At 45.8% G+C, this 71872-nt stretch overlaps 1 protein-coding gene across 1 annotated transcript; it reads right to left on the bottom strand.

Moving 5' to 3' along the window:
- Positions 1 to 19158: 19158 nt before the first annotated feature.
- XIRP1 (xin actin binding repeat containing 1) lies at positions 19159 to 64860 on the bottom strand. The gene is made up of 7 exons (XM_077809513.1): positions 64787 to 64860; positions 58568 to 58622; positions 56491 to 56892; positions 54423 to 54504; positions 30654 to 30796; positions 28818 to 28871; positions 19159 to 26916 (listed from the first exon to the last, which is right to left on the bottom strand). The coding sequence occupies exons 1-7, from the start codon at positions 64858 to 64860 to the stop codon at positions 19159 to 19161; spliced, it is 8568 nt and encodes a 2855-aa protein (XP_077665639.1).
- Positions 64861 to 71872: the final 7012 nt, after the last annotated feature.

The raw sequence follows: 71872 nt of genomic DNA, 5'->3' as shown, positions 1-71872 counted from the left end.
GGTGATGTCCCTTGAGAAAGCCAGGGTAATACTCCAAGCTGGCCTGGAGGGCAAAGCCCCAGTGCACAGTGGAGAAAAAGTAAATGCAACAAACGGCAGCAAAGGAATGCTATACCAAATCGAACAGCAAAACAGAGGGTGGGGGCTTTACTGGGAACAGAAAACTAGGATCTGGGGAAGGAAAGGATTAATAATTACTAAACATTTTATAAATAACCCAATTCTCCACCTCCTAACACTCTCTAGCTCCTCCAGCCCCAGCTCCCTCCCTGGCACCTCCCCGAGGTGGATGGCATGGCTGAGCTTGTGTGGCCTGAGCTGGAGAGTTGGAGTGCCGTGGCATTGGCTGGCTTAAACAAAAGTCACCTTTACTTTATCTTCACCCCCAAGCGGGGCAGGGATCTCTCCTGACACCAGCTGGGCTTGCTGGTTTCCCTCGTCTGCAATCCTGGGCTCTCGGCTGGCCCTCGATAGCTGGTGGCAGGCTGGATCTCTCCCTCACTGCTGGTCACTGCCAGAGAAGATGTGTGGGGGCCACTTGGGGTCACATGCCCGCCCAGATTTCTGCCAGGGTGGGAGTTGGGCTGAACATGCTGGAGGGGGATGTGCCTGGGAAAGGCACCAACACCTAGCGCTCCCACTGACCCCCTACTAGAAGGCGTCCAGAGTTGGGATGAGAGATGGGGCTGGCAGTGCAGCTCTGCCAGAGAGGGTGCAAGGAAGCCCGCTGGGTCTCGTCCCTTCCTCACCCGCAGCCAGTTACCTGCTCGTCAGTAGCTGGCGGGAGCCTGCTCTGGCCCGCGCTGCGCTCACAGTAGGAGGCGATGGGAGAAGTAAGTGAGGAAGGAGCTGTGTGAGGAGTGGGGGGAGGTGGTGCTGGGCGTGGGAGGCGCAGGGGAAGTGGGAAAGGGGCCAGAGGAGACGCGTGGGGCTGTCACCGTGCGCCTCCCAAACCTTTAAATTGTGCCTCCCCCATCAAGAGTTACTGCTCGTCTCCGGTCGCTGGAGCCACTGGATCCGGGCAACTAGATTTTAGAGCAGCGCCAACTCCTTTGGGGGCAGTGGGAATGTGGCAGGGATGCCCTGAGCTGCTCTCTCTTTCTCTCTCCCAGCTTCCCAACTTAAACTCGCTTTCTCCGACCTCCCAGCAGCCCCGTGTTTTGCAGGACTAGCCCGTTTTGAACCACACAATCCCCGGTCCCAGTTCACGTAGCTCCTCTTCCCACGGGGCTGGCTGGGCTCGGCTCCCTGCTCTGCGTGTTGTAACCCAGCTCCCGGTGCACCAGGTCGCAGCACTGCTCAGGTTTGGTCTGACAGAGGGTCGCAAGGCCAAATGTCACTGAGTGGCACTGTGACACGACACTCACTCAGATGTGGGCCTGTGAACCCCGCCATCAGGGGGCGCTGGGCCAAACCTGAGCGGTGCTGCCACCCCGAGCGCCGGGGTTGCAATGGCAAGCCCAGCCAGACCTGCAGGACAGCTTCTGCTTCAGCTTCTGCTCAGGGTTGAGTGCAGGGTGAGCTTGCTCTACAACTCCCCCGGGACTTCCAATCCCCCAGGGGCAGCACCTGGGCTCCCCACCCATCCCGCTTTAGCCTCCTGCGTAGTTAGGAGGGACACCTTCTTTGTCAGGTTGGCCCTTCCTCTGTTAACTTGCTGAGGGCTGTGAAGCCCTGGGTTGTCATTGTCCAGTGGACTGCTTGTCCAAATCACCCCCTGCATAAAAGCTCACTGATCCCAGCAGCAGCTTCTAGTTTTGTCTGTTTCAACCCTGACTCCACATATGCTGGGAGTGAGGTCCGTGGGCTTTGACAGCTATCTTCTAAAGGCTCAGTCCAGAGCTCCAGGAGCTGGCAAACTCCATAAGGGGAGGGAGGCAGGTTACACCTGAAACAAATCAATGGCTATCAAAGATGTGACATTTATTGTTAAGTTGCACAGTGTGGCCCTGCTCAACATCACAGCAGCAGCAGGGGATAGAACTTCTCTCAAGAAGCACAGGACCCCGCCCCCCCGCATACCCCCACACTTTAGAAAAGGGAAGATCACTATTAGCAGTATATAGGACCCATTGCACAGAACGGAGTATTGAGTAGAGGGGAGCAATACATGCATATACAAGCACGCATGCACACAGGAAGAATCTTGTGGGACTCCTTCTGAGAAGGGGAGATGGGCCAAAAGGAGAGGAACTGCCAAAGACTGCTGAGAAAGCTGCAAGACTGACAAGGGGAAACTATGGGAGGAAGGTGCTAGGAAAGCCAATGGGAGGGCAGGATGTGGAGGAGAAGGAGCGAGATCACCAGTGTTGAAGGCAGGAGGAAGTCAAGGATTATTGTTAGGTGCTATACAAACAACATGGTGAAAAGCGATGGGAAATTGTTGCTTTGCAGAGTTTGCATCTCCACTGCTGTCATTTTTATTAAGGAGAGGTAGATTCTCAAATGACAGTGCTATTCCCTTTTGGTTTCTGATTGAATCTGTTGCCCATGAAAGCTTACTAGAGTGACATCTTTGGAGCTTGAAGGCCTCTATGAATCCACTATAACATAGAAAACAGCAGTTCAAGCTTTCTCCGTGCTGTCCTGATGTCATGCTTCAGCTCCAACATGAAGAGGCCCTGTTCAAGGGGTGAGAAAAGGTAGGTTAGTCCTTGTGGCCAATTCTCTGAGGATCCTTGTCAGCAGTCTCCAGCTGTGATCATGGATTTTGTGATATGGGCACTTATCCACCAGGACCTGGGCTGTGATCTCCAACTCTGATCTCCATGCCGTTCAAAAATTATCACAGACCTTCAAATTCAGTGTCAGCTAAATTATAGTACGTGCATGTGTGTGTGCTTGTGCTTTTAGCCATTAATCACATCTATATAAAACAGTCTTGGGTTTTAAAACCATCATTAAGCAAAGGCAGGTTTGCGTGGGGCTGGACATCATGCAATACTATGGAAGATCTGGTGCTTGTACACTCTTTTCCACTATCATCAGTGCTTGCTGGAGTGCTGCTGTTGCCTCAGTATTCAAGGTATCCAGGATATCATTAAGGGGCTTAGCAACGTGGGGAATAGATGTGGACATTGGTTGAAAGTTGTCTCTCAAAGTATACAGATGATCAGTAGTTGGTTGTCTAGTGTCGAGACCCAGTCCAAAAGGATCATCTGTGTCCACCTGAGAGTGGGAGTCTAGCTCAAACTGCTGTAACAACTCAGAGTTCCAAATTCCATGAGTATCATCAATATCTAAAAGGTCATCTTCCATCAGGAGAAGGGAGCTGGATTTTAATAACAGCTGAGGGTCATTTCTCCGTCATGGACTTGTATTGTATAATTCTGAGGAATTTAAATTGGAGGAAGGTTGATCCTTCACTTGCGAATTTTGCATGTCTGAATCAGCTGGGCATTGGATATCTGTGCCACTGATGCCAGGAAAGTTTTTGCTTGTGCTTTTTAAATTACTGGCCCCTGCAGACAACAAAAGTGTACTGGACTCTAAAAGATCTCTGTCTTCTAAAGGAAGGTCAATTTCTTTGTGTGACGCTCCTAAATGACTTAGTGTGGAAAAGGTTCCAGTCTTGATCTTTGAATCTTGATCATCCAAACCAGCCAGGGTTTCCATTTTATGTAGACGTGTCATAATGCTTTCCTTCATTGGTCAGACTCACACTAGTGTCTGTTGCAGCTGTCGGTCCCATAGGAGGCTGTCTGCCTTCTGTGGTTGCTGGAGATTCTTCCTGAGAGTCCCTTGATGGAATCAAAGATGAGCAATTGGCATCACCCTGTTGTGCAGTTTGCACATTTAAATGAGGTTGGTCATGAAATTCAAGACTAGGTGCCTCATGTAAATGTCGAGCATTGCTCAAACTGTCTGCACCAGGAGTCAACAAAAGCACATTGGACCCTAAGACTTCAGTGCTGTCTAAATGTGGAAAACGTTCACTTCGTCCATCTCCCAAGTGGTACGCAGAAGTCTGCGGTGAATCTTGTGGGGTTGCCTCTGCTCTTCCGATCTGAGTAACAGCATCTGATGCTGTCATTTTCTTGTTGGCCTGTTGCTCTGCCTGGCTTGAGGAGCTTCCAGTCTGGGAAGGTTCCTGCTGATCTCCATTGTTTGTTTGCTCTGAAAGTTTTGATGAAGGTTTTGTAAGACTTTCCTTTGGATTCCTGTCTTTATTTGAGGAATAGCCAAATAATGTCACCAAGGCAGATTGGGGCTTCGTGGGTTTCTTTTTCCCTGCAAGGTCTTTCTTTGAGGTGCTGCCTTTATTTTCGTAAGCAAAAAGCCTAGCAAAGGGATTTTTCCCAAGACTGGAAGCTTTTGCGAGTGTATCTTTCCTGGCATGATCATTTCTAGTCCCTTTGCCTTGAGGAGCACTAGCAGTTCCATGTGACTCACTTTCATGTTGGGGTTTCACATCCACATTCCCATTTCCTGCTAGGTGAGTTTCAGGTTTGTCTGCTAATTCATTAGATCTGAAAGCTTCTAACTTTCTGCCCAGTGGTTCAGAAATATGAAGGCTGCTCTGTCCCAAAGTGTCATCTTGACCCATTGACTTGAGTTTAGTATCTTCTGAGCTGCTGGGCTTATCATGTGAGATCCCAGTAGTGCTGGCTGTATTCAAATGTGTCTCCATTGATCCTGAAATGTCCCTAGTAGATAGTTTAACGTTATCTATCAAAATATCCCCTTGTGGGATATTTACTAGGGGATCATACATGTTTTGAGATTCTATTTCTGGTAAGTAGGACCCAGTTTGATCATCTGTTCTCCCTGCCTGTCCAGCTGAAGAGATGGCTCTTCCTTCTGACTTGCTTTCCTGAGAGAGATGTCCAGAAGTATGCTCCACAAATTCATAACAGTCTTTGCTCTCTGGCTGCATTATTTTCACTTTCTCAACCTCTGCCCCATTGCTTTTGAGGTCTTTTCCACATCCCTGCACATTTGCCTCATAAGTTAGTGGCATTAGGTTTCCAGAGAACTCTTGGCTGTCTGTCTTTGAATTCTCATTCACCTGCTCAGCTGTCTGGAGTAATGGCACCAAAACTCCCAGCTCTGATGAGCCAGCCACTGTGTAAGATGTCATTGACGCACTGGGGAGGCAAGTTGTTTCATTGCCTTTGAGAGCATCATGTTCAGCTGGATGCATCTGAGCTTCAGGCTTATGCAGGGAAGAAATGTAACCCCCCGCTCCGCATTCTGGTACCATGTTTGGAATGCTGGGCATCTCAGCTTCTCCTAGGTCGTGAGAGGCCAATGGGCCACGCCCAGGATCCTGAGGATGCTGCTGGTCCTGTGTATTTGAACTCATGGATAGAGTCAGTTCAGGCAAATTAACTGTAATTTTGGGAACAGATCCAGCTCTCTCTATGCTAAGGTTTATGTTTCCTTCCTTAAACAGGGCCTCGGTGGAGGGAGTTACACTAAGCTTGTTATCCTTGGGCAGGAGTTTTGCAGTATGGAGAGCACCAGCCTGAACAGCTGTTGTAGATGTCCAATTAGTAGCTCTTAGTGCTTTTGAATGGGAGACGAAGGAACCACGGGCAGGAGGTTTCACAGGCACCAATGCTAATGGTGAGATGGCAGGAAGACTCTTACTCTCCAGTCTGGATTTACTCTGCTGGAACCCAGCAACTTTCTCAGATACTCTGATCCTTTGCTTTCCTTTCAGCGCTGTCGCCACCTTTCCCTCCATGAACCCCAGTTTCTTTTTACCATCTCTGAGCTCCCCTTTCCCACCCGCTGCTTTAACCCAGGGAAAACCTTGCCCTTCCTCCTTTAGAAAGGTGACCCCAGGTAACAGGCTCGGTTTCTTTTTCACAGCCGTTTCTGCTATTGATTTTCCATCATGCGTCCTGAGCATAACCCCATCGGCTCTGCTGCCTGCGGCCTGACAGGTTTCTAAGCTCAATGCAGTGTCTCGCCCCTCGCCCTTTCCCGGTTTGTCCGGGTTCCTGGCTGCCTCTGCAGAGCTTTTCTTCAAAGGCGGCCAGCTAGTTCTGAGCTGGTTTCTCGAGACAAACTCACTGCTCAGTTGCCTACTTCCATCAGGTGGCGCCAAGCTGCGACGTGGTTGTGAATTAAAGGATCTGGGTTGCAGTTTCTCTCTCTGCACAATTTTTTTTTCTGCCCTGTTATATCTATTCCTAGGCTCTGATCCTTGGCCTGGTGTTAGCATTGCGTGTAGCTGCTGGTCTTGTTTGCATTCAATCTTTTCTTCCTCGCTTCCTCCCCTGGCTTTGGCAAGCTGCTTATAATGGACTTTGCAGTAAAATACCCCATGGAGGGCAGTGGAGTTATGCAAGCTGTAAAACACACATCAGGACAACAGTTGAGTACTATGTGTGAGGGAAAGAATTATCATTATCATTAGTGCTATTTGAAAAGTTTGCATCAAAATACTTTTATGATGGACATTTTTGGTTTTTGATTAAATGAAAATTTTCACTAGAAGTTTCTGGTTTCTATGGATTTTTGTGGGGGTAGTGGGGTCAAAAAACCAAACGCCTGCAAACCGAAATATTTCTATTTGGCTATCTTGCTGCAGTGCACCATGGGAGTCGTAGTTCCATTTCCTCATGTCCCCATTCTCCTCTGTGAGTCAGGATCTCCACACAGACTTCATCTCCCTTGATGCATCATGAGAGGGGACTCCCATGACACAAATGTCTCACCTCTCCATGAGGGGAGACCACGGTGTATCATGAGAGATTGTAGTCTGACCAGGAAGCCCAGCTACAAAGGAGAATGAGAGCAAGAGGCATCCAAACAACAACTCCCATGAGATGCCACAGCAGCATTTTCAAATTGAAATATTTCTCTTTTCAATTTTTCACCAGAAAGCCAAATTTTTCTATGGAAAATTCTGAGGGAAACACGTGATTTTTATTGTTGTCGAATTTTCCACAGAAAAAAGCCCATTTTCCAACTAACTCTGATTCTTAATATCTATGAATCTATGAATCTATTCGCAAAAAGAAAAGGAATACTTGTGGCACCTTAGAGACTAACCAATTTATTTGAGCATAAGCTTTCGTGAGCTATGGCTTACTTCATCGGATGATTGGATGAAGTGAGCTTTAGCTCACGAAAGCTTATGCTCAAATAAATTGGTTAGTCTCTAAGGTGCCACAAGTACACCTTTTCTTTTTGCGAATACAGACTAACACGGCTGTTACTCTGAAACCTATGAATCTATTGTCACTGTGTATGTGTTAAACACTAACCATGTCAACAAGGTTCTCAAACTGGTGTCTCCAGCTCTCTTGGATGGCTGTGAGATTTCCCAGGTGGCCCACAGATCCCCATCTTGAGGTTCAAACTGGTTTGTGATCTCCCTCCCCTCTGTATACTGCTAGATCAATCCTACTGTGGCTAGGGTTGCCAGATATCTGATTTTCGAAAGGGACCTGTGCAGTGTCCAGTCAGATGTACTGACTGGACACCAAAAGTCCAGTTACCATGGGAGAGGGGGGAGGGAGGCGCTGGGTCATCAACTCGTGCCAGCCCCTGCTCAGCCAGGGGTGCCTCTCGTGGGCAGGCAGGCTCCGCATCAGGGGCTGCAGTTCCTGTCCCAGCTCTGGAGCAGAGGGAGTCAGCTTGCGGCGGCAGGGAGCAGGTGTAGAGGATTGAGCAACGAGGAATAAGGAGGGGGGAGAGCAGCTAGTGATGGCGGGGGGGAGAAGAATGAGCAGGGGGGCAGGGCCTGGGGAAGAGACGGGGCAGGGGGCAGGGCCACAGATGATGAGGCAGAGTATGGGCGGTGGGAGGGTCCTACTCTCCTGCTGTAGCGTCCGGTTTTCAGACATTAGAAAGTTGGCAACCCTAACCTGTGATTGACACTTGCCCCGAGAGCTTAATGATACACATCAAGAGTGATGTGTGTATATTTACCTTTGGAATGACCCTGTTGCATCAAATAGCAGGTGTCATTTCAAAACGTGCCTGGGAGAGGATACCGCCTACCAAGTGTTCATTCTTCCTATCGCAACTTTTTATTATGGGGGTTAAGGCTGGGGAATCTCAGAGCCAACTCTACAGTGGCTCTTCAGGTTCCTTGAAAACAAGTCCAGATGGAGGGACTAAAATAGTGGCCTTCGAAATATCATGGCACCCTGACAACACTGGTTCAAATCCCAATTGGTTTAGCTAAGTCCTTCACCCTTCTGATGAGGGCGTCCATTTTGAAGGCCTCTTGCACACAGTAAGCTGGATGGAGTTTACTGAGGGATGTGGTGCATTCTTCCTCATTTGAAATCTTTAAATTAAGATTGGGTGTCTTTCTAAAATACATGTTCTAGCTCAACCACAGGATATGGGCTTGATGCAGGAATCACTGGGTGAAATTCAGTGGCCTGTGGAGGAGGTCAGACTAGATTATCAGAATGGCCCCTGCTGGCATTAATATCTACGAATCTAGGTCAATAAACTGAGTGGCAAGCAATGTACTGTTTTCAGAGTAGCAGCCATGTTAGTCTGTATCTGCAAAAAGAAAAGGAGGACTTGTGGCACCTTAGAGACTAACAAATTTATTTGAGCATAAGCTTTCGTGAGCTACAGCTCACTTCATCTGATGATGCCACAGGCATCTAAGGTGCCACAAGCAATGTACTGTGTGTGAAAGATATTGAAAGCTGATGCTCTGTCACCTCTTAAAGATCTCAGGACATTTCTGCAAGGTTTCACCTTGTTGTCCTTTCCCCTTTTTGCCATTGTTGTGCAATACACTGTGTGCTGGTTGGTTGCCAGTCTCCACTCCAGAGGTGGCTGCATGTCAAAAGTAAAATAATTCCTTTATTCTGAGTATTATAACAGTGCAGAGGGTCCTCCTGTGGTAAAGCCAGCTGCAGGAGTGCGAGGGCCCAGGAAATGCCATGGTTCGCCCTTCAGTTTCCTCCTAATACTCCCATCAGGGATGAGGAGTTTGGGGAGCCTTAAAGAAGGCAGGGAGAATGTTTGCAGGGCCTAGGATCCGCTGCTTCAAGCCCCATAGTTCCCACAGCCTCAGCAGGGAATAGGTGCCTCTCTGTGCTGACCTGTTGGCATGTCTCTTCTCCCTGGTAGCATGACTGCTGGGGGGGCCGCGCTATCATTGCCCGCCTCGCCCCATGGCAGCTGTGGGAGTCACGCTGTCACTGGCTGCCTCGCCCCATGGCAGCTGTGGGAGTCACGCTGTCACTGGCTGCCTCGCCCCATGGCGGCTGTGGGAGTCACGCTGTCACTGGTTGCCTCGCCCCAGGGCGGCTGCAGGGAGTGCTCACTATCACTGATTGCCTCGCCCCATGGCTGTGCTGTACTCAGGAGACCCGGTACGAGTCCGTGCTGCTTGAAATGTCATTAATTCTTACAGAGATGTCTGCTGAGGTGCAGCCTGAAGTCTGCGGGGAGCATGCCTGGGGGCTGCAGCTGCTTTCTGCTTGTAGCCCCAACTGCCTTCAGCAGGATTCCTGATCCACAGAACCCTAGCACCATGGGTTTGAGAAGGGCAGTCTTCAAGCTCCAGGGAAGGGGGGAGAGATTATATCACAGAAACACTGCTCCCCTTTCTGTGACCATTGCAGAGCTCTTCCCTACCAGAGTTACTGAAAGGGACTGCTGGGCCCATGCTTTGTAAACCACTTTGAGATCCCTCAGGAGTAAATGGCACCTACTCCCACTACTTACCTTAGCTTCCTCTTGCAGAGCATGCAGCAGAAGCATGAGTGGTGTAGAAGGACCTTGTTGGCTGCCACACACTCCATAGAAGAGACAGGCTGGAGGCATGAGGAACATACCTCCTTCATCATGGACTGAAATGACAAACCCAAAGTTAAATAGCTCTGTGACCCCAACTCCTGCAATTAAACATGCAACATCATTTTGCTGATTTGGCTTCTCTTGTTGAACTTTCTCATCATATTACAAATGATGTTAATTTTTTCTTAAGCTCTCAAATTCCTGGTTGGTCTATTCTATTCATTCTCTCAAGTATCTGGTATTGGCCACTGTTGGATGATGGACCATTGGTCTGACACAGTATGGCCATTCTTATGTTCTTAGATGTACTTTTAAGCTACAGATCTATTTCTTCTACACTGAACACAGTGACATCTAGACACCCGCAAAGGTGCTCCCTTAAGTTATGCTGAACCCTCATATATCAGAAGGGTGTGTGCGTTCTTGCAGAGAAGAGGGGTATTTATTAATTTGTTTTCCCATATAAACCAAAATGCTTTCTCTTAATTATGACTTAGGAAGGAGGCAATGCCACTTAGCGAGCAAACTTACATATGATCTGACTTTTGCTGGAAATGTATGTACATAATTCTGCAGAATGACATGGATAGTGGGGCACATCGTATGTGTATAAAGTGGGGTGAATGTTTTTTGGGGGGGGGCAGGGATATCTTTCCCCAGGGGACTTAATTTAAGGGCCTGCCACCTGGTGCATTTCAAAGGACAAACAATTGTTCATCAGAAGTATTTTCATGAGCATAAGGGCTAAGTCATCCCTAGAGTTTGGAGGTAAAGGGGTGAATAATTTTAATAAAAGGCTACCGGAGGCAGGGAAGTCCTCTCATGCCCTGGAGAGCAATTGTTCCAAGGGTTCTCTGGCAGCGTTTTCCCTAAAGTCTGGTCTAAACTACAGACCTATATTGGTATAACTACATTGCTCAGGGATGTGAAAAATCCACACCCCAAACAACACAGTTATACTGACCTAGCTCCCCATGTAGACAGCACTATGTCAGCAGGAGAGCTTCTCCCGTTGACATAGCTACCACATCTTGGGTAGTGGATTAACTACACCAATGGGAGTGCTCTCTCTGTCGGCATAGTGTCTTCATTAAAGTGCTACGGTGGCGCAGCTGCATGGTGCAGCTGTGCTGATGCAGCGTTTTAAATGTAGAGGTGCCCTGAGACTTTGCTTCTGGCCTAAGAGCTGATATTTCAAAGTGCTCTAAAATCCACACAGACTCCAGTTTTACTTTAGAAGAATTGTCAAGGAAAATAGCATTAATTAAATAGAGGGAAGATGAAAGACACTAAGTGATAAGGGTAATGTGGTAAGGGTAATGTAATCACGACTCATGCTCCTGACCCATTTCTTGAACAATGGGACTGAGTGTCATCAAAGAAAAGCAAGTAGCAGAGACTGTCCATGGCTGTATAATCAAAGGGATTGCTGGACATTAGGAAAGGTGCCCATACTAGAGAGCCCTTGTCGTAAATACAAAGGGAAGGATAATCACCTTTCTGTATACAGTGCTATAAAATCCCTCCGGGCCAGAGGCATCATCCTGTTACCTGTAAAGGGCTTTTAAGCTCAGCTAACCTGGCTGAGACCTGACCCAAAGGAGCAATAAGGAGACAAGGTACTTTCAAATCTTGGTGGGGGAGAGGAAGGCTTTTGTTTGTGCTCTTTGTTTATGTGGTGTTCTCTCTTAGCACTGAGAGAGGCCAAACAGAGATCCATCTTCTCCGACCCATCCTAATCCAAGTCTCCAATATTGCAACCAACATAGGTAAGCCAGGCAAGGCGGATTAGTTTATCTTTTGTTTTATGTGAATTTTCCCTGTGTTAAGAGGGAGGTTTATTCCTGTTTTCTGTAACTTTAAGGTTTTGCCCAGAGGGGGATCCTCTCTGTTTTGAATCTGAATACCCTGTAAAGTATTTTCCATCCTGATTTTACAGAGATGATTTTTACCTTTTCTTTTTTGTTAATAAAATCCTTCTTTTAAGAACCTGACTGATTTTTCCATTGTACCAAGATCCAGGGGTTTGGGTCTTTGATGATTTTGTAACCAATTGGTTAGGATATTATTCTCAAGCCTCCCCAGGAAAGGGGGTGTGTAGGGCTTGGGAGGGTATTTTGGGGGAAGATGTCTCCAAGTGGTCTCTTTTCCTGTTCTTTGTTTAAAACGTTTGGTGGTGGCAGCATACAGTTCAAGGACAAGGCAAAGTTTGTACCTTGGGGAAGTTTTTAACCTAAGCTGGTAAGAATAAGCTTAGGGGGTCTTTCATGCGGGTCCCCACATCTGTACCCTAGAGTTCAGAGTGGGGAAGGAACCCTGACAGCCTTCTAAGGCTTGGTCTACTCTTAAAATTTAGGTTGATATAGCTGAGATGCTCATGGATGTGAAAAATGTAGACCCTTGAGCACTTTAGCTGTGTTGACCTAACCCCCAGTGTAGACACAGATAGGTCAATGGAAGAATGCTTCTGTCAACCTAGCTACCATTGCTCGGCAAGGTGGAGTTCCTACAGTGATGGAAAAGCCCTTGCTGTTGGTATAGTTTGAGCCTACACTACGGGGTTACAGCGGTATAGCTACAGTGCTATCGCTAGGCTGTTGTGTCTGTAGCATAGACATGGCTTTAGAACTGGCCTATGGTCAACATTGACTAACAGGATACCAGGATATTGTCCTCAGTCAACACAGTAACTTACGTTTATCCTGAAAAATGAACACAGAAAACAAATGTCAACTTTCGACAATAATTCATCCAATCTACATGAGCCAAGGGATCTCACCTATCAATGTCACTCCTCAAAGTCCTGTGTCTTTGTGGAAAAAGGGGTCTGAAGGAAATGTCAGAGGCTGGCATGTATCATAACTTTGTATTTCCTGGTTTTCAGAGGTTTAAGTTGAGCCACTTTCCACATTCAGAAAGGGCACAAGGCAGTCCTGGGCAAACTTTATTCTGCGCTATCAAAGTGTTTGGGCAGTTAATTCAAGTCTACAGTCTGCCGTTAGTATTTGTTGTCACCAGGTGCTCTGAGCAGGAAAGCAATTGCCCAAAGCTTTTATGGTCTTCGGCACTGCAGGTGCCTTGGCCTTTTGGCTAAGCTCAAGCGTGGTATAACTTTACTATTTGATACCTCCTTTATTGGGGGATTAGATCCATTCTTTGTAGGGCACAGAGTCAATGAGTAGTAAGTTGTTTCCATCTCCAGCTACTATGATTCTGTGATTATCCATCCAGTATTTCTACTAGTTACTGGCCTCCCCAGTTAATCACAAATGCCCCTGGGTATGAATGTGAGAAACAGAACCATCCTGAATGCCCGTGGACTTGATTGCAGTGTGAAAGGCTCCTCATGTTCAACTCTTTCCCTTGGGCTGAAGCAAATATATTTAGTTGGGCTAGAGGTGAAGGTCTAGGGGTGGGGTAATGGAGTTGGGAAGTAATTTTAATAATTTGGGAGGTATGCAGAATGTTTCTTTAATTGAGCTTGTCTAGAGGCTTCTGATTGGGGCCATGTCCATTCTTAGTGACATGTGAAAGCTGCCTGGCTTCCTTAAGGGCTGAGTAATGAAGAACAAAGTAGAAAGACCTGAGTTTGGGGGCCAGAGCCTGATTCAAAGCCCCCTTCCTTTCCCCAAGCCTATTTCACTGATGACAAACTCCAGCCAACTCAAGTTGAGGTGGTGATGCAACTTGGTAACCATTGGGAGGTTCAAATTTCAGGCAAAGGCTCCACCTCTGCTATACACTATTGTTTCCTAATGTGACAGGAGTATCCTAACAATGGTTGATGGGACATGCACTCTACATGTTGCTACAGACCTTGTAGGCCTAACTAGCTGAATAAAGGGTGGCACTTCAGTCCGTTCCTCTCTCCTTTTGTTGTTTCATTGCTGTGATATTATTTAAAGGGACAGAGCCATGATTGGAAATTTTGGGTCTGCATAATAAGTGTGATACATACCCTCCTCTGCCCCAGTCAATCCACCCATCTGCTTTCATAGAATCATAGAAATGGAGGGCTGGAACCTTGGGAGGTCCTCTAGTCCAGTCCCCTGTGCTGAGGCAGGACCTAATAAACCTAGTCTATATGTGACAGGTGTTTGTCCAACCTATTCTTAAAAACCTCCAATGATGGGGGTTCCACACCCTCCTTTCGGAAACTTATTCCAGAGCTTAACTACCCTTATAGTTAGAACATTTTCCCCATAATAGCCAACCTAAATCTCTCTTGCAGCAGATTAAGCTGATTACTTCTTGCCCTACTTTCAGTGGAGCACAACTGATCACCATCCTCTTTATAACACCCCTTAACATACCTGAAGACTGTGATCAGATTCCCCTCTCAGTCTTCTTTCTCAAGACTAAACATGTCCAGTTTTCTTTAACCTTTCCTTATAGGTCAGGTTTTCTAAACCTTTCATCGTTTTTGTTGCTGTCTTCTGGACTGTCTCCTATCTGATCACATCTTTCTTAAACGTGTGATGCCCAAAACTGGATACAATTCTCCAGCTGAGGCCTCCTTGCCTGTGGAGAGTGGGACAATTACCTCCCGTGTCTTACATATGACACTCCTGTTAATATACCTCAGAGTGTTGTTAGTCTTTTTTGTAATTGTATCACATTGTTGGCTCATATTCAATTTGTGATCCACTATAATCCCCACACCTTTTTCACAGTACTACTGCCAAGATGGTTTTGTATTTGTGCATTTTATTTTTCTTTTCTAAGTGTAGTAATTTGCACTTGTCTTTTTCAAATTTCCTCTTGCAAGTATGCGTTTACAATGATCCCCGTTCTCTGCAGAGAGACACAGCAGGGCAAATATTCTGAACCATAGGCACCGACTCCTTGGGTGCTCTGGGGCTGGAGCACCCACAGGGGAAAAATTAGTAGGTGCTCTGCACCCACTGGCAGCCAAGCTCCTCTCCCTGCCCCACCTCATCTCACCTCTGCCTCCTCCCCTGAGTGTGCCGTGTCCCCGCTCCTCCGCATACCTCCCAGTGCTTGCCGCCACAAAACAGCTGTTTTGTGGTGTTACAAGCTTCGGGACAGAGGGGGGAGGAGTGGGAACGCGGCTCACTCAGGGGAGGAGGTAGGGGTGGGGATTTGGGGAAGGAGTCTAATGGGGCAGGGAGGGGGCGGAGTTGGGGTGGGGACTTTGGGGAAGGGGTTGGAATGGGAGCAGGGCAGGGACAGGAGGGGCAGGGCAGGAGTGGAGTCAGGGCGGGGCTGGGGGCAGAGGCAGGTCGGTCACCCACCGGCACCTGCAGAAGTCGGTGCCTATGTTCTGAACAATATAATGTATTGTCTCCAAAGACCCCCCGAAAGCAGTATACAAACTTGCTTGGAATTTGAGAGGAAAAACCCTCTACTGGTTTGTTGTAGGGTCTCAAATGGTGGTGAGGCAGTGAGAATGTGTTGATTTTTCAACTTGTATTTGTGTTGCAGGTGTTTGCATTTGTTTTACTTTGGCTCTTTTCACACTTCAAGAGGCCACATACAGAGCTGAAATAATGCAACATCTATCTTATCATGATATTTCCTTTCCTGGGTGATGGAAATAGCGTGAAAGGAAGACCTCTCAAATTACTTCAGCCATAAATGGCTCACTGAGGCACTGGAAAAGCCCATAAAAAACAGCAACGCGAACAATAAGATTATTATTTATTAAGTGCTGGCAGGCAAGATATTTGGGTTTATCTGGGTTCCTGTGGAACCAGAATACACAGCCCATGCAAGCAATATGCAGTTTGCTAAAGCAGCTTTGCAGCTGTCTTTAAAATTAAATAAAATAAAGCAGATGCATAGGGAACTTGAAACAAATTAATATTGGTGTCAAGGAGGAATAAGTAAAGCAGTGTGGAAACATTTTCTACAGCAACTCCAAAAAATCAAAATAAACCCCCTTAGTCCTGTTTACAGAATTGATCCTGAACAAAACAATGCTGGAGGAGCTAAAACGCTTGGATATCTTTTTATCCCCCAAGATCAGGTACACTCAATGGATGGTGTCTTGCCTGGACCCTAGGTGCTTTTGCCCATCTCTTTATTGTTTTGTGCATCTCTGTTCTTCAGGGTTCTGGCCAGAATTGAAACTTCCCTATTGCCTCTTGTCTTTCTGACTTTGCCTCCTGGATGTTTCACCATCAACTTCAATTTAACATGGCCCAAAGCCAAATCCCTTATCTTCCCACTGTTAAAAAGAAAAGGAGTACTTGTGGCACCTTAGAGACTAACAAATTTATTTGAGCATAAGCTTTCGTGAGCTACAGCTCACTTCATTGGATGCATTCAGTTAAAAATCACTCTTGGGTGTGTGTGTGTGTTCTTTCTAAGGGGTCGAGCTGTTTCTTCTTGGCTTATACTTGTTTTTCCATTTCAAAGGGTCCTCCTATGCTCCAAGAAAGGCTCATCAAGGCTCTGGCTGGAGCCTATCAGGGCAACTACATATGTCATCTGGAAGAGTCATCCTAGAGTTATATGTGAGGTGCTCCTTCCTTCCAGAGCTTTGCCATCTCAGACCCTGCTCTGTGAGGAGTGAACTCAGATCCCCACCACATGACCATATCAGCTCACTGGATGAGCTCCTGTGTTCCTTCTTAATGTATCTTCCACGAGTTTCCATTCTGCATCTGATCGTTTGGTCCACCCAATGTGACATCCTACCTTCTGCAGGGACCAATGCCATATGTTTCAAAGGAAGGAATAAACCAGCCATAACATAGCTGACCAATGCATGCAACACCGTATATGGGAGACAAGATTTCTTCCTGGGTTCCCCACAGTTGATCAGCTTATGTCCTGAAGTATGAAGTCTGATTACCTTTCTTCTTATCTGAGTTCACCTAGTGCTAGGCAAGTATAGAATAACCCTGCCCTTTGAATCTAGCCACTTTAACTCCCTTGGGTATCTTGAGGCAGCAGGTTCCATATATTAACTACAAGTGGCAGGAATAGATATTTTCTTTCATTTTTTTTTCTTCTTGTTAATCATCAGTGTAAGTGTCAGAACCCCTTCTATCTCAAAGGGGAATTGGTAGAAAGAATAATAACAATAATAATGAATAATTCCCAGCTATTATACTGTGCTTTTCATGAGTAGATCTCAAAGTGCTTTGCAAAATAAATCAGTGTGATTAGCCCCATTTTACAGAAGGGGAAACAGAGACACTGAGCAGCAGAGTGACTTGCCCAAGGTCACCCAACATGCCCACTCACATTGCTGGGAAAAGAATCCAGAGGGCCCTAACCACTACGCTGCACTGCTGGGTTAGTTTTTTTAATAGATCCTCCATGATCTCACACAGCTTGAGAAAAATCCCCACTAACTCTTCTCCTTTCCAGAGGAAGGGCTAGATTGTGACTTTAGGCAGAGCCCGAGCAGAGGTCATCAGCTGCACTGCCCCATATGTAGCCCTGAGGGGCACAGACACCCTGCTGAGTCACAACAGCTTTGCTTCCTCCATGCTCTGGCGGAGAGGGAGTAATTTGCTCCTGGCCTGTACTAGCAGTGAACTGCTACGCCTTGGTGTTGGCCAACGAGTAATGGGGCTGGAGCCTGCCACTCCAGAGAGAGCCTGTTAACTCAAGGTTTGACCAGCCTGAACAGAAGGTTCTTACATAGGTGTTGTCCCTAATCCAGCTGCAATCCACACGTAAACCCCTCTGGCCTGAGTTTGGTGGTGCTTTACACCTGGGCTAGCTGGCTCATCTGGGATATAGGGTAAAACCCAAGTGCTGCTTACACTCAGGCAGATAACCCACATATTTTGCAGTGAGGACACAGGCTAAACCACTCCAGTGCTGATAGTCCTCCAACGCCTTCCCACAATTGTGCCCAGAAAAACAGACAAGTTCACCCATAAGTCGCTGGAAAAGAATCACAGAGCAGCTCAATTCACTGTAGCTCTGAAAGCCATGGGCTATGCCCCCAGAAGTCCTAGTGAGGCATGTGAGTGAGCGCAGCATCAGTAAGGAGACACTGACGGGGATGTGGCTTTGTAGTGTGACTGCTCCTGCCAGGCTTGGCTCAGAACCGGGTGCCTATCACCCAAATGAACTCGACAGCCAAGAGGTGTTCTTGTTCTCTTGTATGACCAAATCACAAGGTAGCCCTAAGTAACTCCAATCAACTAATCAAACGTTAGACACATTCTTTGCTCATGTTTTTATAGCTGGTCAAAATACATAGAATTTTTCTTTTAATTCTGAATTTTCAAAAGAATATGGCTGTAAAAGAGCGAAAATGTGGAGTGGATTTTTTTTGGTTGGAAATACATTTGTGTTGGAAAATTCAGTTTTTTTTCTACCAGTTCTAGCTCTGTTTTCTTTTTAGCTTCCATTGATAAAGCTTGGTGGTGACACTGAAAGACTCAACTACTTCATCAGCAGAGGCATTCTAAATACTTTGAACTCAATCAAACACGTGGCAAAACAAAAGAACCAGACCAGTGTATTTTCAGAGGTAATGTTTACCTTCAAAATGCAGCAATAAAAATTAAAAAAAAAAGGGGAGGGGGCACAAAATATCTAATATCTTGAATTGAGAATGTACAAAACAAGTTCATAATAAAAAGAATTTCTTTACAAAGTTTCAAAGTGGATTTAAACATTTAACATAAGAATACATGGACAGTAAAATAAAATATTTTGTATATAATGAATAATAAATTACAGGTCAAAGAGAGAAAGGAAAGCAATAGCCATCTATTTCTTTAGTTGAACTTGATACAATCTTAACTAGAGCATCTTTCTTCATGTCCACCTTAGGGAGAATGACACTGACAAATATTCTGGAAATCCTGATTTATACCATTTTAGGTAGTACCGAATACTTGCTATGTACTGGTTTCTGCTAAGTATCTCTCCTCCCCCCTTCTCCCCCACCCCAATTTGAAGATGTTCTTTCTTTTAATAGCTAAGTGAAAACTACTCAACACACCCATGAGTGTGTGTGTGTGTGTGTGTGTGAGAGAGAGAGAGAGATGAGGTCTGCGTTGATATCAGAAAGAGATGGACAAGGTAGGATAAATGAGTCTGTTTCCAAAATACCCAGACAGGCTAGTTCTTTTGGCTGGCTCTAGTTGTCCTTTTTTCCTGCCTGTGTTCAGAGATGTCCTGGACACACCCACAAGCACTATTCAGAGGCGAAGAAACCTTCTAAAACACCCATTTGTTTATTTTCTTGCTTTTGCTGCTATCCAAGACTCAGATCTTCGGATGTGGGGTAACTCCAAGTCTGTCGGGTTAGTGAGGTGAAGGATGTTGTTTACCACAAGTGCTGGCCCTGAATTGTATTTGTATGCCAAACTCTAGGAGAACATTCTAAAAGCATCACAAGGCTTGGCGGAGTTCCTGTATGTCACATGGTTAAATCGATGAATTCATTGTTTCTTCTTTACCTGGTTAGCATCCCCCACTATTCAAAGCCTTCTATTTCTTTGGCTTGGAGTTGCCAAAAGTGACAAAGACCACCCCTGTTTCCTGGAAGCTGCCATTGGAGTGGAAGTCTTCACCAGGACTGTTTAGGTACCTCCGAAGGAGGGGCGAGGCGGTAATCTCATACCGGGGAGGAGAGACCACATTGCACGTGGAGGAGGTTTGGGTCTCTGATTGCTTGGTGACGGTGGTGGATGAAGTGATGATCTTGTTTCCGAACTCATCCACCTCCTCGTACTGCTCGGTCACAGTTCTGGTGGCTCCGTAAAGCTTGGATCCATCCGGACCTGTCTGCAGTTCTAATATGCTTTTCTGCCTCCTTGGATTCTGTGGGCTAGAGATGTTCAGGGGAGCTTTGTAGTCAGAAAAGCCTCCTTTGATTCCACCATGGCAGCTGCCTTTGGATGAGTTCGGTGTGCACCCCTCCTTGCCACTGTTGCCACTAAGCGGACACTCGGGGTTGCTGAGATAGTGTTGCCTAATTGAGTTTGATCCTATCTTCATCTGGATGGGCTCCTGTTCAATCTCCAAGGGAGCTGGATTGCATTCACCGGACCCCACTGATTTGCGAGTTAATGAGTTAAAGATGTTCTGAGTGAATGTGTCCCTTTTTCCTGGCATGTCGGGATAATCTTGTAAGGGGGCATCCCAGGGGGAATATGGCATCTTGGGTGATTCAGCAGGCTTTCTGGCTGCAGACTCAATGGAGATATAAGAAGGAGACGATGGAGAATTTACTCGCTGCTCAATGATGCAGGGGACCTCTAACTCTCCTTTGGGCATCTCCGTCTTTTCGGACCCATTTGCACTTTCCACAGATGCTGCGTTCTGCATCCCTTGTGCTGCTTTCTCTTGCTTGGCTTTGCTGGAGACTATGCTGATCTTACGGATATTGTTGCTGGTTGTAGGGCTCTGGGCGTTCCCCAGAGACTCCTTGAAGAGCCCAGAGAGCCCAGCTATGTCTGATTCTGACTTTAGATTAGAAACAGAATAGAGAGCTTTCCTAATGGCCTCCTCAATGTCCAGCAACCTAGCTAACGTCTGCTCCTTCAGGTGGATGATCTCAGCACTTGCCCTCTCCAGGTCTTCAAAAGCCAGCTCCACAGAGGAGACGCTGTCAGAGTCTTCCTTCGTCGTTTGCTCGGCCTTCTCGGCCTTGTGCTGCTGCGTCACTTGGTGAGCCTTCTGATGCACCACCCATTCTGGGACATTCTCAAAGAAGCTCTTCAGGGCTTTCACATCCACCTTAAATGTCTCCTCCTCAAACTCCTTCACTCGGGTCAGGATCTCTTGCAGCTCCTCCTGCCTTCGCAGATTCTCAAAGATTTCCATAGCCTCCTTGACGCTGCCCTTCATGATCTCCTCCTTGTGGAAAGACAGCCTCTTGAGACGTTCATCCTCCGTTTCTCTGCAGGACTTTTCTCGCATGACCACCACTGGCTTCTGTGCAAACTGCTCCCTCTTCGCTTCAAGACTGCCCCCTTGTCTACTGTTCACCTGCTGCTGCTCCTTAAAGAGGTCCCTGGAAATCTGATGGGAAGATGCTGAAGGCTCTTCTTGTCTTCTCTGATTTGTTTTCTGGGTGGTGCTCTGATTATCCCATAACCCATCGGTACTAGACATGCTTGCACTTTCTGTCTTAGGTGAGGCATTTAGTGCTGTGGCAGATCCTTTTCTCAGAAGGGTAGCTTGATTCTTAGGAGAGGTACTTGGCTTATTCTCACTCTCGGGGTTAGTAAGACCTATCTGATACCCATCCAGCCATTCTTGTTTTGATGTTAATGTGCAGCTGTTCTCTTGGCCAGATGAAAGTCTGTGTCCCGGAATTTCCTCAGCTGGACAGCAGTTCCTTGGAGCTGTTGCCTTCTCTTTGGTCATCACCTGTTCTGTTTCAGAGACAGCCACTCGATTTTTAAGTGGCTTTGACGTCTTAGAGTCTACTGACTCTTGCTTGCCCTGTTCTTCCTTGGTTGCCTTGTACCTTTCCTCTGCTATCTGAAGAGGTGTTTTGATGATGTCTTTTGGTGCTTTCTTCTCAGAGTTCTGGTTCTTTACTGTAACAGCATTGGCCACTGGTGATTGAGGGGTACAACACTTTGACTGACAGTCCCCACATCCCATTTGTGCTAAGGCATCAGAGCAACACGAGTCCTTTGCCTGATTCATGGGTGGGGTTTTTGCTCTGCTTAGCTCGCTCAGGCCTGAAGGTTTAGGAGGCAGTGCGGGTGGGACTAGCTTTGTCAACCTCCCTTTACTGTTGCTAGCAGGGCGTGAAGGTTTCTCCTGCAGGAAGCGCTCAGGTTTTGGAGGTGGAATGGGTTTCCTCCTTGGTGGGGCAGTAATTTCTGGTTTGGGGAGAATCGCTGGTTTCTCTGAAGGCCTCTGATCATTTGCTTTGGTGGAGGCGAGAGTGAGGGTCTTAGGGATAGCGTTGTGCATCGGTGCAGAACATCCCAGGGCTTCATCTTTTTTGCTTGGTTGGGAAGGGGCAGCTTCTCTTGCTTGTGTCATGGGTGGACAACACTTAGTTTTCATCACAGCAACTGGGGGAGGAGGAGGAAAGTCATTATCAGACTGGGACCCTGAAGTCACTACAGCTGTCTGGTTACTAATTGATTGAGTCTCGTTTTCCTTTTTACATATGGAATATGACTGCCCTGCATTTCTGTATATCATAGCGGCTTTAAAATCCCCTTTGGAGACATTAACATTAGACTTCTCCAGCGACTGAAGAGTGGCCTTTAAGTTACCTCGAACAACATCCTCCTTCTCTACTTGTCTCTGTTCTGTTGCAGCACTTTGCAGTGCTCTGATAGCTGTCTTTACATCCCCTCTGAGCATAACATCTTGCTCTCTTTCTTCTTGCACTGATTGCTCTTTGTAATCAGACTCAATAAAAGGGTTTACATAGGGTTTCACTGGCTTGGCAGTAAACAGACCATCCTTAACGCTAACATCTGCACTAGGCACACCTTGGCTTTCCTGGCACAAATGCTGTCCTCCCTGTACTTCCTCGGAAGTACTGACCTTTTTGTGTGACGTCATGCTCTTCTGAGACGCACTTGCGTGGGACTTGGATGACTCCTGGTCTCTGATGGTGGCGCTGGCTTGATGCTGCTTGGGGGGTGCACATTCCTGTTGGCAAACAGTTGATTGCATGGTCACTGTCCCTGAAATGCTGGGTGCCTGCTGCTTAGAGGCGAGATGGATTTGCTCCGTGCTCTTGTGGAGCTTGCTCTGGACTTGGTGCTGAATGCTTTTTGCCTCAGCTGTGGCCAGCCTTAGACTCTGCATTGCGGCTTGAAGATCACTTCCAAGGGCCGCCTCCTCCATGTTTTTTGTCATCTGGCTGGTTTCCCCTGCCACTGAACGCTGGCTTCTGGCCATGTCATCTTTCTGAGCCACCACTTTAGTGGAGGCTGCTCCCTGTGGTACAATCTTCACTTCCTTCACATCTCTAGAGACTCTCTCCTCTCTCTCTGCCTTCTTGTTGACATTCTTAGCCTTTTTCAGTGATTGTGTGGTTGCCTGAATATCCCCACACACAATATCTTCCTTTCCCACCCCTGTGGGCCGGCTCAGGTTTTGCCCAAGACACTGCACAGTGGAGTCTGTGTCACCTGCATGCACTGCCTTTCTTTCTAACATGTTCTCTTTGCTTACACCTTCACACATGAGCACTCTCTTAGTCCCCTTAATGCCCCCTTGCCCCACATCTTCAGTCACTTTATCTGCTGGCTCTTCCTGTTGCAAGGCATGCATATTAGCCCCTTGCACATCCTGCTGGATGAATTCTGCTGGCTCCTGGTCTGCTTGAGAGGAGATGAGGGACTCTATCTCAGACTCCCGCTGAAGGTTCTTTAGGTAGTCCAGGTCTCCCTTCTCGATGCAGCTGGTGTACAGCTGGACATTCCCCTTCTCGTTGTCCTCCCGTCTGATGGTTGCCATCATCCTCTGCTCTTGCGAGGAAGCCAGCAGGTTCCCTATGGTTGACTTCACATCTCCCTTGACAACTTCCTGCTGGACGGAGTGGTGCAGGAGGGAGTAGATAGTCATCTTCACCGACCCCCCCTCTGTCTCTTGCATGACCATTCCCTTTTTGATGGAGGCATCTTGGCTAAGGAGACTTTGGAGAGCCTTAGCAACGTCATCCCTCAACTCCTCTTTGCTTTTATCGGCTTCGCTTGGGTCCAGTAGCTGCAGTGGGCTGACTTTGATCTTGCCCTCCTCGTCCTCCTCCACCAGCATCCCCTGGGCCTCCACATTGGTCCTGTGCAGTAGTTGCAGCATGATCCTTTGCAAATTGCCTCCCACAATCTCTTCCTTTTGGATCTCTGGAGTAGTTTGCGTGCTGAACTGGTACTTCACCATCCTCACGCTCCCTACGTCATTGGCTTCTATGAGGATCCCGTCATGCTGGATGGCCTGGCAGGCGCAGAGGCCTTCCAAAGTCTCCCTCACTGTCCTCTCTTTCACCTCAGTTTCGGTTCTGTGTTTAGAAGAGCTGAGTTTATCCAGAGGGGTGGTTTCAAACAGCCATGTTGTGCTCTTCACATCAGCATGAGGGACCACCTCCGGGGCATTGGTGCTGGCAGACCCCTCGGGGTCTTTGAGACTATCCATGGGCTGAGTTTCAAACAGCCATGTGCAGCGCTTCACATCCCCTTTCTGGCTGTCTTCTCTCTGCACAGTGGTCATGCTGGAGCTTGCTTCAGACTCTCCCTTCAGGGAATCGATGGGCTGGTTCTCAAAAAGCCAGGTGGATGTTCTCACATTGCCCTGCTGGACATCGCTGACGCTGACCATCCTCACGTATTTCTTCTGGCTCACCGGCTGAGACTCGAAAAGCTGCTTGTTGGTCTGGACATCCCCTTTCTGTACATCATCCACTGTCCTGGCCACAGACCTCTTCCCTCCAGAGAAGGAATCGAGAGGCTCCGTCTCAAACCTCCATCGGGCAGACTGGACATCCCCTTTCTTGATGTCCTCTTGGGTGACAGCCCTGATCACGAACACCTCCTCCTCCTTCTTGATCTTATCCAGAGGTTTGGTTTCGAAGAGCCACCGGGCACCTTTCAAGTCGCCTTTCATTATTTCTTCCTTCTTCAGTGAGGTGACCTCATGGTATTCCCCCTCCTTGTCCTGGATGGCATATAGGGGCTGGCTCTCAAAGAGCATGGTGCAGGACTTGATGCTGGCTTTGATCATTGTCTCCTCCTGGATCCTCTTGATCTCCGTCTCATCTACCTTGTCATGAATCTGGTCTAGGGAGTAGGTCTCAAAAATGAACCTCTTGCCTCCGATGTCCCCCCCCTCGATATCCTTCTCTGGGGGGATTTCTTGTATGCCCTCAGTGTTGTTCTTTAAAGTATCCATGGGGAAGTTCTCAAAGAGCCAGGTGAACTTGTGCACTGATCCAGCTTCAATGTTCCCATCTGCAGGGACACCATTCTCTTTTGTGGCTGCAGCCAATTTACCCAGTACATCCAAGGGTTTGGTTTCAAAGAACTCCTTCACCCGAGACACTTCACCGGACTGTATCTCCACGTGGCTGGAGTACCTGACCATTTTCTTTGAGTCAGTCTCGCTGGAGGCATTGGTAACCAGTGGTTCAGTCTCAAACAGATGTCTGACAGTTTTGACGTTGACTCCTTGTAAGTCATCTTGGCAGTATGCTTTGCCAACCTGCAAATACTGCTCCTCCTGGCCTTTCAGGGAGTCCAGGGGCTGGGTCTCAAACATCCATGTGTACGACTTAACGTCAGCCTGTGGTACAGAACTTTCCCCTTCCTGCTTTTTCTCCACCTTCTCATACAGGGTGTCAATTGGCTGTGTCTCAAACAGCCACCTGCAGGTCTTCACATCACCCTGCTGGGTAACCTCTCTCTTCACCGAGGAGTGCTCTTCTCCTTGGTTGGCTTGGTGATGGATGACATCAATGGGCTGGGTTTCAAAGAGCCATTTTGCTGTTCTGACATCACCAGCTATCACTTCCTGCTTTGTGATCCCTCTGATTATATCCACCTTCTTGGTGCTGTCATCAAACTGGTCCAAAGGTTTGGTTTCAAACATCCATTTGTAGTTCTTGACATCGCCGCTCATGACCTGCTCTCTGCTTACAGAGGTGACCTTGTGGAAGTTTCCGAAGCTGTCTTTGATGGCATACAAAGGTATTGTCTCAAACAGGACCTGGTTGGCTTTGACGTTCCCAGCTGGTATCTCCTCTTCTTGTTTGGTGATGGGCTCAGCATCAGACTGCTTAATGCTGTCTAATGGGAGAGTCTCAAACAGGTTTTTGAAAGATTTAACATCCCCCTTCATCATCTCTTGTACATTAGAGGCTGAGAGGGGGTCTTCAGAGGATGCCTTTGAGATGCTGCTGAGGGGACAGGTCTCAAAGACGTGCTTTCTTTGTTTCACATCCCCCCTCTCCTCTTCCAAAATCCCCACTCTCTTTAAATGACCCACTTCAAAATTATCTTTTAGGGTTTCCATTGGTTGGGTTTCAAACAGCCAGAGTGTAGATTTCACGTCACCGCCGATGACTTCTTCCTTGGCTGGGCTGCTGTCTGAGACTTCTCCTTTCAGAGAGTCAAGAGGCTGGGTCTCAAAAAGTAGACGCTGCTTACTGACATCTGCCCCGTCAACGAAATCCATGGAAGCCCTGAAATCCTTTTCTTCCACCGTCAATTCTTTGATCGCATCAAGTGGCTGAGTTTCAAACATCCACCTTGCTCCACTGACATTCCCCCTTCCTGCCTCTTCTAATGAAATCCCCCGGATAATTTTCACTTTGGACGTGTCCTTGTTGATGGTATCCAGTGGTTGAGTCTCAAACAACCAGCGAGCGGTCCTGACCGCATTGCTCTGTATTTCTTCTCTGCAGACAGATTTGATCTCGTGGATGTTGCCAGTTTTGTCTCTGATGGCACAGAGTGGCTCTGTCTGGAACAGCTTGATGGTTTTCTTGACATTGCCCTTTAGCTCCTGGATTTCTGATTTGAGCTGCAGGATACTTTGCTCCTCCACTGAGCTGTAGTGGCCCAGCGCTTCCAGGGAGTAGGTTTCAAAGAGTTGCTTGGCACCTTTCACGTCCCCTTTTTGAACAGGCTCCTTGAGAACTGCCTCCTGCACGTCTGTTTCATCTGAGTACATTTTGTTTAATGAGTCCAGCGGCTGGGTTTCGAACAGCCACCGGGCTGTATGCACGTCCCCTTTGGTGTGGACTGTCGTGGGCACTTTGGTCAACGCAGACAGCCTGTCTCCGTTTAACGACTGGCTTTCAAACCTCCTGGAGGTGCTTTTCACATCCCCGCTTGGGATGGGTTCCTCCTCCGCCAACGTCTTGGTCGGTTGATGCTCCCCAATAGAGTCTAGCGTCCAGTTTTCAAAGATCCAGCGCATGGACTGAACCTCCCCCGGGAGCACGGCGTCCAGATTCACTGAGGCCTGGGCACTGGGATCTTCCGTGCTGAGCATTTCCGCCAGGTCCTCAGTCACAGCTTCCTCCAGGTTCTTCCTCAGCTCAGGGTGCATGTGCCTATAGAGCCTCTTCAGCTCATTCACCTGGCGCTGCTGGTAGAACTTTGAGAAGGATCCCTTAGGGGGCGGCCGTGGGTTCGAATCCTGGCTCCCAACCAGGGAAGTAGAGGCCTGGAAGGAGTCTTGCAGGGGAGGGGGAGGTGGAGGTAAGTCCTCTTCCATTTTCTTGCCATTCACTTTAGATGACGTCTGGTTCTGAAGCTCTGCCATCTTTGGGGAAACAGTTTTAAACATCAGCATTATCTTTCCCCACTAGCCCGGTTAGTAGTGAGTACAGCAAACAAGTGAGGAAAACCCATGCACCTAGCGAATATGAATTCCATACCTTGGATTCAGCGGCACACAGCACCCAAAAGCATCACGCCACAGCAAACTCTCTCCAGGCTTGGGGTTAGGGTGTTAAATCTGTGTCCACAGCCAGGCAGTTTAAATCAAGGTCTCTAATCCACACATTTCTAGCAGTTATAGTCTGGAATCTCCACGTCTAAAGTCAGCTAGAGAGCAACAAAGAGACCTGATCTGGATAGTGTTAGCAAGAGAGGATGAGCATCAGAATAATATTAATGGGGGCACGTCTGAATAGCAGGGAGCTAATGCCCTGCTTAGATCTCTCCCAGGTGTGCGGTACTGCAGTGGGTCTGGGGAATGAAGACCCAGTTAGGGATTCAGAAGGAAGCCGGTGGACCTACCGCCTCCTGGTAATCAGATGGGAGAAGACCCAGTGAGGAGGCAGAACTCAGTGACTAGGATGATGAGTGAAGACCATCTATATATTTGGGTGGCTGGAACGCTGCATGAAGTAGTCAGAATGATGGGTTTTAATCAGAGCTAGCCTTTCTCTATCTATGCCAAAGCCTTTTCTTACAACCTGTGCAAACCTACACCTCCAGAACGAAGAAAAACTTCACTGCATTAATGATTTCCTCTGTTGTGGCTCTACCAGGTGTCCCATAGCTCCAGGTGAAACAACGATAGTTAATATGCTTGGAAAACATAATGCAGATCAGAGACCTAAGATGAGCGACGTTTAACTTGGAATGACATAGGTATTGGGCCAAGATGAGAGTTGGTGTAAGTGAGAGCCCCTCATGCCCACTTGTGATCTGTAAGGGAGAGTAACTTACACAGCATGGAGCCAGAAGAAAATGTACAAGGGTGTACAATAAAGTAGTGTGTGGTCCCCTTTAACTTCCACTGCCTTAAACCCTCCTCCTCGTTGCTTTTCCTTATGAATCCTCACCTCTCTTCTGACTCCTCAGCATGAGAATTAAACCAGTTAAGATGCAATTAGACTTGGTGGGCCAAATTCAGAGGTGATACATAAGGAGGGGAAAGGAAATCTAAGCAGGTGTAACATACACACTTTGAGGGGCCAGGAGAAGGTATAAGTTACGCCACTAGATTCCCTCCAGACCTATTGGGCCAAATTCTGCTCTCGGCTACATGGAAACATTGATATTGAAGTGAATGGGAGTTGCATCTCTGTGACATTAGAATTTTGTCTGCTTATACACTGACTTTGCTCCCTAGTATTTTAGCTTGTGAAGTTTGATTGTGGTATGGCATAATGCTATGTTGAATGCACAGCATCTATTCTATAGGAGATTTACTATATCTACTATAATCTATAGGAGATTTTACCAATTGGAGGTAGCTGATGCTAATAATCATTACCTAGGAGAGACCCTAATTCTAGCAGTCCATCTTTCAACACAAGCAGAAACCTTTGCATGCCATTAAACTTTGTGTATTTTTTCACTCAAGATCGGATATGTGCAATGTTATGTCACTCGGTTAAACACACAAATACTTCCATTTTAAAAAAATGCATTGAACCTTAGTAACAAAAGACCAAAATGAGTATATTTCATGGCAAGTTGCAAAACACTGCAGCTTCATATGAGCTGATATATTTCTAAATTCCTGGACTCTTTTTATGTAAGGTGATTTTGAACCCCATAAACAAAATACGGCTGGGTAGTTGAGATGTCAGACCTCCATATTCTGCATGAGAGCGCTCCTCATTGTCAAGCACAGCTAGTTAAATCACACTAGACACCAGTCCACAAAGACTTGGTTAGACAACCACACGTATTCTTAGCATTTCCTACCTTGCTTGCTTTCTGGCTGTCAAGACGATGAGCAGTGCTCTCCTTTGTGGTATTCTGAAAGAGAAATAAAACATAATTATATAGAACTGCACACATTCACATGTGCTCTGTGTGCGTGTGTGTCTGTGTAACTTACTAGTTCTTACATTAGACCTTTTTATTATTTCAGAATTATGTTTTCCAACACAAAACCCAGAAGAAGGCGTTATAATTGAAAACCAAGAATGCCCTAGTGGACCGGTAAGTGCATTGTGGACAGGTTGATTCACAGGAGAGGCATGGAGTGTTACATACATAAGTACAAAGGACGGGGAGCATATGGGAATCGGAACCTGCATGGATGAGAGCATTGTGGTGGGGCTACAATGATACTGTCCTCTGATTTAGGAGCAGGAGTGAGCCCTAAGCGTGGACCAGATAGCTAAGCTACTTGAGAGAGCTCATATTTAAACCATTGTTCTCAGCTGTATCCATTCTTTACCTGCCCCTTTTTGGTACCCCGCCCATTTGTGAATAAGGGAACCGGACGTGAATAGAGCTTCAGACTTCATGCCGCTCAGTACGGACGATTGCCCTAGGGCTTAACGCGGCTGTGGATACATCCCCATCTGAGCTGGGAGCTGGGATTCCCAGCTTTTGTAGATGTACCGTCGTAGCAGAGCTGTGGTAGCAGAGACAGCAGCTTGGGCTAGCTGCCCCTGAGGTTCCAGGGGGCCTGGGTGGGTTTGGATTCAGGTGGCGAGTTCGAGAAGCCGCCCGTGCCATCCCAGCCACATTGCTACTTTAGGTGCTAGCTTGAGCAGAGCCAGCAGAGGATTAGCTGCATGAGCCAGGCATGTCACCTCCCAGCTCGGATGTAGACGAAGCCTGACTGGATAACTTCCCCTCGCGCTGGGTTAGAGCGCACCAACTTTGTGTGTGCCGCTGCCCTGCCGGCACAGGATGACTTGACGTGGTTTTATATAGGTGCTTCGTGGAAAGAAGATCCAAGTAAACGTCATAGAAAATCTTTCCCTTCCAGTCTGAAATTGATTTATCCATTAGGATTTAGCTAGGGCCTGATCCTGAAAGGTGCCGAGCATCCACAACATCCCTTGAGGTCAACGGGAACTGCGGGTGCTCAGCCTCAGTTAGGATCAGACCCTAGGGTCTGGCACCTTTTGAGAGCCCCAATGCATATTACAAATTACTATGTGTATCCTACAGGGCCTGATCCTGCCCTTTTGAAGTCTATTGGACTTTTGCTATTTACTGCAGTGCAAGTGGGATCGGACCAGCAAGGCTGAGGATGACTTTATTTGTTGCTGAAATGTAGTCACCTCTGGGGTGTAATACAGGAGCAATTTAACAGCACGCAGCAACACCGCTCAAGAATGTAGGGATGGGAGTGAACAAAATCACAGGCCGCTGAAGCTGCAAGAACACTGTAGATGCTTAACATAGGCACTGTACTTGAAGATGGTTATTAAATATACAGGATATAGTATTGTGTGTATATACACACACACACACACACACACACACACACATATGAGTGTCTGCATGTATATAATGTATATACAATATATGTGTGTGTACATGCATGTATAATATAACACACAACCCTTCTACCAGGGGCTTATGTATATATATATCTATGGTAAATTAATATGTTTTACAGCTCCTTGGCAAGAGAAAGATGGTGATTTTTGGAGGATTAATTCCATATTCTTCCAAATCTATATAAAACAAACATATTCTTTCCCCTCGTTATGGCCAGTTGCTGGGAACAGACATTGCTGAGATGCTTTTGGTGACTCATACGAGGGCCAGGAATGAAAAGCATGAGATACTTACAGACTTTGGGAGGCTGACTGCGTGAGCAGCTGTCTCAGACAGATAGAGAGCTGACCGCTCCTTCACGGAGGGAGAGGAGGGTTTCCCGTGTCCTTGGTGCAGTATGCGTCTAGTGTTGTCTAAAACTGACTGTGTCCTCTCAACTGAAACAGGGACAAAGGTGTATGTTAGATATACGCCAGAGTGCCGAGGCAGCAAAGAGGGCTGGCCTTATGCACAAGCGAGACAAGTGACTGCATGGGGTCCTGACAGGAGCTTCAGCAACTCCCCACCCAATCGCTTCAGCAACTCCTGTCCCAATTGCTCAGGTCTCGAGTGGCGGGGGGAACTGAGTGGTCAGTCACTGAGGCTAGGGGACCCTGCTCCAAGGACAAGTCGTTGATCTGTTTGCATGTTCTGGGACTGGATAGGGAAGCAGCCCAGGGTGAAATGTGTGGCAGATGGGGAGCCCTGCTGATCACAAGGTTCCTTCTTAACTGTGATTCCTCTGGGTTATGAAAGAGACATTGAAACTTTCCAAACTCTCAAGGGGACGGAAATTAACTTGAGATGTGGGTTGGGGAGAACTAAGAGATCAGACAGAAACTAGGGGACGCTGGAACCACCATACTGGACTGGAGCATTGGGCCATCTAGTCCCAGGTCCTGTCTGTTCCATACCATGTGCTGGAAGAAAAGACCACATCCTGGCTGCCACCTGTGAGCAGCAAAAGACATATTTTCAAACCGTCTCCTCATTCTGTTGTCTTATCAGCAAAGCTGCATTTCTGTAAGGCTCGGACTCAGACCTCATAGAGCTAAGGCAATGCCACCTTGATGTTGGAATGCAACTGCCAGAAATGAGAGGGTGGGGGGAAATGAAACTCTTATTTACTTGAAACTTTAATCAACACCCCCTTCTTATGGCCCCATCACTATGCTACCTGTGCCCCTCACAAGTAGTTAGCTTCACAACTCCCCTGTGAGGTAGGGAAATATTATAATCCCCATTTTACAGATGGGGAATTGAGGCACAGAGTGGTTAATTGATTTTCCCAAGGTCATGTGGGAAGTCAGTGGCACAGCTGGGAATTGAATTTGGATTGTGGCCTAATGCCCTAACCACAAGACCATCCTTCCTCCCTTATGATATATATCTGCTCTTCTCCTTGAGCTGCCTGGACCCACCCCAAGCATTTGCTAACATAATTCCAACATTGCCTTATGGAGAAGGCCACAGTCTGTTGCTTTTCCAGCTAGTTCTCCCCTGCTCACTGTTACCCAACCAGTGCATGTGTTTGTAGCTAAGGGCCTGATCCTGAAGTCAGAGAGCTTTGCCACTGACTGAGATGAGATCAGGGTGAGACCCTAATAGACAGATGGATATTGAAATGAATACACCTATTGTGGCCGATTGGACCGTGCCAAAAGAGATCCAGCACTCCCTAGTCCAGCCAATGTATTTCTATTTTGCTTTGTCATGAGTAAGGAAGGCAGATATCCCAAATGCGCGCCAAAATATCACAAATGCCATCACAAATGCCACAGCCCATCGCTTGTATATGTACAGCTATGTCCACATATGAATGCATATGGATATATGTGTTTTCTCTCCTTGCTAGTCAAGATTTTATTTCCCATCTCAGTACAAGAGAGGACCACAGCACCTTGCTGGATGCTGCACGCCTCTTAAAGAAACCCCAGTGTTTGTGGCACTGGAATTTACTGCAGTATTTACAGTGTTTTCTACTTGAACTACTGTATAGGAAACACCACAATAAATCCAACTTCTGCAGTGCAGTAAAGGTTGCTTTGGTTTTTACAGGATGACCACTGTATGCATATTGACGGTGCTGAATAAGTAATAATAATCCTTTTGGTTCATTATGCAGCATTGCCAGCCCCACGCATTGAGTCAGGTCCCCAAGAACCACACAATTGGCTTAAAATAACGACACATTGAAAATAATAAATTGGAGGGTCATTTTTTTTTTGCCTTCTTGATTTTGATCCTCAGATTTCACATTGTCAAGCTTTTCTCTGCTCACATCAGTGCGAGAAATGCACTTTTCAAAACCAATGGAACGCTGAGAATCTCACACAATAATATGACCCCAAGGGATTGGGCTTTAGGTAATACATCAAGTAGCATGAGACTCACAATAAAATCGTGAGACCTGGTGACAATGATACACACACACTAGAATGGTGTGTCTCACCCTGCGATTATTGGTGACCTTTCTTGGCAGTCCATTGGAAGGTGGTAGGTCACATGGTGCCGGGTGTTCCTCCTTGCTTCCAGTTGCTTCTACAAATGCCCAGGCCTTTCAATACAGAAAGGAGGTTGGGTACCTGGGAAGCAGCTGGAAACAATGAGGAATGAGCCTAGTTGGATCTGCTGGAGTCACTGGCGCATAAGAGGAGAGGAAATAGATACCACCAGCAGAACATTCCAAATATGGGGATCTATCTAATTATTGCTTTTCTATGCAATACCACATCCGTATTTCAGAATGGGAAGGGGAGGATCAACAAATTGGAGAGGGTTCAGAGAAGATCCAGAAGAATACTTAAAGGATTAGAAAACGTGTCTTACAGTGATAGACTCAAGGAGCTCAATCTCCATTTAGCGCAACAAAGGGAAGGCACCACAGAGGAGCCCACAGCCTGGCAGCGGGGCTCACAGGCAATGCAGTGTCTGCATAGACACTGCATCATCCTAATTACATTGACCTACGCACTACGCCTCTTGTGGAGGTGGAGTTATTAGGTTGGTGTAGTGGGGGACTTACGTAGGCAGGAGCAATGCTGTAGTGTGGACGCTTACAGAGTTAAGTCGATGTAAGCTGCCTTGCATTGACCTAACTCTGGAATGTAGACCTGACCTAGGTATGCAAGCAGAGTTTAGGACTGGGGGTGGAGCTTAATTTTCATCACTCCCTCCAGCCCCTCCCCTTGCAAAGAAACACAGTCTATGTATGTGTAACACCAACATACTGTTTGTCGGTGGGTGGGATTGAACCTGGGACCTCTGAAGCTTAGTGCATGAGCCTCTACTGCATGAGCGAAAAGCCACGTGGCCCCTAGCTCAGGCTGTAGAGCAGACTCATTAATCTCTCTCTAAGTGGTCTCGGTGCCACTAGATGGAACAGAACACCACACCCAGGAGGTGAGTGAGTTACATATGTGTGAAATCTATGAGTTGAAAATGATAAATTCAAACAGACTGATAAAAAGATAAAAATAGCGGGATTGATAATGCCGCCTGAAATTCAGATATACGGCCTATAGCTAGTGGGTCCAGGCACTTTAGAAATTAATATTATGGAGCTGCATAAATATTCTATATCCTGAAGCCATCTAGGGATGTGCTGTCTGCATTAGTTACCCTAGACATAGGTGCTGGAACTAAAGGTTCTGGGGGTGCAGCTACGTTCCCTGGCTCGAAGTGGTCTCCATCATACGCAGCGTTTACAGTTTGGTTCAATGGCTTTCAGTATCCCCAGTACACAAATTGTTTCAGCAGACCTGCTCCTAGGTTTGTATTTTGGTGGTACTGCAGAGTACTGTTTGTTATGTGTATTCCCAGAGTGCCTATGAGCCACAGAAATGGACCAAGACAGCATTGTGCTAGGTGCTGTGTAAACACGGAACAAAGTGATAGTCCTTGTCCCAGAGAATTTATGGATATAACTTTTTTTTAAGCACCTAACTGAGATTTATAGTAGATTAAATCATATGCCTAGCAGAAATGAATGACTCCATTGCTAGCATGTGGCAAAATTCTTTTTCTGAGTGCCGCAAGCATTTGGATCCACTGAATGAAAGACCAAAGGGCTGCTCTTTGGATGATGGACACAGCTAGATACAAGACTTTCAGTCAAGTCTCTTCCTGTCATTTTCTTTCTTTTTCTTCTACGGTGCTTGGGATTTGCAAACCTGCTCTTTGCTTATCACCGTCCCGAAAATCACATGCCTTAGATATAGGGAGTTAAAAACAGCAGCATGAGCTGTGTGCTCTGAAAGCATGGAAAGTATGCAATGACCCACAGCTTTGCAGGACAGCTCGGGCACAGCAGCCACTCACTAAATTGCTAATTATAGATAATGGCCCACACAGCTGAGGAACAACAATTCATCCTGGTAACCAGAAAGCCAGGCCATAAACTGTCTGCAATTATTAAACAGCATTTATACGGGGTCTAATTATTTGACATTCAGACAGCAACTAGAATCCCAAAGTGCTTCACAAACTATAAACATATCGTCCTAGTGCAACATGGCCACCTCTGGGGCAAACCCTTACTGATCACAAAAACTGCCATGGAATCTCTTGGGTCTGGTTAAAATGTTTGAGACCCTGGATCGCAACATCTCATCCGAAAGCTCTAGTAAACTGTACGGGACTCAATTTTCTACCTTCCCTCGATGAAGGGCCAGGCTGACGCCGCTAGAGTTTGTTTTATTTATTACAGCCATCCCAGTAGCACTGGGCAGATGCTGACATAAATAAAACAGACCCTGCTGTGGCCCCAGGGAGTCCAGGGATTTAAAAGCTGATACTCTGATCACGACAACCACCCTCACTGGCCGGCTGATTAAAATGTGCTTCCGTGACCGCTGCACCCTGCAGTCAGTCCTGATTAGGAAAACCTGCCGTTGATGATTTCACTGGGAATTTTGCTTGAGTAAAGATTGTAGGATCTAGCTCTGATTTGGTTCCCATTGTAGACCACATCAAAATGCCCATTGGCTCCAATGGAGCTGGAATGTCGTGGAGTATTTATAAATTGAATCTGGGAAGCAGCAACGGTTTCAGTACCCCGGCAAACACCTCTGGGTAGTCATCTAGTTCTGTTAGCCGTAACCTTCAGCTTGGGCCAGCTGGCGGGCTCAGCTCAACAGAGGCCTGGAGCAGCAATCGAGGCCCAGGAAAGCTGCAGGCATGAGCTGAGATGCAGCGGGTAGAAGTCTGCAGTGGCCCAGCAGTGGAATAGCAGGAGGTGCTGCAGGCCTGCTGAGTATCAGCGAAGTGTATCAGTGGTTAGCTTGCACAGTGCCTGTCTGAGCTACGCCCAGCGCCAGCTAGCGGCCATTAGTCTGTCACTTTTCCAATTATTTAATTCATCTTTACCTTAAAACACACGCCTACGGCCAGAATCTCAGCTGTGTAAATTAGTGTAGACACATTCAAGTTAACGGAGCGATCCTGATTTACAGCTGCTGAGACTCTGCCCCGCAAAGTACAGAAGAGAGGACCAAATTCATCCCTGGTGTGACTCCACTGAAATCAGTTAAATGACACCCGGGGTAGAGTTTGACGCGTTGTATATTTCTGTTGTCAAGCCTGTGTTTAAAGCACGTTTTAGCCTGGTGCTCAGTCTCTAAAGCTAGATTCAGAGTCTCCCAATGTTACAAGGATTTTGGAAAGCTGCATAACACAGAACCTGAGAAACCTACACTTTTCCCTGCTTGGGAAATTATGCATCATATTCATTCATATTAATTGATCAGTTATTAAACTTCATGGGGGGGGTATAGTGATAAGCCCTAAATCGTAAACACAAACAGGCATTTAACCACTTGACACTGTAGCTAAAACCACCAGAGCACACTGCCTTCTATTGAAGGTAACACTACAAGATGAAGAAAGCGTCAGAGCTACATAGGAAGAAGGTAATGATGATGCAAAACTCAATACAAAATTCTTTCTTTCTTTTTCTTTTTCTTTTTCTTAACTATGTTAGCTCCAACAGCCAGAATCCCAGTAAAGGAAAACAAAATTCTTTTGCCACTGAGAAAAAAACCTATCTTTAAATAAGCTAGCAACCCTGATTGGCTTCTCCTGCCATTAAACCATTATGTGCTGTAGGGAAACAATGCCACCCACCTGTTAGTGTCCATCATCTTTCTTGGTAGGACTTTTCGTAGACCGGCTAGCACCACCGTCCCCAGTGAATTACTGAATGACTGAATCACCTAGTGAAAACCAGAAGCTGCAAGCTCAGCACCCAGTCTAGCTGAGATGGTCGGCTAACAGCATGTCATCAGCTTTGCTCCTGAAATCATCTGCACTGAACAAACACAGCTGCTAAGCAAACGCCCTTAGTCCCACCATCTGAACCCCACCTTGACCATCCCAGTAGTGGTGATTCAGGTATTTCCCTGCCTGTTACTGTACAGTGGGATGGCGTAATGGGATCTGAGCTCTGCCGTGTGGGCTAATGTGTTTGCAATTTGTTTTTACAAATCCAGTGATGTGAAGTGTGAAACTGAGTTCTCAGCTCAGTAAACTCACATCTACGCAAGCCAGCAATGCCAGGCAAAATAGCTTCCTCTTCTTGCTCTGAAAGTGTGGCTGATTATAGCCACTGGAGACCTCACCTTGCATGGTGTTTCCCCAGCCATGGGGAAATAGGTGGCTACTCTTTCCAGTGGGCTTTTCGGAGCCCTGTTTGTGCCAGTCACTAGTGTACCATGAGTCATTAGCAGACATGCACTGTGCCTCACTAAACTGAATGTGAAGTGGTTATGACGAGCAGCTTGCCCTTTCACAGGTCTGTGGAAGTCAGAGCTGGCAAAGAGCTCTCTTTCCTCTACCTGCCAACGCAGGATTGTTCTCCATGGTATGTTTTCTACCATTTGCCCGCTCTGTTTGTCAATACCTCGAGCGGTGGGGTAACTCCGTGGATTAAGCAGTTTAGCGAATGAGCGTAACCCACGTGGCTGTATGGTCTTTGCATTATTCCAAGCTGGCTGGTTTTGTTGCATAGAATCTCTAGAATCCCAGCTATTCTTTGCTGCATGGGAAGGGCTCGGAGACACCCAGTTGCTAGGTCCTCTGTGGGGAGCACCCAACTAAGGAGCTGCTTCAGACTCCTCAGCAGTGTGTTTGTGTGGCCGGCTGGAGGGGTGTTCTGCAGCGTTCTTTGCTACTGCCCCCACCTCCATCTCCACGAACCTCACCAGGTCACCCACCCTGTGCGTTAGTGAAACCTGGGAAACTCACCATCAGCCTCCATGAGATGGAGCCAGCGCCGATCAGTGACCCCAGCCCTCAGTGTTTGTGCATCAGAATCACAATTTGCCTTCACCCCAGTTTTAATGGATCATGTACCTGTCGCTAGCATTGAAAGTCAGTTGTGCTGAATCACGCCCTTCCCCCTGCTTCACGGGGAGATAATCAGTCCCCTGACAAAAGGCCTGCTCAATGCGAGCGCCACTCATGTGGCTGGTCTTGTGGAATCCTCATAGCTGGGTAAGCACTAATAATAGCTGGAGAAGAAGCCAGTGTGGCAGCTTAATCTGGGAGACTAGGCGCTCATTGGCCCTGTTAAATCAATGGGAACAAGTTCAAATCTCTTCCTCCATTCTGTGCTGTGACAGCCCATTGTGCTGCTGTCAGTTCCTTGATCCCATCACTTTGAGCAAAGGCCGATGGGCCTTGTTCAGCCCCGCGCTGGGTCCACATTCCTCATGGAATGATCCAGCGACACTTTTGTCACTGCGGTGAATACTAACTATGTGGGAAGCAGATGGGGGAGGGCAGGGGAAGCTCAGAGGACTGACCAGGCAGACTAAATCACTTTCCCTTTCTGAGGACCAGGAGTTCCCACAGCTGGACTGAAAGGGGAAGTGATCCTGGGGATACACCCCTGGAACTAGTGGAACATGCTATAGACCTTCTATTGGCGTGAAGGTGGGGGCACAGGCAGGTTTTCTTCAGGCAGCTCAGCAGTGGATAAAAGTGCCTTTCAGCTATTTCTGACTTGTCTGCCCAACTCCAACTTGCTGTTGAGCATTTGGGAGACACATGAGAAAAATCATTCAAAGGCCATGTGCTGATTTTGCCAATGTGAGAAGAAAGGGCAGCATTTGGGGAGGGCAGGAAACAGCTGCTTAAAGTGAGGCTGCTGGCAGGAAAGAATCGGGAACACTGATGTCCAGAGGCTTCCTATTTATTCTCTCTTGCTCCATACCTTCTGGATCAGGTTTTTGCTGGTTTGCAAACTGCCTGTTTCCCTCTAACTGCCAGTTTTGCAAAGTCCAGTTGGAATCTGAAATTTAAACTGGGCTCTTTCTAGGGATGGGCAAGCATGGGATAGTTCATTATTGCCAACCACAAATAGTCAAAAATGATGAGTCTGTTCCCAAAAAATCATGACATTGGCCTAAAAATCACGAGGTGGTTTTTTTTAAAAATATATCTTGGTTTTTTTTTTCTTTCTGGTTTTTGACCCTTTAGGTGCACCTGAGTCACATTTCCAGCCTTTTCTCCACAGCTATGAGGGCTAGAAATGTCCCTTTAAACAAAAAAGAAAGCTGAGATGCTCATGTATTCACATGACTCCAGCAACTGGGGCTTTAAGGAAAACACTAAGTAAGTGAGCTAGTAACGCTGTTTTCAGATTGCAAACTCTTTGGGGTAGGGACTGTATTTTATAATGAGTGTGCACAGCAACTAGCAGAATGGGGCTCTGATATCCGTTTTTGGGTCTCTAAGCTCTGTCATGGTTGGAAAAGCTTGGAAAAGAGGCGACTAAGGAGGGGTATGATAGAGGTCTATAAAATCATGAGTGCTATAGAGAAAGTAAATAAGGAAGGGTTATTTACTCCTTCTCATAATACAAGAACAAGGGGCCACCAAATGAAATTAATAGGTAGCAGGTTTAAAACAAACACAAGAAAGTATTTTTTCACGCAACGCACTGTCAACCTCTGGAACTCCTTGCCAGAGGGTGTTGTGAAGGCCAAGATTATAACAGGGTTCAAAAGGTAGCTAGATAGATTCATGGAAGATAGGTCCATCAATGCCTATTTGCCAGGATGGGCAGGAATGGTGTCCCTAGCCTCTGTTTGCCAGAAGCTGGGATTGGGTGACAGGGCATAGATCACTTGATGATAACCTGTCTGTTCATTCCCTTTGGGGCACCTGCCATTGGCCACTGTCAGAGGACAGGATACTGGGCTTGATGGACCTTTGGTCTGACCCAGTATGGCCGTTCTTATGTCATAGATGCAAATAAATGATCATAATACAAATCTTTACCAAAAATAAAATATAAATCAGCTTTTTTTTAAAAAAAGCTTGGATTTAAACATCCTCTTGCAGAGGTTTCAACCCACCTGTTGCATAGTAACCTTGTATTAGTGCCTTAGAATCCTGTTGCAACATTGTGCTAAATACATGTCAGCTGGAAAGTGAAACTGACTATAAACAAAAGAGCAAAGTGAAATGCAAAACAAGTAAATACAGAGCAGCTCTGGTGGAAAGGAAATTCTTTCAGCTTTAATAATCTAAGGTGTTACGAGCAAAACAAGTTAGGATTTAAATATATTCTAAATGGCCAAGATTTTCAAAAGTGACTAATTTGGGTGCTCAGTTTGAGGCACCTTAAATGGGCCTGCCTTTCAGAAAGGCCGCAACCATTGAAAACCAGGCCCCTTGGGCGGCAGGTAGCGGAGGCCAGGCTGGGGGAGGCTGTGCCTTCCCAACCAGCCAGGCTTGGCTCTGCCCACACTCCGTCCCCTGGGCTCCCCTTTGTGTTGGCACTGGGCTCCAGGGGCTGGTGCCACGCTGCACGCTCTCCCTCCCGGTGCTCCCAGGCTGGGGAGGCTGCGGGCACTAGCGCTGGGGGGGCTGGCGGCCATGGTGGGGGGGCTCTGGGTTCCGGGGGCGTAGAAGTTCCTGTGCTGTCCGTGCAGGCCCGCTTTTAAGGTATCAGAGGGGTAGCCGTGTTAGTCTGTAGTCACAAAAGCAATGAGGAATCCGGTGGCACCTTAAAGATGAACAGATTTATCTGGGCATAAGCTTTTGTGGGTAAAAAACACCAAATAAATCTGTTAGTCTTTAAGGTGCCACCGGACTCCTCGTCCCTTTTAAAGTGTCTCAAGTTGGGTACCTTAGAACTGAGGCAACCAAGTCATTAGTCACTCCTGAAAAATCCTGGCCATATAACTTGAATCTGACAGTTCTTTGCAGGTGGCATCTCACAATTTAATACTCCCATGCCATTTAAAGAGGTCCCGAGGTGACTCAGTAAAACGCAGCCCTGGACTGACACTTTGAAGCACTGGGCTGTTATTTTTGGTCTTTGTAAAAAATTCAGGCTCGATGGAATGCAGAGACACTATTCCTGGGGTGCAAAAAATGCAAAGACGCTTCCCCAAGTAACAGCTGCTCGTGGTATTGCTGACTGGAGAAGGGCGGGGGGTGCTGGCAAGGGGGCAACTGGTGAGAAAGATCCATGCTTAGAGAGGGCTTTAAGCCACGCCCAGGCAAGCCTTCCAGGCATTCTGAATTTAATTGACTAGATGGATGAAACTATGGCTGCAGATTCACAATTGTTTTACCAGTGGGGTCACGCTTTGTAGTCAGCTTCCATTTGTAAAGGGTTGAAATAAATGATTAGCAGATGTTTTATTCAATGTTTAATAAATTATTATCGATTCCGTCAGGTCAATAGGTTGCTCATAACCATGCCTTATAACCATCTATAACACTTCTGATGTGCTTAGTAGCCTACCACAAGAGGTACTCTTGTCTGTAGCACTCTTGCAACGTATATTAATAATCTCTTAACCCTTTATGAATTTTAGCCTAAAATGTGATCACAAATGGATCCTCTGACTATTATTTAAATTGACTCTTTTGCTCTACTTTTCTACCATACACATCTCTTTAATATCTAACTACCAATTATTAACTATTATCGTTGTTGTTTTTAGCTCTGAAACCCTGCAACCAAGATCAGTGCCTCATTGTGGTAGGTGCTGTATTTACCTACAGGGAGAGTCCGTTCCCATCCCAAAGAGCTCACAATCTCAACAGTAAGACGGACAAAGGAATATTATCTCCAGGTTATAAAAGAGGTTAAGTGACGTTCCCAAGGTCACGCAGAAAGTCTGTGACAGAGTTAGGAACTGAATTTCACTCTCCTGAACCCCAATCCAGTGCTATAGCCACAGGATCATTCTTCCAATGGAAAACTGATCTTTATTTAGATGTGACTTTTTTGATAACTTATTCTCTTAGGCCTTGTCTATACTACGGAGGGAGATCGATCTAAGCTACACAACTTCAACTACGTGAATAACTTAGCTGAAGTTGATGTACTTAGATCTACTTACCATGGGGTCCACACAATGCGATGTTGATGGGAGATGCTCTCCCATCAACTCCCCTTGCACTCCTCCTTCAGGTGGAGTACAGGAGTCGATGGGGGAGCGATTTAGTGGGTCTTCACTAGACCTGCTAAATCAACCGCTGATGCATCTACTGCCTTGCGTCGATCCCCCAGTAAGTGTAGACAAGCCCTATAGTCTCCTTCTATGGTGCTTTTTGACTCATTGGTGTGACCTGAAGCTGAGCAAAGAGTTGATTCCTAAAGGTTCTTCCACCCTCTGTGTGGCCAAACTACAGCTGACAGGCTCGTAGCAGTATCTTTGCTTCTGACAACAGCACTCGGAACAGTAGTACGGAGTTGGCCATTGGTTTCAAATCTTAATGCGGAGAAGGCTCGCCTTTAGTGCTAGGAATGCCATGCCTTTTAAGGCAGCTCTGTTCTAATTACCATGAAGTGACATCCTGAGAATGTCAGGACAGGTCTGAGCACTGTATGTGTCTCCTTTTGCTGCATGTACTGTATGTTTCTGGGATGCAGAAGGAATCCCAGTACATAAAGACAAGTAAATATCTGTGCCCCATAGAAAGGGGTCTGACTGTATGCCTTGAAACAGTGTTTGCAATGCTGTTGACCTTACAGGTTAGCTGAGTGGAGATTTATGCTCTGCTATTGCATGCCTGTCACCAATTAAGTCATAAGTAATTGCTTCAAAGCTTTCCCATATTTTCTATTAATTTAGCGGTGGTAAATTATCATATGCACCCATGAAACTATAGACTGTTCTTAGTCAGTAATGGGCAAGCGATCTATCTTCTGCTCTCAGGGGTGTCGGAACAATTTTTATAGTGGGGGTGCTGAGAGCCATTGAATCAAATTGTAAACCCTGTATATAATGGGATCCACTTCAAGCCGGGAGGGGGGTGGCAGCACCCCTAGTTCCAGCACTTACGTCTGCTCTGAAGAAACTAACCCTATTTCAAAAAATCCCAACAATATCTGTAAAAACCAAGCAAGCATAGCCCTTGTATTCCACTAGCATTTCCCACTCTTCCCAAGAGAGGCAAACTGTTAACTAGGATTTGGGGGCGGGGGGAGGAGGGGGAGGTGAATGGAGAAGTGGGGAAGAGGACTGCCTATAAAAGAGCAGAAGAGTGAAATCCTACTTTTTTCATGTTGGTGTTCTAGAATAGCTCCACATTTTTTGATCCGGGCCCCAAACTTCTCCCCAGTTCAGGGGATGTGTTTGCATCCAGTTCTGATAACAGCGTTAAGTTTGTGGCCCCATTTCAAGTCCACAGACAAAATCTGATTGTTATTATTTGTTATTTATTTATATTACAGTAGCACCACAGGACCACTCATTTTCGGGCATCATTGTGCTAGGCGCTATACAAAGACATGGCCCCTGCCCTACAGAGCTTACAATTAAACATGATGTGAAGGGAATTCTGCCCTTTAACCGAGGCATCATGAACTGGCCAATTCCTCACAGCAGTTGTTGCAAAGGGCTCAAGCATAGAGATCTGAAGGTGCATACACACAGATCTATTGCTCCCTATACAAATGTATAGCTTCCAGAATGTATCTCCTTTCTCAAAAGCCAGCTGCTCTCAGTGCAGTTTTGAGAGCTCCTGCCTGGAAAAGAGAAAAATTCCTCTGGGAAATCCATTCCTTGCGGTAGGGACGGAATAAAGAGGATCTGAGCTGTGCCAGGCAATGAGCTCTCGAGAGACCAGGAAGTAAGTGTGTGTGGTGTGTGGGGGGGTGGTACTTAGTAACCTTGAGTCACCACTGAATGAGTTACTGGTTAGTAGCTAACACTATGGAATTCTCTGTGGGGATTTCATCTATGACATCTTTGAGAGGATGAGCTAAAGGACAAAATCAGCAGAATGAAATCAACATTAGCCCATTTCCTATGGGTATTGTTGGGTGCTTAATTATAATCCTATTTTGTTACTTTCCAGACATCTCTGTGTCTCTCAGATGTGGTCTGCATGCAGGTTTAGTACTGGTATAGCTATGGCCATTAGCGGTTGATGTGTTACTGATTACATTTATACCATTACAACCCCTCGAGTGGACGTGTTATACTGGTATAAAGGTGCCTAATACTGGTAGAGGTTATTCCCAGTCCCACGTAGAAGTAAGCTGTACCAATATAAAACACCTTTAGACTGATGTGCCTATGCCCGCACTCGGGGCAGTTTTACTGCTTTAGCTATCCCGGGATAGTTACAGGGTACAACTTCTGTGAGTAGATGAGCCCGCAGCTTTTCAGGAATGTGCTCAGGGAATCATCTTGAGCTTCGTCTGTTTCCTTTCCTTAGAAATAACTAATAGTTCAAGGCACTTATGGGCCTGAATGTGCATCATAACATTTCCCACCCACAGCCGAAGGTTCTCTTTACTCTTACTTAGACTAGCAAACCATCTACCACCTGGTGTCGGCCCAGGGGAGCTTCTTCTCATTTTGTTCCCCTCTTTAAGTAGCTGTTATAGCAGATGGAATCTCTCTCTCTCGTGCTCTCTCATTTGTCTACTAAAAAAGAAGCTGTTGAAGCTGTTTTTAGCCAATGACTGGGAGGGGAAAGATCAGCCCTGTTGTCCTTGCAGGAGTTGGCAGAATGCCAGTGGGTAAATCCCAGAAAGAAATAAGAGAATAAACAAATGAAGAGCATGTTTTGCATGTCAATAGCACCTGACAATTTAAACCTGCTTGACCACAGGATAAAAGGTAGTATACCTCTTTTAGAGAGACACAGGGCCAGGTCTTTGGCTGATGTAAATCCACTGACGTTTGCGGAGCTATGCCATTTTACACCAACTGAGGGTCTGGAGCAAAGAGGTTAAGGGACTTGTCCAAGGTCATGCAGTTAGTCAGTGGCAGAATCAAGAATAACCCCTAGGATTCCTGACTCTCAGGGTCCTGCTCCACCCATTAGACAACACCTGCACCTTAGAGCTGCAACTCTGGTGCCCATTAAACAAATAAGCAAAGAGAAGCAGCAGTGCAGGAGAGAGACTGAAGGTACAAAGAATCTGACAGATCTATGGGCTTGTCCAAAGGCGCTTACTGGGCTGGACAAGTGAATAGAAGTGACAAAAGGATTTCCAAAAGTTATAACCTATAAGCCTGATCCTGAGAGGTACTGAGCAACCGCTGCTCCCATTGACTTCAGACAGGAGCTGTGCACCTCTCAAGAGCGGGCCCCTTGAATGATCCCTGGACAGGGACACACAAATGCTTTCTTCATTGTTTGATGTGTGGGAGCATAGAGGGGGGAATCAGATTCTATCCTTAGCAAAATCTATGCTGCCACTTGCTCCTGAAGGGCGTAAATTGAAGTGGGACCTGTTTCATCCTGAACAGTCTTCAAATGCCACATAGATGCAAATTAGCAAGTCACATGCGGTGTTACCTCTTAGAATATCATCATCTATCTAATCTATCTATCACCACCGCCATCTGGCTAGCTGATGTACAGAATGCACGGACCTTGCACAGATTGTACACCTGATCTAACTGCCACAATGGGACAGCCCCTTAGTATAAATTGATGTAGCTCTATTAAAGTAACTGAAGTTGAGAAACTTGCCCAGTGAATTTAAAATGGCTGCACTGAAGCTAGAAATAGTGACAACCTTGACTGCTTCGTTATGGGGGAAGGGAGGAATGGTTTTGTCACCATGTTAAAAGCCCTCTCTCCATTTCAAGCATCCCATAATGCTCAAGTCAACATTTTGCTGCACTAGACAGAAAATAGAACCCATGGTACAGACACAATAACCTTCCTAGGAAAAGAGACCACAGAGATCTGGATTTACTAGATTCCAGGCTGACAAAATTCATTGCTTTCCAATGGCAGGAAACTCACTTGGAGCTTCATACTGGGAGGGGCTGAGTGCCCTCAGCACCCACTGAACTTCAGGACTGGGCCTTTTGCAATGGTACATTGTTCACATAACACATGCAAATCTTCACTAGAATCTCACCAAGCAAAAGATTACTTACAGAGAGTTCCAGCCAGTCGTGTCTTTTCGGTAGAAAAATCCCAGCAGAAGTTGGTTGCTTTTGAAATTCACAACAAAGCAGCCCTTAGTGTATCCTATGGAGAAGCCCTGCGCCAATCTGTGTCCCTTGATCCTGTTCTCTGCCTCTGATGGGTCTCTGACAGCTGATTTTATCACAGTGTGCTGGGCTAAGTTGAGAGGATGAGCCAAATGGTTTATTTTTAGGGAACACGGAAGTTGCTGTTCCATCAGGCTGAGTCAATCAAGAGTTCCTGCAGCTATGGCAGGGGGGGAGTCTTGAGTTGTCGCTGGCACTAACAGCTTGCAATGCCGATAGACTTATTCATTCAGCAGTGCCCCACTGTAATTCAGTAAAGGGATGTGTAAGCTTCCAAATATTGTGCATTGGAGAAGAGGCACTTTCCTGAGTCATTTTCAAGGGTCCTTGGGCCACGGCATTGGCACCTTGTGACTGTCACAAGATTTTTACTATGTTAAAAGCTGGTAATGGCAAGAAGTATTAATTAACACAAGCTGATTCCTAATTAGCTTTTAAATGGATGTGTATTTTTTCTAGAACTCTTTGGTTTAGAAAAGAGAACAGCAAGAGGAGATATGGCAGAGGAACATAATATAAGGCCAGCTGGGCAGTCCACTACATTACATAATATCATGTGACAATGAGTTCCACTGATTAAAAAGCATTTCTTTTTATTTAGTTTATATTTTTTGCCTTTTGTTTTTCCTTTCTTCTTCTTAGACTGTGGAGAAGGGTGCTACACATAAACAACAATAGCACCTATCATTAGCCTAGACAACAAGAGTGGACAGACTTCATACCTCAGAGCACAACTGATTACTAGGGAATTTTCCCCCCTTAGAAAATTGCACCTAGGTGTTCTGTGTGGGTTTCATGCTTTCTTTTGAACTGTTGGCCTGAGTGAAAAATACAGGAGCTAATCCTGTGCAGGTCTGAGTGCCTTCAAGTCTCAGTCCACCTTCAGATTATGCCTGTCAGCCAGCTTCAGAGGTGATGTATAAGTTAGATCTTGCACTAGTTTAGTCCCTTTACATTCAGATTCCTTTTTGATCTAGTTTCACCCATTCTGCTGATGTCTTAGAGGCGTCTAAGTTGGTCTAACTTACCCGCTGAGGAATTGTAAGAAGGTGTAGGCTTGCTCTAGAGGAGACTGTTCGTATAATGTGGCCACTAGAAACGTAGGTAGAAAGGCCACCACCAGCTAGAGATGAAGGACAAGTTTGGACGAGATAGAGGCTACGAAGGTCTTGCACTTAAGACAGCAGATTGGAAAACAAGATGGCTGCCATTCCCAGCTCTGTCACAGATTTCCTGTGTGGCACTGGGGAAGTCACTTCAATCCTATGGGCCTCAGTTCCCCAGACTTCTTTAGTCTTCCTTCACTATTTAGATGGTAAAGTCTTTGCGGCCATGACTGTGTTTGTACAGCACCTTGCACAGTGGGGCCCTGCTATCAGTAGGGGCCTGCAGGCACTAGCGTAACATAAATAAGGATAAGAATTCAGTGGGAATTGTAGCGAGGGCAGATTTTGGTCCCCAGTGGGCACCCTATTTTCCTTGTGGCAATGGCCAAATAGCTTGAGAATGCTACTTTTTCAGTGCATGTTGCTCAATCCCTTTTTACAATCATTGGGTATCTCTGCCCTACAATACTGTATATTTCTCCTTTCCCATTGTGGTTCCTGGAGTGGCTCAAATCCTCAACACCCCCAGCGCCTTAAATACACAATTAGGCCACAACCTACTAGCTGCTTGCTGAGATCTAGGGGTTTGGGTTCAGATCTGTGTCTCACAAGAACAGGCCCCTCCAGGAACTGCTCTTTGGTTTCCCTCGATAGACTAGGATCAGGGAAGAAAGTTGAGATCGCTCAGAACTGATTGAAATCCAACTACCTGAAGGGAAAAAAATAAAAAAAAAAAGCCCTGAAGAAACTATCGTGCAGAGACCACAGTCCTTAATCTCCCATGTCAACAAGACATTGCACTCCGTGCATGGGGTGGTCTCTGAGTAAGGCACTATATTACGCAGTAGTAGAGTCTCATATAAAATATCCCCACACGGGGTATCTCAAACACTGAGAGAGGAAAGGCCAGGGATCTGAGTAAGCATGCAATATACATTTCATTGATTACCAGCCAGGTTCTGACTCAGGAATGGGAATGGCAGGGGTTGTCATATGTTTACCAGCTCAGCTAACTAGATTATTCATAAGCTCTATCACAAGCAAGTGTCAGCAAACGGAGTGACAGGCTAGCTTGGGAACGCCGAGGACACACGGCGGAGCTGCAGCCTATTCATTTCGTACGGATGGGGAAGAGGAAAAGGCAGTGAGCATTGAAAAGGCACCAGGTCAAGGACAGAGCACAACAGGGTGTGGGTGGGGCGGCACCACATTGCTGGAGAAGACAGCAGCTGGTAGCAGCTTGGCTGAGATCCCATCTTAAGAGTGTCTACCAGTGGCAGCTTGTGACTTTTTTGACAGGTGGGGCACAAATCACCAAATCGTTAATTCAGTCCCTGCCCAATGCATAATTTAAGAGCTATTATTATACAATTAGTTTTAAATACACAGAAAAGAATCTAATATTCATCTGTTCCCTGAGAAAGAAGAAGAAGAATTCCAAGTAATATAAAAACAGTTTAAAAATCCAGAGATTTTCACATGGATTTAAATACTGGATCAGCTTAAGTTAAAGTCGAATGTAAATTGATGTTTTTCAGCTAACTTCATAGGGCTCTGCTTAGAGTATTTTCATGCATTCAAATAACAGACCACGATCACTAGGTGACTATAATATACCACCATCAATTTTAAAATGAAAAGTCACAATAGCACTTTAAACAACACACAACTTACAAAATTGCTAAAAAAAAAAAAAAAAGTGTGTATCCTCAGTTGGCAAATCAGAACCTGAAATTCATGTGTTATTTATATAGATACAAACACAGTAACAAAAAGTCATTAATTCAAAACAAACAAGGCAGTTTAACAGAATGGTTCTGAAACTGCTCATCTTTGAAGAGGACTCCAGCCTCATTCCTGAGACATCTAAATCAAAGTAGCTGCCATAAGAGTTGGTGAGTCAGGGGGTTGGGCATAGCCCTTACCTGCCACTCGTCAGCTACCTCCCAGCTGGTGAGATACAAAACCAACAGGCAGCTCACTTAAGCAGAGAGCTGCAGGAAGTAGGGAGGTTCCTACAGGAGATCCTGGTCAGGGAACGCTAGGTAAAAAATCTGACTGGGATACCAGCTGTGTAGGCAGTGGCCAAAACCTCAGGCGAACCAGGGGGCAGGGCCTGGTTTACCTGCCTTGATTCCTACTGATCCATGCTTGTGTTTGACCAATGAGGGAATCATTGGGAAAACAGAATGAAATACTGGCAGTGATGGGAGCTTCATTAACAAAATGGCTGGGGAGTTGGCCTCCTGCCAGCTCAGATGAGAGTTGGGAAACTGAAGAAGAGGCAGGGTCTGCTGGGTTTAGGGAAGACCCTGTTACACTCTCCCTTGCTTCTTTGCCACAAGACAGCATTATATCTTAGTTAGGTAGCTGGATCCCCTATTTTAAAACACCTAGGTTCCTGGCTAACTGGGACACAGTGAGAGAGACAAACCACTGAAAGCCAGCTCTATTGGCTAGTTACAATAGACTTTGCATTCAGTTGTCTGTTGTCATGTTAGGAAAGTAATTGTGTTTGCTGGGACACATGCACAGCCCTACTTGTATAAAGGAGAGTCACAAATGCTTGCACTTCTCATTTGATTAGCTGCCTGCATTCCAGAGCTCTGGCCAAGGTTTCTGTCCTGCTAAATTAGGGCCAGAGTTTGATACCCTTACTCATGACTAAATAGTACCTCACAGCATTAGTAGTCCCGTTGTATTCGTAGAGTAAGTGAGTTAAGGTATCACAATCTGGCCTTTACTAAGTACAGTGTCCCAGTCCATGTACAGCAACATTCAGGGCATATATTGACTTTCACTGGGAAGAGACCAATATGACTCAATCGACAAAAACCTCTGACATTTTTGCACAATGGATCATCAGATCAGGCAACTTTATATGTATATGAAATGGCTTTTAAAAATACATATTTTCTTCAAGCAATAGAAATGATGCAACAGTTTCCTTAACAGAAATGGTGCCAATCTTCAATCTATCCATCCACAAAGCTAATATTCAGACTGAAAAAGACTCATACAGGTCAGCATTTGTGCAAAAAAACAGGTTTATAAACCGAAACAGAAATGCAATAGAAATGTTTTCATGATTGCCTTTTGTTTCAACTGCATAAGAAAACAGCTTTTGTTTAAACAAAAGAGCAGAGTTTGCCATCCTAACATTGAAGCATCCTGCATGAGAATCAGAGAGTGAAATTGACTAGAAACAGACCAGCTACCTTTGTAAAACCAACCAGTTTATCATTCTCCAAGGAAAGAGATGTGCACAGGGAAAACACAGGAAAAATGGTGAAAGGGACATGAGTTTTTCAAAATGATTTCTATTTTAATAACCTGTGCTATTACAAGTACCAGAAGTGTATTACATTTAAAGAGACATTTGTAATACAAGTAAGGATTCTTTGCTTTTATCCTCAGCAGGTATAAATTAATGTAGCTCAACTGATTTCAGTGGAGTGCTGCTGAGGCACACCACCTTGGAGTCTAGGAGTCCTAGTCTAGACCAGGACCCCAATGTGCTAGGTGCTGACCTGTTACAGCCCAGAGAAATCTCTTATTTTTCTCTCCTTTTCACTCCCCACACTTCAGCGCCTCATATCACAGTCACTATCCTCCTTGCTAAAGACGACTTGGCAACATCTTCAGAGCGCAGCAATATTGCTCCTTAATTTGCTGCAGAGTGACACAGTGCTCGCCTCCCTCAAGTTGTAGAACAGTTTCCTCAGTTCTGCCAGACAGCCAAGGGAGTAAGAGATGAGATATTCCCTCCTAAACAGCAACTACTTCCCTCAGCTCCCCCCGCACTCCACTACTGAACAACAGAAATCTCTGCCAGGTGATTTGTGCAATTGTGAAGGTCCAGTCCAAGGATTTGGAGTACAGGGAAGAAACCACACTACCACTAGATGGCAGTGTAAGCGCTCACATCAGAGAGACTATCAGAAGGCCATGTGTCAGTATAATAATGCCTGCATCTGTAATTTTCACTCCATGCATCTGAAGAAGTGGGTTTTTTACCCACGAAAGCTTATGCCCAAATAAATCTGTTAGTCTTTAAGGTGCCACCAGCTGTTTCTGTGGATACAGACTAACACGGCTGTCCCCTGATACTTGATCAGAAGGACAGGTACCTTAACAGAAATGCTTTCATAAGCTAACAAATATAAAAATAAAGTGATTGTTGGATATTTTATGGTCCGTTCCTACTATACTGAGGATGTGTGAACCTTACGGCAGGGAAAGAAATATATAATCTAGCTATACACTCTCTCACTTTCTCTCTCTCTTTCCCCACTTTGAGTTTTGAAAAGTCCCTGTAGATACATTCTTAAATGAATACAAAATGGAGTGGAAAAGAGAAGAAATTATATATATATATATATTGCAGTTGCTCTGAACATGCTGTAATTTGTAGTCACATCAGACACCAATTTAAGCTTTGTTGCACTGAACTGATGTCACATCCTACTTTGCCTTTCAGTTAACTCCCACCCCCCCAAAAATACCTGAATAATGTAAAAAATACATATAAGTGTATTCTGTCCTTTAGAGGAGTGAAACGCACAGACACGCAAAAGCCAATGTATCGTGTGCCTCTGCTGACTGCTCTGTCTCTTCTTTCCAGTGGTCAAGGTTCCACCGGGAGAAGATCTGAATTCTTAAATCTTCTTTAACCTAGATTGTTCCAGCTCCACAACTGCAGCGTAGTCTCCAGTGCGTAGCCCACTTTAATTTTAAATGACACAAGCAACTGGCTTTCCATCATTTCCTTTAGGAGGCTATTCCATGATCCCGCAGACTTCACTGTTGGGAAATATTTCTTTACAGTCAGTCTAAATTTTCCATTGCTCTGTTTAATCCCATTACTCCTAATTATGCCCTTTTGAATCATTCTTCCTCCTTGGCACTTACTCCCTTCGCTATACTCATGCTCCTAGAGCATTCACAACAGTCCTTGGAGCGCCTGGTTTCTGGCTAGTGATGGCAGGGTCATCTCATGATGCTGAGGTTTACTACACGATCTCGCCAAGGGCTAAATGCGCTGCTGGGGTCTAGGACAAAACTAAGAGATGGGCTGCAGAGTAATGCAACAACTGGTGCATTTGCTTTGTAATCTGCTCTGCCCCTGGTCCTATCCCCTTCCCCTCCCCCCGCCCCCTGCATGATGCCTTTTTCGCCTTTGGTATGTGTTTGTTTGCATGGGTGTGAATCTATTTGACAGTGAAATGCTGATCAGCAGAAACATCTCGAACAATGCCATGAACATTTAAATCTCCCAGATGATTATGTACCAGATTCAGTGGCTAATTTAACTCCATGCAGCTCCAAACTATCCAATAGACTTTGTCTTCCCCTAGCTAGACTGCTGTATTTCACCAATGTGTCTGCTCCTTAGTCTTGGCATGAGGCCCACATTACAACCTACTGGTAATGTTGAAAGCATCCCTAGCTGAGGTATAGAAGGCAGACATGGATTGTTCAGTCACCGAGTGGAAGGCCCAGCAGTAACCAGCTTGTGCTCCACTACCCATGACCTACAATAGACACAGAGCATGGGAAGTCCCGCCTCAAGGGGTCTGACAGAGAGCAGCCTCATGGCTCCTGATTGGATCCCCATCCTATATAAATCTAAGGGGCATTCCAGGAAGCATCCAGGCAACTGTGTGGATCTCCTGCAGCTGCCATGACCGTTCCTGCACTCTGCTCTTGAACTCCTGGCTTGAATTGGACCTGAAACCTGACTCGGACTCTGATTCTTGATATCTACCACAGCCTGGAACTTGACTACAAACTTCTCTGCTACTCTCAGCCTCAGATTTGGCCCTACTCTAACTCTTGGTCCTGACTGCCCTTGTCAGGTTCTTAACAGTTTGCCCATACCACCCTAACCCGTGATTAAGGCCTGCCCTGGGAGAGCATGGAGGCAGCTGGCCGTTCCCTGCCCAGCATGCCCCAGTAGATATTGGAGATGCCTCAATGGTTGGCCACCCCCAGGAGGAGCTCCTCATGCTGCAAGACCAAGTGTCACAGCTCCCAATAGAGAACCAAGCTCTGTGCAGGCAATCCATCCAGTTCCATGATGAAAACATGGCACTGCAGGCCCCACTGGTGCAGCACGCTACAGATAACCAGATACTATGAGAGCGGTGGCCTGGCTGCAGAACGAGAGTGCTGCTCTCTGGGCACGCACTGCAGCTGTGTACCCAGACCCCTCCCAGAACATTTTAATAGGGACTGCCAAAAATTCAAGGGTTTATTAACCAATACCATCTGCTGTTTCTGCTCTGCCCCTCGTCCTACCCCACCATCAACCAAGCAAAAGTAGGATTTATTATTTGCTTCCTGATAGGAGAAGTATTGGACTGGGCCTAAGATAGATAGTGTATCATCATTCATCAGCCAGATGATGAGCTTTGTTCCTATACTTGGCATTGTAAAATGAATGATGTATCTAACTTTAATGGTATCCCAAAGATCTCAATACCTATTTAGCAAGGTCAGGTGATGATTCCCATCACCTTTCTGTTTAAAAAGCTGGTGGGAACCAGATACCTCCATGTTCTCCTGAGCTGCTTTTTTCCCCAAATAACTGTACTATTGAGTACATTCCTAAAGACGGTACAAAAGCAATGGCTAGGCTCTAATGAGATCACAGCATTGGGATCACTTACTATATACTATCTTAAGCCAATGATGACTGGGTCTGATTAATCACCTATGCAATGTCTGAAATGGAATCAAGCCAAGAGTGCTGTAGTTCAATCATAAGGTATGTACAAAATAAACTGCATAGCTCACTGAGTAGCATGGAAAAATTATTTCATCTTGAATGCAGTGCAAACCCAGCCAGGCTAAACATGGACTCATTTGATATCACCTATTTTTAACCATTAGCCTCGAGACTAACCAGCATAGAGAGAGTCAACATGATCCAGTGGACTGAGCACTGGCCTGCATTCCAACCTCTGCTCTCATGGACTCAGTGTGGTCATGAGCAAATCACTTAACAGTAATGTGCCTCAGTTTCCCAGTTTCTAAACTCGGACTATAATAATGTCTAACACTTTCAGGCTAAAAAAACTTCACTGTCAATGAAATGATAGATTTACATTTGATTTGCTTTGAGTCACTTGCAGTATGTCTTACTTGCTAGATAATTTGCCCTCTTCTTTTGGCTCCTGGAGAGTGACTCTTTACTGGGTTCATATCTCTCTAGGGAAGACAGACCCTCAAGTTACCGCTCCTTGCCATCCAAGCTGCCACTGATGCTGGCAAGAATGACCTTGGTCAAACTGGGTTGATTTAACTTATATCAGTGGGTTTGCACAAGAGCTGGGGATGACCCCTCTTTTGTGATCGGCGCAATCAGAGACATGGCAGCAGAACAGCTGAGATCACCCAGGAACCAGAATAAATCAGAGACTCACAGCGCTTGCCCACAGCTGAGTCATAGGCTGTATCTGGCACTTTAGAGATGGGCGTCTTACTTTTCCCGGAGAGCTTCACTTCCTGTACGAGAATGAGAACAGTCTGAGCTGCTAGCTGAACAGTTACATGTCCATAAACAGATTTTAAGAACCTTGCTAGGCACTGGCATGTATGGAAGGCAATCAGACCATTAGACCATAGGGTATATTGTCCCATTGTAGTTCTGATAGACCCACTGCATATTACACTTTGGCGTGCCATCGTCAAGCCCAAATTGTTTTATAATTAGGAGAGTGCACCAGCCCCAGAGAGCTGACAGTGTCTTGATTCCAGGCACTTCTAACCAGCACTAAGGATTCCACTCCATTGTTATAGCTTCACCTAGGTATGCACCAGAGCCACTTAACCCCCAGGGTAACTCAGGTCACCAAATAAATCCCCGGTTTATTCTTAATTTTGGCCTCAGTTATGCCCCCCGTATTCACACGAAGTAATAAATCACTCCAGGAGTAGTCCCACTGGTTTCAATAGCATATATAGTGAGTAAGGTACTACTCCATGCAAGTAAAGAGATCAAAATCTGGCCCTTGGCGATTGTATCCCTTATTTTTTAGCTATTTCCAGAAAGGTTTCTTTGCCTATCAACCCGAAGTCCTGGGCAATGTTTTGCCAGCTTTTTGAAGATCACCTCATTGGCTTATCTTTCTGACCGAGGTAAGCCCATCCCTTTCTTTAACCTGTCCCTACAGCATGTAGATTTCTCATGCCTGGAATTATCTTTGCTGTCCTTTGTTGCCTCCTCAGCCACGGAATCCTCTCCTCCCTGTGGAATCGCGATCACTACAGCGGTGCTACATGCTGTTCCAGATGGGGTCTCAAAAGGGCCTCATCCAGCAGTACTATGGCAAGTCATCTCCTTGATGCTAATGACTAGCAGTAGTATCTTGATTGACTCCCTTCATTGGGCTTACGGGTTTGTGCTTCATCCCCACCCCCTCCTCCAAAGTGTCAAGGTGCATTAACTCCCTTCTTCCAAGACTTTTTGATTTACAGTTGATTCCGTCACTGTCTCTGCTGCCAAGAGCTGTAGAAAACAGGGCAAGCAGCTCTCCTGTCTTTGTTGGTTGGTCTCAGAAAGAGTATGCACAACAAGATCCAGTACAGCCTCAATTCTGTTACTGTCATGGGGGTACTCTGAGTGCGTTTGTGTGACTGTGTTTTCTGGATCGGCCAAGGATTTTCAGTGTACTTAGTAGACGTTGGGGCACGTGCCCCTTGTTCCTGGTAACAGCCAGTTTGAAATCACTGAGGCCTGGATGGCCTAGGCTGAGCTGTGTTTCAGGGTCAGAAGGATGCGTGTTTAGATTAGGAGGCTGTGGAGGAGGGGACTTTGTTCCACAGTGGATTTGTACACTCTGCAGAATAGGGTTCAAATTTAGTTTAAACTACAAGTGGAAATAAGTTTGTTCTCACCAGTGGCTGTTTCCTGGCTCTCCTCAGTGTCACATGAATTGGTGCTAAAATCTAATAAATTTCCCTTTACACACACCACCAATTACTAATGAAGGGCCAGATTCTGCCACTATTACTCCCATGAAGTAGTACCCTACTCCAGAAGTCGTTCCATTGAACCCAGTGGGGCGGCTCATGGAGCACATAAGTACAGGTGGCAAAAACTGGTCCACAGGAAACATGGTGTGTGCTTGGGAAGCTGCTAGTGTGCTTGTTTCGCACAGCAAGCACTGTGAGTAATAAGAAAGATGGTGTAAGTGAACATGCAGAGAAGCCAGTGTTGCGTGCATTAGGCTCTGCTCTTTGTCTCCTAGCCACACCTGGGAGCAAGCCCTAGACCTATTTTTCTGAGCATCTAGTCTCACACCAATATCTGTCCCTCCTGAAACCTGATCTCCTTTTCTCAGTTCCGCTCACCATTCTACAGTAGTGCTTCCCTATCCCATTGACAACCACTGGCATTTCATCACCTAGTTCAAAGGCAGCTGGGTTCCGTCCTGAATCCCAAAGGGAAATACATTTCTTGGGAGGTTTGGAAGAAGAAAGTTCACCAACCTTTCTGGCTGAATCCTTCCCTGTGGAGGTTGCAGCACTCCATTGTTGCCTCCTGCTATTGCTCTGGGATGACGAGAAGGACAATTCAGTCCAGGGTTTAGCTCCCTGGGTCAGAGGCTGGGTGGTTGTCACTATGCTGGACTCCATTTCACTCTCCCTAAAACTGCCACTGAAAGATGCTGTCTGCTGTGTAGCAAAAGGGAAAGCCGTAAGCTGTGAAGTGGGAGCAGCTTTACCGGTGTTGAAGCTGGTCTGAAGTCTCCTGGAGTTCATTGCCGTGCTATTGGTTTGATGGAAGGTGAGGTTCTCCATGGATTTGCTCCTCAACCCATCATTGACGTGGCCTTGAGGTGAGGCAAGTTTCCCCCCCGAAGCCTGTTGTAGAACATTTCTCACCATGATCTATAAATTGCATCAAAATAGACTCACTCTACCTCCCACATAGCTCTCTCCATAGGGAGTGCACTGTGGTTGTAATACTCTACTCCCAGTCCTGATCCCCATCACCCACTCTCAACTTCATGTCTTCTGTCATGTTACTAGGCTTGGAACAGTCTTCCATCAATCATTCTCCTCCTGCCCTTCTGACTACTCCTCCCTAGAAACCACTCCTTCCATAAACTCTAGCGATGCTGATCTGCGCATGGCTCACCCTTTCCTGAACTGTGGTTCCATGTTTTGTCTTGTCTATGCTAGAGTGTAATTTTTTGTGGGAAGGACTGTCTTATTCTGCGTTCTGTAAAGTGCTGTGTTTGGACCACATTCTATTCCTTCTTCCACTGGTGTCACTCAAGAATGTCGCACTGAAGTCAATCAAATTACAAAGCTATAAGGCTGATGTGAGAAGAGAATCAGACTCTATATCTACAGTACTGTTTAAATGCTTGATAATAACAATTAGTATAATTAATTTCAGAAATGTTTGTTTAATATTGAGTTCAAATACACTTTGCTTGCGTCCTAATGCAGAAATACCAGTGCATTGTGCTGACTGATGGGAGCAGGGAAGGGAAGCTCTTAGTTCTTGTTCCTTTTTAAGTTACTAAACAAATAAAGATACACACAGGTATAGGCCAAGTTGGTGTATTGGGTTAAGATGCTAGGCATCCATTTCTGCAAGCTGGTCTGCATAGGCTAACCATTGCACCTGCACAGAGCCCCACAGATTTCAATGGGGTCTTCCTGCATGGATCAGCTTGCAAGATCAGCAACTAACTTCTTCAGACATTGAATTTAGTCATGTGAAAATAGGTTAGTTAAATATCTCTCTCTTCAATGGGAGTTGAATGTTTTCCCTGGTGTGGGTTTATTATTTGTATTCCTGGCTCCTAGAGGCCCCAGTCATGGATCAGGGCCCCCCTGTGCTAGGTGCTGTACGAACACAGGTCAAAGGAGCTTGCAATCTAAGTATAAGATGAGACACAGTAGGTAGATACAGGCAGATGGAGGAGTACAAGTCAACAATGAGACCGTACTCATCACAGCATGATAAGCAGCAGTCTAGCCAGTGGGAAATTCTGCTAATAGTTTTAGGATTCAGCAAGGTCCTAAAGCCTGTTATATATTAAATAAAAATCAATTGAATTTTATTAAAGGAACCTTTAAAAATGTTATAGATAGAGAATACTAGGGGCTGGTCTACACTAGAAAATTAGGTTGACTTAACTATATCACTTAAGACTGAAAAATTTCACTACTGGTGTGATATAATTAAGCCAATCTAAGCTCGGGGGTAGACACCACCAGATCAACAGAAGACTTCTTCCATCGACCTACCTATTGCTTTTTGGAGAGCAGGATTTAGTACAGTGACGCTGCAGGAAGCATCTACACTAGAAACACGACAGTGTTGCCATTGTGCCGCTGGAGCATTTCAGGTGTAGACGTACCGACTGTGTCCTTTCCTGTGTCTGGTTCTCTGTGGGCATATCAAGGATGTGACTGAACTGAACCCTCGTGAGAAGGGCACTAGCCAGCTCCTATGAACTGCTTGATTTTCATTCATTAGGACAATACACTGTGTCAGCCTGTACTCTCTTCTATCCCTCATATACTAACCCGTTTGCCTGTAGCTCACCTTGCAGTTGTCTTGCTTTGATGAGGCACTTTCACAATCCAGTATGTTCTGATACCTACACAAGACAGAATGTGGCACATTACTTCCTTTCTATACACTGCATTGAATACATACATTTTTTTCTTGTACAGGAAATTCCCTGTTTTTCAAAGGTCTTGGTGGGGCAGAGGGGCTCTGAAACCTTTGAAACTCAGGTTTCATGAAAAACTAATTCTGGCTTTGATATGAATTTTGGATAAAGGGATGGGTCTGAATTTGGGATTGCGACCTCCTGGTGCCAAAAGTCAGAGCGGTGCATAGGGTTACAGGGATCCCCTGGGTCTGGTATTGACATAATAATTCCTCAAAGGGTATCATGTAAAGTCTCTACTGAAAGCTTGTGTCACACTGGTCATCACAATCGCTGTGAAATGTATGTGCAGATAATTCGTAAGGAGTCATGTATCTATATGTTCTTAAGGTCAGAGTTGGGGCTGGGTACCAAAAGGTGATAAACCAGTTTCTTTCAGTTGGGAGATGCTTATATACCTGCCTGGCTATATGTAAACTGAGTACTATATACTTCACAAGGAACACCTATTTAAAGGCTGAGCAGATGCTAACCATGAGATTGTGAAGTCTCCAGGGAAGAGTCTTTCCAGTAAAAACAAGCAGCAAGGGGTACCCTGTTTACAAGTGAACACAATGGATTGTTGGAACTATATCTGAGGGTGCAGAGGTACACCCAGGTATCCTTCATGTAGGGGACAAGCTGCCAGCTGGCTTATCTTATGAATGGATGATCACAGCTGGTCTGGCTGTTTAACCCCGTGAGAGAAACTTTGGGTGAGCTAACTTTTGTGAGACAGGAGGATGTCTTAAGTTTAGGCTCTAGAAAGCAGGGTATAATTTTACTTTACATGTAAGCCTTTGTTTCCAAATCTTTTGCATGCTACTTCTAGAATCTCTAGACTTTGTTAAACAAACTTTGACTTGTTTTCCCTGTAAGCAAATCTAAGTGCTGTGAGTTGGGTGGCATGGTAAGCTGGGAGACACTGTTTCTTTGGGAACAGCGGATCTGTGAATTCTGCGAGTGCCCAGCGGAACAGAGGCTGGACACTCAGGGGTGTGGGGGGGATGCTCGAAGGGCTTGGAGGTTGGAGTCTGCCTTACCTGCAGAGGGACAGTGGAACCTGCTTAGGCTCAGAAGGCAGTGCTTGTGTTACCTCAAGGCTGGTGGTGACAGGGAGCTGACCCCTGGCAGGCACAGACAAGGCTTCCTCACGCTAAGGGCAGGTGGTAGCAAGGTACCTCACTACCCTGAGTACCCCGGGAAGCATCACAGGGATGACATGGAGATTTTGATATTTGAGGTACGGAGAAATGGGATTTCATAGGTTTTTCAGGCAGGAGGAGCCACTGTGATCATCTAGTCTAACCTCATATACAACAGAGGCCAGACAGCTGAGTCGTGTTGCTGAGCAGTGTTGCTGCTGAGGTTGTGCTCCGAGTGGGCAAGTGTTATTGTAGGATTTATTTCATTTTGAAATAATAAACAGATGCCTCTCCAAGGCTCTAGCTGCCCTGGCATATTGTTAATACAATCCCAGCAGCATCATGGTGATCACTTTAACAGACCTTGGCCCGCCAGTCACCTAGAAACCCTTTCTCTTTGTGGGAAGCGCATGGTTAACCCTCTCCAAAAACCCTCTCCACCAAGGGGCTTTTGCAGTGTGCCTGGAAGGTCACCAAACTGGGCTATTTTAGATCAAGGTGCGGAGCAAGTTCCAGAATCCCAGAGTCCTCACAGAACATGCCCTGTTAGCTGCCGCCTCATGAGGGATACCCAGCTCGCATGCCCCGCTGACCTTAGCTATGACAGGGGAGAGAGGTAGGAGGCCCTCGTGTCCAGTTAGGGCTTGATAGGTTGTAACTGGCCCTGTTGGTTAGAGTCTGCTGCATATGAACTGTGTGTTTAAGAGTTTGTCAAGAACTCTCTGAGGGTGGACTGGAGGTTTTTTGCCGCAGTTAGTCCGGATCTCAATACATCAATAATACAGAATGGTTAGTGGCATTTGGAAGTCAGCTGCTCACCTGGCCACTAATGCTGAGACAGAGTTTCTTCTTAGAGCCACTGCTCTGTGAGCTGACCTGCTCCCTGGAGAGCCAAAGGCAGCGTGAAAGGACTGAGGCTGCCTCGGCTTATCATCCCTTTCCATGCTCTCCGTACCTGCTCCAACTCTCTATCTGCTGGCAGCAGAGAAAAGAAGCAAAATCAATGCACTGTGAGTCTGTGGAAAGCCTTTGAAAGTCTCTCCAGTCCATTTATACCGTGCAGCAGTGTATATTGTATATTGGCCAAGCTCTATCTTCCATGACACCTCTGCAAACTCCTTACATCAGAGGGATTGAATGGGGGCAGCGGAAGGTCGAACATGGGGCTCTATAGATACTCTGGCATTTGATGGAGCCTGTAATGTTATCTAATTAAAATATAATTATGCAAACCATTGTTGCTACCACTGTTATATAATTGCAACGTATACAAAGTATAACACACGGCCAGAAAGGATTAAACAGCTTGCAGGCTAACTAACCCAAAGCCGACCTTTAAAGACATGTTAGAAAGTATGTGAATGGCAATTAGGCCATTCAATGTTAGATAGGCTAGAACATTGAAATGCAAACCTATATTGTTAGAAATTAAAGGTGATACTAATTATGTGTTTACTTATTAATCTTGTTAAATGTTAGCCATGTAAACCGACAGTTCCTGTCTGTCTCTATAGCTATTGATTCAGAGATCAAAAGGGAATATTAACATTTAGATGAATCTTGGGTGCAATAATGTCATTGTCTATATGTCTCTTTGAAGTTTGTGATAGACTGCTTAATGGATAAATTATCTTATGTGAATCCTTGTAGTTAATTACCGGTGAGGTTTAGAAAACAGAAGATTACATCAAAAGCCTGTTGTTTAGCTAGGACTGTGTGGTCAAGCAAAACTGTAAAAGAGATCCTTGGGTCCTGATCCTGTCATCTCAGATCTGCTTAAGGTTTCATGCAGGGGAAGCCTAAACTATAAGGATTGAGATCCCAGTCTTAAGATCGAACACCCTTAATATGATATTGGACATTGGACTATAACCTATGGACTAAATTCTAAAAGAACTCTTTGCAACTACAAAGCTGACCATCTCTGCTATGAATCTGAACCTCAAGAACTGAACTCATGTCTGTATGTATATTGATCTGTTAACCATGCTCTCTCTCTTTTCTTTTTTAATAAATTTTAGTTTAGTTAATAAGAATTGGCTGTAAGTGTGTATTTGGGTAGGATCTGGAATATTCATTAATCTGGTTTAATGTGTCCGATCCTTTGGGATTGGTAGAACATTTTTCTGTGATGAATAAGATTTTCATTAATCCTCATCATATCTGGCATAAGGCTCGGTTACTTTAAAGGAACTGTGTTGTTGACTTCTGAGTAACCAGTGGGGTAATAAAGAATCTGTTTAATGCTGGCTTGGTAAATCTAAGTATTGGACTATCCACCAGTTTTGGAGGATTGCCTGCCTCATTCTTTGCAGTTCACCCTAATTGAGCGACCTCAGCTGGCTCCCCCCGGGACCCCAGTCACAGGGCAGAAACATCATAGGAAAGATGAAGCGCTCTCTGATACTACCACGGTATGTGCAGCTTGTGATGGGGACCATCTTGTTAGACCCAGTCCGCTAGTGGTCAGAGCACTGGCTAGCCATAGTTGGCAGTAGTGCTCAGTGGTTCAAGTCCAGGGAGTTGATGGTAGGGGAACCTGGGCCCTCTCACTCCTGCAGGTTCCAACCCAGGGTCTGGGGGCAGGCAGTTCAGGTATGTGACCTGGGCTAAGGTATCACCCAGCCTACTACCATCTCTTGGCCTCTCCTGAGGCCCGCTGCAGGCCTGGCTTACAGCATCCCCCCAGGAGAGGGTTAAGAGATTCCCTTCCCCACTCACGAGCAGCTACTCCACTGTCTCTTCTGCAGTGGCTAGCGGCTTTGAGTGGAGGGCGGTGCAGAGCTCCTTGCTTGCATGATCACTCTGACTGAGTGTGCTGCGCCTTTTAAACACACCTCCAGTGAGCATTCCCACCAGGCGTGGCTGGGTGGAGCTTCCTGTGACCAGATCTGCTCCTTAACCCCCTGTTCCCCAGAGTGGGGTTTGTACACCCCATCACAGGCTTACAGTTCTGATTCAGGAAAGCAGGTCAGCATGACTTAAGCACGTGCTTCAAGTTAATTCCGCCTGCTTAAATTCTGCCTTGGTGAAGGATGATTTTCTGAACTGGGGCCTCAGTGCACAGCCTGAGGGTGGCTATAGATGCATGGAAATGAGGAGGAAAATACAAAAGTTCCTTTGCCTAGCTTGGCTATGCACCCCAAAGTGTGAATCCTCATCCAACCCCTGGTGTTTAGAGAAACAGCTACACTAGAAACAGCTACACTTTAAATCAGATTAAAGGGAGCAGGGAAAGAGGAATTGACAGAGAAGGGAGAGACCTGGCAAAGGCTGGGATATTGTGCATACTCTATCCAGGCTGCCTGCTTGTAAATTACAAAGTAAATTACAGGGAGAAAGTAAAAATAACTCACCCTTGGAGTTTTCTCCACCAGGAGACATTTGGGTTGAAATTCTGGCCCTGGCCCGATTGAAGTCGGTGGCAAAACTCCATTGACTTCAGTGGAGCCAGGATTTTCCCCTTTATGTCTGTCTCTCTTGAATCCATGTGGGAAAGGTTTTTCAAATTTTGGGAAATGCTACTAATAAAAAATATAGTATTTGTACGGTACCTACTAGTGTGCTAGGCACGGCAAGGGTTAGAGGCAACATTGATTAAACTAGGACAGTGCTCGCTTTTTTCATTCTTTGCGACATTAACTTTTAAAAAGTAAAATCCAGCTCAAAGGTGCTCTTTACGTCAAATTTAAGTCTGATGCAGGAGCTAGGTCTTTTCAGTCTCTCGCTACTGGAACCCTATTGGATCTTCATGTCCATCCCTCTGCCAGAGTAGGGTAGAGAGCCCCTAATGAAGACATACCAAAGACAGAGAGTTCTTTATCATTACAAAAATAAACTACTTTAATGGAAGTTTTGTGTCTGTATCGGAGGGCACAATTTGGTCTAGTACCAATGGATCCTTTAGTCCCAGTGTTATGTGAACTTCCAACTTCCTCTCCTTAACTGAGGTGGTAAATGGAGGAGGTGATATTTAGCATTTGTGTGCCTCTGCTGCCATAAATATGTCTGTCTAGTTTAATGTCTGTTAACTAGATATGGCTGTATTCAAGCCCCAAGAGTAGCAAAAGTATCAGGCACTGGTCTATAGATCATTAAACTGATACTTCAATATGTACTGAACCTTCTGGGCCCTGGTTTTTGAATGGGTCCTCTGGACATTGCTCTCACAGAAACAATAACTGGCTGTAGTTTGTGTGTAAGTTATTTATTTACAATGAAAATTCACAATACGAGACTGTGGAGAAACTGAAACCATTCCTACATTAGATTTTCACGTTAAAACTCCCCACTTTGTTTGCAAACTGTATTTCAGTAGCCATTTGCATTCTACAAAAGAATAGCCTGGCCAAGATTTTCGAAAGAAACTAGTGATTTTGGGTGCCCAACTGAAGACACGTTAAAGGACCTGATTTTGGTGGCGCAGCACTTTCTGAAAATCTGTCCCCTTCAAGGCCCCTCAAACTGGGTCCCCAAGGACTGGGGCACCCAAAGCACTAGTCACTTTTGAAACCTTTGGCCACGACATTTTCCGTTTCACAGGCAAGGATGTTTCAATTAAAAATCATAGACCGTTAGAGAAGGAAAAGACTTAACAGATCATTAGTCCCATCTGCTGTGGGCCAGTCTGGGGTTAGGCCATACTGTATACTGTTGCAGTGCATTATGTCTAGTTTTAAATGACTCACAGTGCTGGTCCTTTAGAAGATCATTCTACAGCCGGATCCCACCATTAGGGAAATGTTTCCTGAGATTCAGCTGATATTTCCCTTTTCTTAATTTCAACCCATTACTCCTACTTTACTTACCTTTCTAGAACACCCTAAACATTTCCCATATGAGCAATGCAGCCCCCCAGCTGACAAGAGTACACAGTACTTTCTAGGCTGAGTGCATTCAGCTTTCTGCAGTCCATCACAGCACAGAATAATAGTTCTCGGGAGAATTCAGAGTTAAGTCACTTACTTGCTAGAATGCTGGTCTGAGCCCGAGATATGACTCTGCCATATAATTTGTTCCTTGATGTTCCTTGCTACCATGCAGCTGATTCCTTATTCCCGTCCACTTGCTTTGGTGCTAGGAACTTAGGTGGGCAAAGTCCCCCGGCAGGACTCCAATTAAATATTAAAAGTAAGTGGTGAGAACAGGGTCACCACAACTCAGAGAGCTGGCATCAAAGAGCAGAGGAGCATGGCTCCCACCAGTCCTTGTGAGGCTGTTTCCCCCTCAGAAAGTCTTTTACTTAGAAAAACACTGGGGCTAATCCAGATTTCAGCAGAGCTGGTTGGAACATTTTCACCAAAACGTGCTGTCTTGCTAAAGCATTTTGCAGCCATGTATCAGTCTGAGCATCAGAGCCATGCACTCAGCCACTCTAGAGGCTGGTGGCTAGGGTACATGTTACGTACGGAATTGCATACGGAGGAGAGGTGGCTTACTATTGGAGGAACAAGAGCACCGAGAGCAGGCTGATCCAGAGGGTGACAGATGTTTGCTCTGCCATACAAAGCAAAGAAAGAGTCTTAAAAAGATTGTGAGGGGGGAATAAACCGCTGGCCATTGTTTACAGTAGCAACTTAAGGATCCACTCGGGATCAGAGCCTTTATAGTGCTCTGTGTTATATGTAGACATAGTAAGGACTGGTATAGAGGACAAAGTTGGGGTTCACGCCCTGTGCGATGTAATTAAGCCGACCTATGCCCCAGGATAGACACCGCTCGGTTGACGGAAGAATTCCTCAGAGAGGTGGATTTACTACAGTGACGGAAGAACCCCTTCCTTCCATCATGGAGTTATCGCCCTCTCCACAGCAGCGCCCAACTGCTGCACTGTCGCCGTACCGCTGTAGCGTATCTAGTGTACACATCCTCTACGAGATAGTTCTTGCCCAGAAGAGCTTGCAGTCTAGGCAAGACAGATGGATTGTGGGAGAAAAGGAAGAAATATTATCCCCATTTTACAGATAATACCCAGCTCTTATATAGCCCTTTTCATCAGTATATCTCAAACTCCTTTACAAAGGCGATCAATATCATTATCTCCATTTTACAGATTGGGACATGAGGCACAAAGAGATGGAGTGACCTGCCCACGGCTGCACAAGAAATTTGTGGCTAACTCAGGACTTAAACCCACATCTCCTGAGTCCCAGTCTAGTGTCTTAAACCCATTGTAAGGGAGTGCTAAACTGTATTGTACCATTCAGCCACTAACTGGCACTGTGTGTAAAATACCTTATTTAACTGAACCTCAGCCGTACCTAGCAGAGCATTAAAAGATCTTATGATGAACACATCGTGTGTGTGTACGCAAGCTCTGTAGACTGTCCTTATGTGGTACAGAAATACATGACACACACGACCATCCTTCTTCTCAGGTCTGCGTACAAGACTTGCCTGGCTGTGTACTTGTGCGGGAAGTGATCTGCTAAGGACAAGCTACGGCACTTGGGAAAACTCCTCTTTGTCTAGCCTCCAGAAATAACACAAGTGTTGTTCTTTCTCTGCAGCGTGGGGCACGGGTCACTTGCTGGTTTGAACCAGAGTAAATGGCTGATTCTCTGTTACCTGAAGTCTTTAAATCAGGATTTGAGGGCTCCGGTAACTCAGCCAGAGGTTAGGGGCTGTAGCAGGAGTGGGTGGGTGAGGTCTGTGGCCTGCAATGTGCAGGAGGACAGACTAGATGATCACGATGGTCCCTTCTGGCCTTATAGTCTAAGTGTCGGGGGAAGTTGAGATTTGAGGGTGAGAAGCTTAGAGGAGAGAAGCTGGGTGAGTGAGAAATGGAAGGGTCAGGGGTGGGAGGCCAGGGTGAGAGCAGAGATGATGGGCTGTTCAGAGCTGCTCAAGCTTATCAAGGGCAGAGTTCTACCTGCTGGGTTCACTGGTTGTGTAACTCTTAATAGCTCACCGAATTGCAACTAACTAGAAATTGCAGCAAGCGGCATTTAAAATTCACTTTGATTCTTTGATAGCTAGCTTGCTGAGCTGCCCAAAGGAGCAATCTCCCTCTCTTGGATTTATTGCCATATGCCGCAGGAATAGACAACAGGTTAGTTCCGTGCCCAGTTTTGAGCAGAGTGCACCAAGCAGGAGTTCAAAAGTGGGCATGTCTTGCAAGGCCTTAAAAGCCTGCCACCGCTCCGGCTGCCCTGTGGTACTGCAAGAGTAAAGACCCGACAAGAACGGTCCTGCCCCAAACCAGCCAGTTTTCCCAACGTCGTCCCAACAGACGTCAAGGTCTGTTGCTTCTCTGGAAAGATTTTGCACAGCAGTGAAGAGCCACTCTTGATGATGCAAAATACTCTTGTGAATAGATTGCTCTTGCAGGTCTAAAACAAAATGATGACCAGGCCTTATGGGTAGGCTGGGCCCAAAAAGAATTAATTGAAATGATCCACTAATTGTGAGGGCTTTTAGGAAGGGCAGTGGTCTCCCCAGTTGGCTCTCACATGGGGAACTGTAGACAAAATACAACAACTGAAGTCAGAATTTGTAAATTGTAACATCTCTGCTCTTCCAAGAAGCAAGATGGGATCTCATATGATCATGAACACTGTGGGCCTTGGTCCCAAAATATAAATGAGATTCTGTGAAGTTCTTTCTGTGGGTTTATTCTTCTCAGTCTGGAGAGATCAACAAACAACAAAGTCAGTGCTTAAATAAGGACAGTGAATACTGAATTTGCAAAGGGCAGTTTATAATGGCCAAGAATTGCCACATTTATCATCAAAAGATTCTTTGAGCTGGAAAATCATTACCCAGAAATGTGTACGCTGAAAAAGAAACCTTTGACACCAGGCTTGAGCCAGTGAGTGAGTGCAAATCAGAGAACTGGGTACAGAAACTGACAGATGACCCAAACTGAGAGGCTGAGTAGTTCTTTCCTCTGTGTGTTATTACTCTATAGAATAACATTTTGTACATTTCTATAGAGCCTGATCCAAAGCCCACTGAAGTCAATAGAAATGATCCCTATGTATCTTCTATCCAAGGATCTAAAAAAACACTTTATAAACATTAATAAACTTAGCTTCTCAGCTCCCACAAGGTAGGTAAATATAATGAGACCCATTGTATGTTGTTATTACTAATCATGTTTATTACTGTAATGCCTAAGGGCCAGCCAAGGATGAGGCCCTGTTGTGCAAACACAGAATAATAGACAATCCTTGCCCTGAAGCGCTTACAATCTAAATAGATCAACCACACACACGGGAGAGAGAGGGGTAGAACACACCTGCAGAAGTGATCAATGTGGTGGCAGTAAATGGCATGTTGTGCCATGACTTTAAAGATATATTTCTGGTCGGGTTATTTTAGAGGTAGAGGGGACAGGGCTGGGGAGCAAAGGGTCAGGGGGGCAGGTGCGGAGTGAAGCTGAGGAGAAGAGACTCTGGACGAGGATTGGCATAAGCAGTCAATCAGCACAGGGCAGAGAAAGTCCAGGGTAAAATCTGCTTCCCTATTTTAAAATTGGAGGTTGTCATTTTAAATTTCAGGGGGGTTCCTAGTCCTGCTCTCAGGCTAGGGGGCTCTTTAGGAAAGCAAGCCCCTGCTTGGGCCTCAAAGTGGTCAGTTAGTAGACAGCCAATCTAGAGTAAGCTGGGATGAGTTGTGCTGCTCAGTTTTTAGGGAGCAGCCTGCTTTGTCTCTCTCTCTCTTTTTGAGTTCTTACATGGGTTATCATTCTGAATTCTAAGAAATAAGTAGTGTTACATTTCAACCTGCCAGCAAGAGTATTCTATGTTTTAATCTAACTTCTCTATTATAGGTAATGAAGCCTAATAACTCTGTGCCTCAGTTTTCCCATCTGTAAAATGAGATAATCATACTGATGTCCTTTGCGATATATGGATGAAAAGCACTATATAAGAGCTAGATGTTATTATTAGATCTAGCCCATTAGCTTCTAGCCCATTAGTTCCTATTACATTATTTATAACTGTCTCACTGTTACCTTGTACTCCCCCATCTGTCTATCGTCTCTTGTCTTACAGTTAGATTGTAAACACTCTGGACAGGGACTGTCTTGTCATTACATGTATGTACAGTGCCTAGCATAATGGGGCCTTAATCTCTGACTCAGGCCTCCGGGCACTATTGTAATATAAATAATGTGTCCTATTTTACTGATTATTTGACATAGCTCCGCTAAGTCAGGTGGATACTTGACGGAGAAGTGGTCTGAAGACAACTTTCTGTTTCTGAAAATTTTACAGTGCTAGGCCCTAATACCACTATCAGCTTCACATGGAGAGAAGGGCCAGTATGGCCTTGTGGATAGCTCACTGGACTCAGATTCAACAGAGGTGCAGTCCCTCCCTGTCTCTGCCACTGGCCTGCTGGGTGGCCTTGGGCAAGTCACGTCATCCCTCTGTGCCTCAGTTTCCCCATCTGTAAAATGGGGTTAATGATACCTCCTCCTTTGTAATGTGCTTTGAGATCAGATATAAGTTGGGGGAGGAGGAATAGTGGTGTTCAGTGATCACACTAAAAGAAAAGGAGTACTTGTGACACCTTAGAGACTAACCAATTTATTTGAGCATAAGCTTTCGTGAGCTACAGCTCACTTCATCGGATGCATACTGTGGAAACTGCAGAAGACATTATATACACAGAGACCATGAAACAATACCTCCTCCCACCCCACTCTCCTGCTGGTAATAGCTTACCTAAAGTGATCACTCTCCTTATAATGTGTATGCACATAAGGAGGGTGATCACTTTAGGTAAGCTATTACCAGCAGGAGAGTGGGGTGGGAGGAGGTATTGTTTCATGGTCTCTGTGTATATAATGTCTTCTGCAGTTTCCACAGTATGCATCCGATGAAGTGAGCTGTAGCTCACGAAAGCTTATGCTCAAATAAATTGGTTAGTCTCTAAGGTGCCACAAGTACTCCTTTTCTTTTTGCGAATACAGACTAACACGACTGTTACTCTGAAACCAGTGATCACACTGTTTACATGTTTTCCATATTTCCAGAGAGTTTCAGCTCTGATGGGGCTTTTAACTACTCTGTTCTTCCACTCAGGCTATTTCCTGGTTCCTTTTGACTCCTGGTACCATGTGGTGTTCAGTGATCACTCAGCGCCCTGCTTTATTCTGTGTCCCGTCCCAACTAGTTGTGCATTACAAGAGCTTCACAGCAACCCACCCAGACTCTCTATCCACCCGGGACGCTCAGCTCTTAAAAGGCACAGACAGGGGTAGGCACAGGGGTATGCAACAAAAAGCTAGTGACTGAGAGAGAAGGGTTAGCACCTGTCTTGCTAGGCTCCTCTGGAATCTTTATTTTCTTGCGTCGAACATGAAGAAGCATGGAGGGCCCAATGTAGGAGAGAGATCCAGGGCCCGGGGAGGAGAGTAGGAAGGAAACAGCTGCATGGGAAAAAGGCATGGACAGAGCTGGGAAGAAGAAATTAAGGGGGCGTTTATTTAGTTGAGTGGCAATGTGGTCTAATGCCTAGGGCAGTGGCCTGGGAGTTAGGAGAGCTGAGTTGTGGTCTTAGCTCTGCCACTGGCCTGCTGGATTCACGCTGGGTGGGTTGCTTCTCCTCTCTTTTCCCTGCCACTATTTGTCTGTCTTATCTGCTTAGAGTGTAAGCTCCTCAGGGCAGGAACTGCCTGTTAGTAGGAGTTGGCACCTGTATGTTGTACCGTAATACCCAGTCATAGTAACGTAGCCCATCTTGAATGAGGGTTGGTATCCGAGACCTGGCATGAGACTGAGCAGGGCCTTGGCTGAGGGGAACCAGTGAGGGGATATGAAGAGGGACTGGATGTGATCAGAGGACAACAGATAATTTTTGTAGCAGCATGTCTGATGGATCGACCTGAGGCTACAGGGGGGCAGGATTTTATGTGAGGAACTCTGTTTTTGCAGTTATATAATGTTGTTTTGATACTTGTATTCCCATTAAAACTGGTGAGTTTCTGTGTGTGTGTGTGGTGTTTTGGTGTTTTTTTATATTGCATGTGCTCAGCTTAATTTTTACTGCTTTGTGTTGGTTTGTTCAATGGTTGTTTGTTCCTTACCACTTGGCTTGGTTGTCAAACATCCCATGTGTGGAGTGACTGAGTTGATTCAAGTATCAGAGGAGTAGCTGTGTTAGTCTGTATCCACAAAAACAACAAGGAGTCTGGTAATGCCTTAAAGACTAACAGATTTATTTGGGCATAAGCTTTCGTGAGTAAAAATCCACCTCTTCCGACGCATGGAGTGAAAATTACAGATACAGGCATAAATATACTGGCAAGTGAAGAGAAGGGAGTTACCTTACAAGTGGAGAACCAGTGTTAAGGCCAATTCAGTCAGGGTGGATGTGGTCCACTCCCAGTAACTGATGAGGTGGTCAATACCAAGAGAGGAAAAATTGCTTTTGTTGTGAGTCAGCCACTCCCAATCCCTATTGAAGCCAAAATTAATGATGTTAAATTTGCAAAGGAATTGTAGTTCTGCAGTTTCTCTTTGAAGTCTATTTTTGAAGTTTTTTTGTTGAAGGATGGCTATTTTTAAATCTGTTACTGAATGTTGATTCAGGGCTTTGAGATCAGCACCGGCGGGTTGTTTTTTTTTCAGGTTAATAACAAAAGCCTCATCACCAGACTGTTTGACAGAACATGGTAGAGAGCGCCACCTTCTGGACTTGATGATTTTTAACCTTTTTAGCCAAAACATTTTCAAGTCAGGAGATTCTTCAAAACCCACCCTGTTTCATGAACACTTTTGGTTTTAAGGAATTGCATTTTTCAGCAAAAACAACAACAAAAAGATTTGCTGGAAAAATGTCTGATCTGCTCTAACTCTAATTGCTTTAGAATGTTTTGTTTAAGTTCCACCAAAGATTTTTTTAAAAAAATTCCACCTACTTTACAGAAAACAAAGTAAAACCAAAAAATGGAACCTGCTAACAGGTCTCAAAGACTTGTCTCACAACAGTTCCATCTAGTTCTGCTACGGTTAATACTTTGCCGCTGCATCCTTTATAAACAATCTATATCGGGGGTTAGTGTCTCTGAGTCTTGCTGAAGGTTGCCACATGCTACGT

This window comes from Eretmochelys imbricata, chromosome 2, assembly GCF_965152235.1.
Source record: "Eretmochelys imbricata isolate rEreImb1 chromosome 2, rEreImb1.hap1, whole genome shotgun sequence".
Taxonomy (NCBI): domain Eukaryota; kingdom Metazoa; phylum Chordata; order Testudines; family Cheloniidae; genus Eretmochelys; species Eretmochelys imbricata.
Note: the sequence above shows the minus strand (reverse complement) of the source record. Positions and strands in the feature narration are given on the sequence as shown.

Excerpts from the sequence above, each read along its gene's own strand:
- XIRP1 (XM_077809513.1), bottom strand. The coding sequence starts at position 64,860 with ATGGTAGCAAGGAACATCAAGGAACAAATTATATGGCAGAGTCATATC. Across the intron at positions 58,623-64,786 it reads TCAGACCAGCATTCTAGCAA|GTATCAGAACATACTGGATT; the intron begins GTAAGTGACTTA and ends TGTCTTGTGTAG. Across the intron at positions 28,872-30,653 it reads CAGTCAGCCTCCCAAAGTCT|AATACCACAAAGGAGAGCAC; the intron begins GTAAGTATCTCA and ends TTTCTCTTTCAG.